General features: G+C 30.0%; 3 protein-coding genes across 5 annotated transcripts; 1 reads left to right on the top strand and 2 right to left on the bottom strand.

The window, feature by feature from the left end:
• Positions 1-7,674: 7,674 nt before the first annotated feature.
• Positions 7,675-12,171, top strand: LOC112796519 (eukaryotic initiation factor 4A-3). Its single transcript, XM_025839001.3, has 8 exons — positions 7,675-8,149; positions 8,734-8,974; positions 9,080-9,160; positions 9,929-10,036; positions 10,129-10,248; positions 10,446-10,613; positions 11,400-11,486; positions 11,733-12,171. The coding sequence occupies exons 1-8, from the start codon at positions 7,848-7,850 to the stop codon at positions 11,844-11,846; spliced, it is 1,221 nt and encodes a 406-aa protein (XP_025694786.1). The 5' UTR covers positions 7,675-7,847; the 3' UTR covers positions 11,847-12,171.
• Positions 12,172-16,577: 4,406 nt separating this feature from the next.
• Positions 16,578-19,416, bottom strand: LOC112794751 (uncharacterized). Its single transcript, XM_025836734.1, has 5 exons — positions 19,390-19,416; positions 19,192-19,294; positions 18,659-18,726; positions 16,756-16,863; positions 16,578-16,670 (listed from the first exon to the last, which is right to left on the bottom strand). Exons 1-5 carry the CDS (start codon positions 19,414-19,416, stop codon positions 16,578-16,580), a joined length of 399 nt encoding a protein of 132 aa, XP_025692519.1.
• Positions 19,417-34,195: 14,779 nt separating this feature from the next.
• On the bottom strand, positions 34,196-42,413 carry LOC112796518 (protein RGF1 INDUCIBLE TRANSCRIPTION FACTOR 1). 3 transcript variants are annotated; one of them, XM_025838997.3, is made up of 4 exons: positions 42,047-42,318; positions 40,572-40,646; positions 38,716-38,856; positions 34,196-34,930 (listed from the first exon to the last, which is right to left on the bottom strand). In XM_025838997.3, the coding sequence occupies exons 1-4, from the start codon at positions 42,263-42,265 to the stop codon at positions 34,619-34,621; spliced, it is 747 nt and encodes a 248-aa protein (XP_025694782.1). In that variant the 5' UTR covers positions 42,266-42,318; the 3' UTR covers positions 34,196-34,618. The 3 variants fall into 3 exon arrangements, with proteins under 3 accessions (XP_025694782.1, XP_072091443.1, XP_025694784.1); XM_072235342.1 differs by having other exon boundaries at positions 34,234-34,849; positions 42,047-42,413; XM_025838999.3 differs by lacking the exon at positions 40,572-40,646 and having other exon boundaries at positions 34,234-34,930; positions 42,047-42,413.
• Positions 42,414-72,089: the final 29,676 nt, after the last annotated feature.

Raw genomic sequence — 72,089 nt, 5'->3', positions numbered from 1 at the left:
GTCACAGCACGGCTAATCATCTGTCGGTTCTCAATCAGGTTGGAATAGAATCCCTTGATTCTTTTGCGTTTGTCATCACGCCCAGCCTTCAGGAGTTTGAAGCTCGTCACAGTCATTCAATCCCAGAATCCTACTCGGAATACCACAGATAAGGTTTAGACTTTCCGGATCCTCATGAATGCCGCCATCTATCTAACTTATACCACGAAGATTCTGTTGGGGAATCTAAGAGATATGCGCCCGGCCTAGAGTAGAACGGAAGTGGTTGTCAATCACGCGCGTTCATAGGTGAGAATGATGATGAGTGTCACGGATCATCACATTCATCAAAGTTAAGTGTAACGTATATCTTGGAATAAGAATAAAAGAGAATTGAATAGAAAGTAAGAGTAATTGTATTGAAACTTGAGGTACAGCAGAGCTCCACACCCTTAATCTATGGTGTGCAGAAACTCCACTGTTAGAAATACATAAGTAAAAGGTTCAGGCATGGCCGAATGGCCAGCCCCCTGAATGTGATCAATAGCCTCTTAAGATGAGGAATAAAACAAAACTGAGACCAAAGATGTCTAATACAATAGTAAATTATCCTATTTATACTAGACTAGCTACTAGGGTTTACATGAGTAAGTAATTGATGCATAAATCCACTTTCGGGGCCCACTTGGTGTATGGTTGGGCTGAGCTTGATCTATCCACAAGCTGAGGCTTTTCTTGGAGTTGAACTCCAAGTTATAACGTGTTTTGGGCGTTCAACTCCGGATCATGACGTTTTTCTGGCGTTTAACTCCAGACAGCAGCATGTACTTGGCGTTCAACGCCAAGTTACGTCGTCAATTTCCGAATAAAGTATGAACTATTATATATTTCTGGAAAGCTCTGGATGTCTACTTTTCAACGCCGTTGAGAGCGCACCATTTGGAGTTCTGTAGCTCCAGAAAATCCATTTTGAGTGCAGGGAGGTCAGATTCCAACAACATCATCAGTCCTTTTGTCAGCCTTTTTCAGAGTTTTGCTCAAGTCCCTCAATTTCAGCCAGAAATTATCTGAAATCACAGAAAAACACACAAACTCATAGTAAAGTCCAGAAATGTAAATTTAACATAAAAACTAATGAAAACATCCCTAAAAGTAGCTTGAATTTACTAAAAACTACCTAAAAACAATGCCAAAAAGCGTATAAATTATCCGCTCATCAAAAACCTAAGGAGTTCGCAATCTAAGTCTAATCGTTTATAAGGTCACAACAGTAATTAATCATACAAACAGATACAATCACAAGTATATAACAGTATAACAATCACATATACAAGTAAGCAAACACAAGCAAGGAAATGCAGCAACCAAGTATCATGCATGTTTGGTCTTACGCAGGTCATGAGCTCATGCGTCGGTTGGCTACCCGCAGCCCGATGTTACCCGGCCCAAGTCTGGATATGGCTACTCCACTGGGTTGGTTGCGCACTGATGCCTGAAATACAGTCGCGACACTAATAAAGAATGGCCCAAAAATACAAGGTCCTCCCAGTGATTAACAGTCCATATGACGGACGTCCCCACGTTCATATATTCTCTGACCAGGCAGAATGGAAGTCCACTCTACCAGGTACTTCTTAGCACCTTGGGATTTACAGTTTCTTCTTCCTTTGCACATCTTAACAAAATTTATTTATAAGGGACTTCTCTTCCCTTCTTTTATAAAAACTTGTGCCCTTTTTTTTTGAAATATCTCAGTCATGTTATATTTTACCTTATTGCCCCTTTTATTTGACTTCTTTTTTTACCATTTTTATTAGGTTTTTAATGATGCTTTACCACTAATATTATTATTTTATCATTGTATCTTCATATTTTTCTTAATAGACTTTTTCTAATAGTTGCCTATGATCAAAATGACTCCTAATATTTTTATTAAGTGCCCATTTTCTCCATAAGGGACCTAAAACCAATTTACTCTTTATTAATTTATTTACCAACAATGCTAGAGAACCAAGAGGATACCAGCCAAAAACCAGCCAAATGCATCTGGGTGAATCCAAAATCTCTACGTGGATGGTGCTTATGCTAGGCATTAGGATGTTTCTTCTACTAAGTATCAGAATATTTCTTTTTCATACTAAATGGATGTTCTTTTATATATTTTATAAATTTTTTTATATACTAAGAATCTGAATTGTTGGAAGCAGAGTTCCGAGATCCCCGCCCCTAATTCTCCAACGTATCATTCAGAATTTTAATTTGGGGTGAGAAGCAATTAATATCAAATATTATAAATTAAAAACAAATAAAATTAATTAAATATAATTATAAATTAGTTAAGTTGTTTACTTTTTGGCTGATCGCTTCTTGGTTCCATATACTTTTTCTTTATTTACGTATTCTAATTACCGCTTTTTACCATTTTATTTCTAACTTTTACTAAAATTTTTATTTAGGCACAAAACTTTATTGTAATTATAATCTTGATCCACTAATTTATATAATTACTATTTTATCTCTAATGACACTAAGTTCAGAATTTTACTTATTTTTCATTTAAATTATATTTTTAACTCTCTTTTTAACTAAAAATGACCATAACACCCTTTTTACTTTTACACCTTTGTTCCATAGGATTAAAAATATTTTTCTAACTACTTTTTAACTCTTTTCTATCATAATTTTTATGCTCTTAGTGACTTAAAATTTCAGAGGTGCAGTTTTTATATTTTTCTTCACTTTTTGTGACGTTTAAAACTTGAAACTTAAACCCCAAGTGCTTCCATATTTTCGGCTGTTACCACACAAAATCCAGAGGTAATATAACAGTATATTATACATATTTAGCAAACCAAAATAGTGGTAACTCATAGAATTTTCAGAATTTCAAAAGAAGCACAAATTCACCACAAAGTGGCTCATACAAGCACCGAAAACAAGCACAAACATACTCTAACTACTCCTAACACTTACCTCTTATGCAATTCAGTTATTAATCTTTTCACACACTAGAAAACGTGCACACAAGGGCAGGAACACAGCTGGTGGTGGTGAGTTTTGTTTTTGGCCTAAAGTGTCGCAAAACGTCGAAATTCAACCACTTTGAACTCGAATTTCTCTAACTCCTTAGGCGTGCTCCATGGGTACTTCAAGAGAAGTTCTCTATATATGGAGGAGAATAAGAATTTATCATGGCTACTATTTTTAAAAATAAAAATGAAAGGAGAAAGAACAAAAGTTTACCTAACCGAAATTTCGGTATAAAAGCAAGGATTGGCAAAAACGGACAAGAGTTTGTGCTTGTATGGTTTGAGTCCTTGAAGAACACTTGAAGAATAGTGTATAAACAGTGAGATAAGGGGCTAAAAATGCAGGTAGTATGTGCAAAAATTCCTCTGTTTCTCCTCTCTCACTCACTGTTTTTATCTCTCTCTTTATGGTAAAATGTTATTAAATTTTTGCATGGTAATTGTCTTAAATAAAATCTGAAGTCTAACCTAATTAAATGTGTAAAAGAGGGCTTAAAAAATTTGAGAGGAATTGGCTGATAGTAAGAGAGAATAGGCGTGATTTCGAGGAAACATAATCAGTGTTATAATGACGTGTTTATTCACAGTTAACCGTAGTTAATTACTCGTGGTTAAAACACATTAGAGAGGGGGACTGAGTTACTTGGGTAGCAAGTAAGAGGATTTGGGGTCTTTAGGAGTCGTTTGCAAAATACTAGGTTGAAATTCGGTTCGGATAACTTTTACCGGGCGGTAAAACAATTAATGGCTAATATTTATTCTTAAAGAAGTAAATCATGAAGAAATAGCTAATATAAATCTAAAGACACATTTACTTGAATAGAAATTACTTTTTTTCACTAGTTCTGAGGTTTTCGGTTACTAGAAATTTTCTTGGTGCACGCACAATTGTTACTAAAAGTTTTTTGCAGAGATAGTATTTAATATTCATTAGTCAAATTTGACTTAGAGGGATTAATTATCCTCATAAAGCTAAGTTTGACCTTGTAACTCTCCTTTTTCTTTTTAATTTTTTTTCATAGCCAGAAAAGTCTGTTTACTAAAAATTTGGTTCTTACAGTTATTCTTTATATTTGCATAGAACTCTTTCTCTAGGATCTTAGCTCTAGCTATTTTAATTCTTGGATTTGATTCAATGTTCTGGTGGACTTTTAGATTTCTAGTTTTCTAAATCTCTTAAATTAAGAAAACTACCTTGCTAATGATCCTGTTCTAGTGTTCTGCTCCTGTATCTTTAATTCTCTTTATAATGTTCAGCAACCAATTTTCAAAAGTTATAACTGTCTGTTTAGTTGGGCAGCATTGGATTTGTGAACCAAACCATGCTACCCTTGTTCATTAACATAGAAGTAATGCATGTTTTGTAGTCTCCACCTCCTGCACACAAATTGAGCAATAAAAATTGTTAGTAATTTAATTTTTTCCTCAAATTATCATAAACTGAACAAATATTGTGTGATGCTTTTTAAAGGAACATTTTAATTTTCTGTGGGACTCGAAGCCCCAAAATTTGTTTCCATAGCTCTTTTTTGTTCTCGCTTGTTGATGGTTAATCTAAATCCAATTCTAGACTATCCATTTTAGTCACATGATATCCAGACTTTATTAAGTACTTGCCATCTCTACAATATTGCCAAATTAAGGTGTCTTCTCTTCCTAATATGCTTACAGGAGTTCTTACTATTCTCTCAAAACTCTCTTAATCAAACATGGCTCTTATTTTTTGAAAATTCTAGCCTTCGCTCTCTTTTAGCAGCTGTTTAACTTTGTTAATATTTAGATTTTGCTGTCCGTACAAGCTGGTATTACCTATAGTCCAATTATTCTCCCAAATTCTGACCATTTTTCCATTTCCAATGCTCCATTTCCCTTTCTTTAAAATTAAATCTCTTTCTTGCAATAGACTCTTCCATGCCTAAGATGTTCCTTTTTTATCTTTGGCTCCCAAAATTCACAATCTAAAAAGTATAAAGCTTTTAGGATTCTGAACCAAATAGCCTCAGAATTCTCCAATAATCTCCATACTTGTTTAACTAGGTGAACTATATTCTAAATATGAAAATTTTTGAATCCGAGACTCCCATTTTTTTTACTCCCACTGATGTTTTTCCAACTCTTCCAATAAATCCCTTTTTCTTTCCCACTTGAAGCTCACCAAAATCTTGTCACTTTACTACTTAGCTTATGACAAAAATCTTTTGAAAATTTCACTATATTCATAGCATATAGTGGTATGACTTGAGCTACTACTTTGCTGAGTACCTTTTTTCCTATTTGATTGAGAAACTTCTCTTTCTATCCCTCAAGCTTTTCCATAATTTTTTCTTTAATCCATGCAAGAGTTTTAATTTTTTTTATCTCCCCCAATATTCAGGGAGGCTAAGATATTTTTCTAGATTGTCCCATGATGTCATATTTAAAATTTTTTAATATTATCTCTATTTTGAATAGAAACTTGATTACTAAAGGTTATGTACAACTTTTCTAAGTTAATCATTTGTCTTGAGGCCTCTGTATACATGTTAAAAATAGATATAATCGGATACACCACTTTCTCATTTACTTCTGAAAAGATAATACAGTTATCAGCAAAAAGAAGGTGAGATATGACTAGGGCTGTTGGGGCAATTCTTAACTCCGATATTCTCTTTTCTCTTAATGCCTTTTCTATTAATATAGTACAAACATCAGCTGCTATGATGCATAAGTATGGAGAAAGGGAATTCCCCTACCTAAGGCCTTTTTGTGGCTTGATTTTTCTGGATAAATTACCATTTATCTTAATTCTATAATTTACACTCTTAACACATTCTATGATCAGCTTGACCCAGCTTTCTTAAAAATCAAACGCTTTAAGAGTGACTTCCAAAAAATCTCACTCTAATCTATCATAGGCCTTATTCATGTCAATTTTTATTACCAAATTTTGAGAACTCCCTTTTCCTTTCTTATTCAACTCATGAAAGACTTCTTATATAATTACAATATTATCCTGAATTTGTCTACCTCCAACAAAAGTACTTTGAATCGAAAATATGATCTTGTCAATCAATTTCCTTAATGTAAGTACCATAATCCTATAAATGATCTTATACAAAAAATTGCAGCAACTTATAGGTCTAAGGTGGTTAAGATTCTCAAGTTGCTTCACCTTCGGGATCAGAACCAGAGTTGTCTCACTAATCTCCTCTGAAATGGTTTTTTGCTGGAAGAAATTCTCCACAACTTCACATGCCTCTTTATTAATAATATTTTAGTTCTTTTGATAGAACAACCCATTAAAACCGTCCGGTCTCGGTGCCTTCAAACTTCTTATGCTAAAGACTGCATCTTTAATCTCTTTATCTGTTACTCTTTCATTCAGCATGTCATTCATGTTTTGAGTAATCCTCCTGAGAATATACTTGATATAATCCTCCATGTTTAATTTTATTTTAGTTGTGAACAATTTTTCATAATGATTAACAGTGAGATTTATTATCTCTTTTTAACCACTAATCCATTCGCCCCTTGAATCTCCCAACTTTTCAATATGATTTTCATCTCTCCTTTGGATAGTAAAAGCATGAAAAAAGATAGTATTCATATCTCTGAACCTCAACCACTTCACTTTAGCTCTTTATCCTCAAAACATCTCCTCTTGTCTCTAAAGTTGAGTTAGCCTCTTTTTAGTTGATAGTATTTTCTCTTGTTGCTCTTCTATAAATTCTGAATCCTGTAAAGCTTGTAACTTAATCTTCAACTTTTCAATTTCCTTATCTGCTCTTTTAAAAGTGGTTCGACTCTAATTTTTTAACTCCTTCTTACAGCTCTCCATTCATCTTTGAATCTTGGTCCAATCCTCCGGTTCAGTCCTATTTCCTTCTTTTCAACCCTTTTTAATGATCTCTTTGCATTTTTTATGTTCAACTCAATATGGTTCAAATTTAAAAAACTTACTTGCTCTTACCTTTGGCTGAAGATCTAATATTAAAGGAGAATGATCTGAATTTTCTACCAAATTTACAGACTTCTAGACAATCCCCGAGGTTCGATACAAAAAGTTTTATTAAAGTTAAGCTTTCTTTTAATCTTGTTTACATAATTTTTCTTAACTCTAATTTTCAAAAGAAAAAGGATGGCAGGCTTTATCCGTTTGAACAAATTTTTTATTTCTGTGATGTCTCCCTAGCTCTTCCTAATTGCCTATCTTGATTTTTTTTTGAATGTCTTTTATAGTGTTGTCTTCTTCATCATCACTTGCTAATTTCACAGTATAGGAACCTGCATTTCCTTTTTCCTTTTCAGTTGTTCTCCAATTTTGTGTGTTTTCTTTTTCATTCTCTATTTCTCTTTTTTTTCTTTTTTTTTTTTTCCAAAGTTAGGAGTGAGACTTTAATTCAAAATCTTTATGTGAAAATGAAGACATTATATCATTTGGTCTTTTCTTGATTCTTATAAAAATATTTTTTTTTTTTGGTCTTGGGTTCTTATAGAATTTAATTATACATTTCATCCACATTTGGGTCGGAAAAAATAACATTGTTAGATATTTTCAAGCTCTTGGGTAATCTGTCCATTTCCAATGAGAAAGAATAAGAGGTCCAAATTAGCAAACGCCCAAACATTATGGGCCTTATTGGGCTGAACATCCAAACTTATCGACTAACCCTTTTAAATTTTTTCTATCTGGTTTAGGGCACAGAAACAACCAACACAAACACGAACAACACTCCCGTTACGTTCTCTCTTTCTCTCTCCTCCTACTTCCCAGCTCCCACGAACCAAAATCGCCAAAACCTTGAAACATACCCCGAAAAAAAGCCTTTTTTCTTTTTTAATTTGAGTTTTCTGGAGGTGATGGCGACGACGTCGGTGGTGCCGGCCAACCGGCGGCGTGCGGCGAACGCTGCGGAGGAGCTGGAGTTCGAGACGACGGAGGGGGTAAAGGCGATAGCGAGCTTCGAGGAGATGGGAATAAAGGACGATCTGCTCAGAGGGATCTACCAGTACGGATTCGAGAAACCCTCCGCAATCCAACAGCGTGCCGTGACGCCAATCATACAGGGCCGTGACGTCATCGCTCAGGCTCAATCTGGAACCGGCAAGACCTCCATGATTGCACTCACCGTTTGCCAGTTCGTTGATACCTCCAAGAGAGAGTACGCACCTTCAATTTCATTGTTTCTGTTTTACTGCATTTGTTTAAGCATTATTACGAATTAAAAAAAAAAGGAAAAGAATTCTACTGCTTAATGCACGCACAAATTTGTTTAAGTTGGGTTTTAATTTATAGATTAGGGTTTTCAAATAGTTTATAACGATAGGTTATGTGGTGGTATGAATTTAGGAATTCTATTGAAGGATAATAAGGAGAAGTTGAATATCTGTTCTAAATGTTAATGCTTACAAGATTCGTTTTGGTACTCAGTTCCTTAGTTATTCCTGATTTGATTATAAGCACCTTGTTGGGTACAATCACGTGTGTAATATGCAGTATAGCGAATTCTGTATATGGTATGCATGCAGCATGGTAATTGAGTGAACCTGATAGCTATCTCCTAAGAAACTTTGCTCTATTCTCTTCTATCATGTAATGTTATTATGTTAGTAAAGCTAGGAGCATAATTCTGTCCCGAAGTAATTTCATTAGGTGATTTTTTGCGAGATTTATGCGATTATTATCGTCTTTTGCATGTGTTGTTTGTTTACTTATTTTGGTTTGGGTTTTGTAATTTCTGAACAGAGTCCAGGCCTTAATATTGTCTCCAACAAGGGAACTGGCCTCACAGACTGAAAAGGTTATATTGGCTATTGGGGATTTCATAAACATACAAGCACATGCTTGCATTGGGGGTAAAAGTGTGGGAGAAGATATAAGGAAGCTTGAATATGGAGTTCACGTGGTGTCGGGAACTCCTGGTCGTGTCTGTGACATGATCAAGAGGAGAACATTGCGTACAAGAGATATAAAGATGCTAGTTCTTGTGAGTTCATTGCTTCTCATTTGCGTGTATTTGATATTATTTATATTATAAATAGTTGTGCTTATATTGTCATGGAGTATCTTATGATTTTCATTTCATTGACAGGATGAATCTGATGAAATGTTGAGCAGAGGGTTTAAAGATCAGATTTATGATGTGTACAGATATCTCCCCCCAGATCTTCAGGTTCTCTCTTTCTTGATGCCCTGATGTTGCCTAATATTATTCAAAAGAAATTTATACAGATGCAAATGTTATATGTTTATCGTTCAATCAAAGATATATATTTATAGTAAGTCTTTGGCAAGTGGATAGTGGCTGAATATAGTTTGAGCTATGATAATTAAAATAAACAGATATTATATTAAACAATACTGTCATTTCAAGTAATAAAAATTTGGGTAGTGATTATGGAAGTGTGAAGGTTCTTCAAGGCATTTGTAGGCTTGTTTGTGTACAATCTGTTTAGTAAAAATTAGAACTTAAAAGTCAGTGGCATGAGACTTGAGAGTTCAGTTTGATGTTTTGACCAAACGATAGACTCTGATTAGTTTTTTGAGAAAATATGCTTTGTTTAAGTGATAAAGGACATACAAATTTTAGATAAACATTGCTTTTTCTTTCTTAGCTAAAAAAACTGAAGCACTTTAAGTGAGGAACTGAGGATATTCTTTACTCGAATTTTAGTTCCAGATGATTTCTGGTTGACAAACTTATGCTGGTCCAGTGAGCCAAATGTCTATTTCTGAGGTTGGTATATTGATTTACCATAGGTGTCTTTTAGGGTCCTCGCTGGCAGTTACATATGGGTATGATATGAATATTGCCCATGCTGCAGATCTTGTGGAACAGTCTCGTCTGTATCTTTTTCTCCATTTCATCCTGTGTTGTAATTGGCCAGAGCCTTATTAGCACCATGAAGTATACTGTATTTAATCTGTTTTTATGATGTAGGTTGTCTTGATTTCTGCTACCCTTCCTCATGAAATACTGGAAATGACAAACAAGTTCATGACAGATCCTATAAGGATTCTTGTAAAACGTGATGAGTTGACATTAGAGGTGAGTAGCTTTTTCTCCATTGCCGATTACCTTTTCCATTTTAACTGGAGGATACTGATTATTGATACAACTTCCCTACTCCTGAACAACAGGGCATCAAGCAATTTTTTGTTGCCGTTGAAAGGGAAGAATGGAAATTTGATACCCTGTGTGATCTTTATGATACACTCACTATTACTCAAGCTGTTATATTCTGCAACACTAAGCGAAAGGTAAATAAAAAGTTCCAGTTTTGTAGGATGGGCATCCCATTTCTCTTCCCGATCGAGTGCATTGTAAAAAGTAGATTATTAAATGCTGTGCTATAATATATATCTACACTCTGTACTAATGAGTTTGGTGTTGGTGATCTTTTAGTTTATTCATTTATTGTCCATCACATTCTAATATTTGTGTTCATTTGGAACAGGTGGATTGGTTAACTGAGAAAATGCGTAACAATAATTTCACTGTCTCAGCAATGCATGGCGACATGCCACAGAGAGAAAGAGATGCAATCATGGCAGAGTTTCGCTCTGGTACAACTCGTGTACTAATAACAACAGATGTTTGGGCTCGTGGCCTTGATGTGCAGCAGGTGAGTTGTTTTTCCTGTCCTTTACATCTCTTTTATTTTCTTTCATGAATTCACGTATCTACTTCCCTCTTCAGTATTTGGAGTATGTTTTCCAGTCAGTCTTATCTTCTTTCTTGATAGAAAATGAAATTATATTAATATTAGTTTGCAAAAGAGGACAAGAAATCTTCATCCTCATCCTCATCCTCATCATATAGATACAGAAGATAATGGCTAGGACCTAAAGGGATAGACTATGTACCAATACATGCGAATCCCTTTTGAATATTAGCTAGAACAAAATCAATCAAATAAACCATTAGCTGTAACAGTAGAATGTATTACTGATGGATTTGGCGAGATGGGGTTTCACCCATGTTTACATCCTAGGCCGTTTTCTGTGTTTTTGTTTCTTGGTTTCTCTCACTCACCGTGCAGAGAAGTAGCTAATTGTTCTTATATGGTGGTGAAACATTTAAATTTTGGACCTCAGCCAAGGATTAATAGTCCCGTTATAACTTACTGTTAAATTTGATAGTTTATATCTTGCTATTTCCCCAGTTAAATATGGATTTTAATTCTTGGTTTGTAGGTCTTAGGTGTCATGGCAGGGGCATTGATTTTGGTTAACAAAAACCCCAAAATGTCTGTTTTGAATATATTGACTATAATGAAATTTTAGTTGTTTATTTCAAATGACATACCACAAAAATTGATGAGATTTGCTGTCTATTCCTTGCATTTGGATGTTATGTAGAAGAACAGTAATTGTCTAATTGCTAACATTGATCCATGCATCTGCTTCAGGTTTCTCTAGTTATCAACTATGACCTTCCAAATAATCGAGAGCTCTACATTCATCGAATTGGCCGATCTGGACGATTTGGACGCAAGGTATTCCACTTGTTTAAACTTGTTAAACATTTTGTGCTTTAACTGAGTGGTCACCCTCACCCAGTCCTATTTTCATGTCAAAATCTTCAATTTACACCGAGGTTTGAGAGGTTTTTGGTTGCTTTCATCAACCTTACACTCCAGTTCTCCCATTTTGTTTTCTGTCCTCTAATGCAGCAACTATGTATATTGTATGCATACACATTTACTTATACAGTTATACTTAGGCTTGATCATGGTTTGCAGGGTGTTGCAATAAATTTTGTCAAAAGTGATGACATCAAGATCTTGAGAGATATTGAGCAATATTACAGTACTCAGATAGATGAAATGCCAATGAATGTTGCTGATCTTATATAAAGTATATATTTGGCATTTGATGTGATGGGTGGAGTGGATTTGTCGTATGTTCTAGCCGTAGGTGAGTAGTTCTGGATGTGGTTTTGCTCAGGATTTTTCTGTGATATGCCTGTAAACATTGGCATTGGGCCAATTAAATGTTTTTCTCCCTTTAATACAGTGTACTTGACTGTACCAGTATTCTGGATGTTGAGCTTTACAATGCTGGTGCGGTTAACGTGTAAATTGTGTTGAGTTGATTTGTCTCATGTAAGATTCTGTAATTTAATGTTTCCAAATTCACATCTGCTATAATCTTCTGAATTAGTTTTAATGTTTTAACTAATTTATGCTCCTTTTGATTTTTGCGGTTATCTTATTCTAGTTTAAAAAATAAGGCCCTTCTTTTTTGGGCTCTCGGAGAAACAATGCTCAAGTGCCCGATTTTCTTTGTGAACAATTTTAATTTTTAACACTATTGGTAAATCAATGGTCAGTTGTAGTGTCTAGTCATTACTAATAAGGGATAAAAAATGTAGTTCGTTTAGGTTTTTGAACTATTGGAAGATATAGTTTTTTTCTAGAACTTGATGTATTTACGTAGTTTTGGAGCTGATTAATTCAAGATCCAGAACTTAGATTTTCAATGAGCTCACTTGTGGCTATGATGGCTATGCTAGTTGCTACGATTATTTCTTTACACACGTAAACAAAAAGGATTTTTTTTGTCTTTGATTTTTTTTTTCTTCTTCATTTTCTCTCTGTTACACCCTCAACCGTCCAATCATGGCTACCTGCAACACTTTTTTTTGTTTTTTTCTGGACAAGGCTTTGACCAAACCTGACCCAGATTAGAAACCAATCATAACCTGAACATCCTGCCGAACGTGTTTTGACATAGGCGCTTTATAGATTTTCATTCCTGTGTGTGTTATGTCGCTGCTGTTACCATTGAAGTCCTCCGTCCTCTGTTGCGGTCCTTGTCCTTGCCGAATGTTTTCGTAGAGATGTCCATCTGGTTCATGAAAAAACTGCGACTTTCGATGGTAGATCCAGCGCTGCTTTTGCTATCTGTTATGCACAGGTCGCATGATTTGACATTTCTAACCTTTGCATATCACGTAATAGCTATCGTATCCTCACGGTAACACAATAAAATTTGATCGTGCTTAATTTTGTCAAGACAACTTAACCACACTAAAGAACACTCCACTTGCCACTATCTGATTGAAGAGTCAACTCATAGTCACCGTTAGCTACCATAGCCATGGCACCAGAGACGCAGCCTTATAATTATATACCTAGATGCAAAATAAGATATATTGTAGAAGTTTATGTTGTATCAAAATTTTCCTTGATTATTTAAGCCAAAAAATTTCATTTCAAACTATCAAGAGGTCCTCAACTAGATATGAATTTGCCTTGGTGCAGATTAGAGATAGATTCTCTCAATTCCATCAACTTGGGTTGATTAAATAGTTAGTTTAGCGGTAATTTATAGGCTAACGAAAAAATTTTAAATAAAACTTAGATTCCCAAGTTAGTCTGACCTGCCGGATTAGAGGTTATTTGTGAAAAATCAAAAAGAAAAAAAATTCTCTGAATGTAATGCCACTCTTAAAGAGAGATTTTTATTAATCTCAATATAGAACCTTTCTTTAATAAAAAAATACACCCTTTTGTTTTGTTCAATCGATTAGCAAATCAATTGTATTTTTTTTTTCATTTCTCACTGCATATTGTTAAATTTTAAAAAGGATTTACTGTTAAGTGTGCAAGAGTAATTTTTTTTTTCCATGTTTAGTGAAAAAAGTACACAGCCAGGTATATTTATTATCGGAATTTATTTTTTTTATCTCAAACTAAACATAACCTAAAAATATTATTTTCTAGTCTTTTAAGCCCAATAGGCTCAATAAGCCGCCCAATTTTGAAGGCAACAAGCCTCACAACACTTAGGCTTTCTTGGTTTTGGTCGTGGCACTATACTTAGCCTTTGTTTGGACTTTGCCCAAAGCGAATAATAACCCATGACCAAAACAATGATCACAAGAAGCCCAATAATTATTTCATAAGCCATTCTTTCTCTATTATTGAGTTTTAGGGTTTTTGGAGGATCAAATTTGGCTGTGCTCACTATTCCATAGTGATATATGACACTTTTTTTATTTTGATATTGAAAAAATTAATGTGTTATTCATCATTATTGAAGTTTTGAATGTTATTTAGGGATGTGGAAGACGGCGTTAACAAATCTAAAGGTCTGATTTAGTATGACATAAATCGTAAGTTAGATTTTTTTTAAATCCTCAACTCTGATCCATCAATTTGGGTTTTCAATTTTTTTAACCTACTCTCCGATTCGTTACACATTTTACAAAAAAAAATTTCGTACACACAATATTTAGGGTCCGATTTGTTCATCAATCAAGTTTGAACACAAATCGGAGGCTAGATTTTCTCTCTTTCACAATATCTACCCTCTGATTTGTGTATTATTGTTTAAAAAAAAATTTAACTCCATATCAATACGATACACTCCAACAACTCATAACAACGTATAATACGTAATGAAAATCTATTATAAAAAAATGAGCTGATATATGATCCATTTATTACAACAAAATTAAAAAAAAAAGATAGAAAATAATAAATTATAGATAAATATAATAGGAACAAATAATTTATACTATGAAATAAATAAAAATTTCCTTATTTCACATTCTTCTAATTATTTATATTATTTAATTAAAAAATTATTTAATATATCAAGAGTAAGAAAGTCACTTACTATTTTAAAATTTTAAGACAATATAAACACTTTTTAAGGATATATTAATAAGTAAACTAAAAATCAAAACATTTCATTACTTATTTATTACATAAGCCTTATTAAAAATAAAAAATATAAAAAATAAAAAGAAAAATCAAACAGCTGCTTACTAAAGGTATATAGAAATCTATGGTTTTTTTTTTAAATCAAATTCAAATCAAATTACCTTAAAACACACATTATTATGAAGAAAAATGATAATTTCACTCAGTTTTTTTAATACCACTGAATATAATTTTTTGTATTGTATTTTTCGTGAATTTGAGGAAAAAAAAAGTGTACTACAAGGTTTTTATTTATTTGTGGTAGTTTTTTCTCTTATTTATAAAGGTTTATAATCCCATCAAATGGTTTGTGGGAAATTTTGTGTGTGTTTAGTAGAGTTTTATATTAATCTTTTGTGGCTGTTTTTGGTCCATGTTTGTGGCGGTTTAAAATCTTCACAAAAAGACTTTTTCATTTTAAAAACAAGAGCTATTCTATGGAGATTTCAAACCTGTCAATATATTTTTTAAAAATTAATCTACACTATTATTACACTACTAATAATTTATTATTAAAAAGAAATATTTAAGAAAGACATTAAAAGTGTAGAAGAAAATTAAAATAAAAGAAATACTTTAAAACAAAATATAGCACACTACCATCATTTTTCAATTATATTAATTACAACTACAAAATATTAAAAATAACATAATAAAATACAGACTTATATCCAAACTCCTGAACAATGAACATAGCTAGATAAATGTAATTGCAAACAATGCAAATAGATCTTGACTTTTAGCTATACCATTATCATCCAGAAATAATGACAAACTAACAATGGAGTTAACAAGTCTTAATGCTTACACTAGCTATTGCAGTAGCTGTTAAAGCTAAAACAAGAGTATTTAAGAATTTCTGTTATAATGAGGAGCCTTCCTTTTAATCTTTATAGCCATTACTCCAAACAACAATAACTGTTCATGTTCAATACACCATATCAAATCTCAGGCTTACTTCACTTTTCGAATTCCAAAATTTAGGAGCACTGAAATTTAAAAAAGAAGAAAATAAAAAAACAGCAACATGCAGAAGAGATATTTAATGTAATATAAGATTCATGCCTGGATTATTGCTCCACTAGCATACCAGAAAGGACTACTAACCCCATATTTTCAAGCAACATTTGAGCTTTGCAAGATTGTAGCATGTCCACTACACCCCCAATTTATAACAATTAACAAAACATATGTGAAAAAAAAAATTAAACTACAGATTTATCAATCTGTGCAAACTTCAAAGACTATTTTAAATTCATAGTTTTTGGCCTAATATAAGTGTTTGATCCACTAGAAATGATTACTTGTGAAACAATGACACTACCAATGAGTCATGTCTTAACACTTCTGCCTGCAGTATTGAACCATTTCGAGGTGTGGCGAGACCCAACATATCTCTTCTCCAATCATATCTGATCTATAAGAATCAAAGTTTCTATCAATAATTTTAGCTTGATGAAAATTTAAAAACTAAAAAATTTCATCGAAAATGAAAAATATGCTTCTTAATTAAAAGGGTGGAAAAGCATAATGGCACTCACTTGGCAATCTTTTTTTGTGTATGATAACTCATGTCAAATCTCACTACATGGATATCTAACCGAAAAAGGCATATAATTAAGTTTTCTTTCACCAAAAACTAACAAAATAATAATGATAAAGTGTTCACTGCCAAGGTTGAGACATGGGAGTATTTAAAAAAATTTCAGACTTAACTTTTTAGTGTGCTTGGTTATTTTTTGTGACTAACTATTAACATGCAACTCCACTATTTCACGAGCTAAAACATTAAAAATTTTCTTTCCCAGTAGGTAGTGGTAAATCATATTTTTTCCTAAGATAAAAAAAATAAAAACAAAAGCACAAGGATATGTGCTACTTACTCTTTAAGCCAGCAAGCTTGACAAGCAAGACATCATTCATAAATGCGTCCATATTCTCTCGTAAAGCCTCTTCTTTGTAGCTTACCTGCAAATAGTACTTTTAAGTATAAGATTACATCTCGTGCAGCATAGCAATTCCCATATGGAGTTCAAGGAGAACATAATTTCACCTTTCCCAGTCCAATATGCAAAATTGATTTATTTTCCATCTTAAAGTCAATGCAGCCTTGCCTAAGTTCTTTTAGTTGACCAGCAATATCACTAGTCAGAGTACCTAGCTGTAAAACATATTTTCAATCACGAGTTAATACGATATACTCATGCCGTGTTGTTCAAAAAGAAAATTAGAAAGTCAATAAGCATTGGATACGCTTAATTTCTCGTCTGGCATCAGCCTGCGCTTTCTAAGATATTGTGCTATCTGCATAATTGATGAGCAGATATTTTATACGCTTTTTGGGGTGTTTTAATATAGTTTTTAGTAGGATCTAGCTACTTTTTAGTATATTTTTATTAGTTTTTATGCAAAAATTACATTTCTGGACTTTACTATGAGTTTGTGTGTTTTTCTGTGATTTCATATATTTTTTGGCTGAAATTGAGGGACCTGAGCAAAAATCTGATTCAGAGGCTGATAGAGGACTGCTGATGCTGTTGGATTTTAACCTCCCTGCACTCGAAATGAAATTTTTGGAGTTACAGGAGTCTAAATGGCGCACTCTCAATTGCGTTGGAAAGTAGACATCCAGGGCTTTCCAGCAATTATAATAGTCCATACTTTGCTCAAGTTTAGACGACGCAAACTGGCATCTAACGCCAGCTTTCTGCCCTATTCTGGTATCAAACGCCAGAAACAAGTTGCAAAGCAGAGTTAAACGCCAGAAACAGGTTACAAACTGGTGTTTAACTCCAAGAATGGCCTATGCACGTGAAAGCTTCAATGCTCAGCCCCAACACACACCAAGTGGGCCCAGAAGTGGATTTCTGCACTATCTATCTTAGTTTACTCATTTTCTGTAAACCTAGGTTACTAGTTGAGTATATAAACTACTTTTAGAGATTTATTTTGTACCTCATGACATTTTACATCTGAAATTGTACCTTTGACGGCATGAGTCTCTAAACCCCATGGTTGGGGGTGAGGAGCTCTGCAGTGTCTCGATGAATTAATGCAAGTATTTCTGTTTTCTATTCAATCTCGCTTGTTTCTATTCTAAGATGTTCATTCACACTTCAACATGATGAATGTGATGATCCGTGACATTCATCACCATTCTCAACCTATGAACGTGTGCCTAACAACCACTTCCATTCTACCTTAGATTGAATGGATGTCTCTTGGGTTCTTGGCTCACGAGTTTGACTGCCTCTCCTGACAACAGAGCATTCAAATTCGTGAGATCAGAGTCTTCGTGGTATAAGCTAGAATCAATTGGCAGCATTCCTGAGATCCGAAAAGTCTAAACTTTGTCTGTGGTATTCCGAGTAGGATCCGGGAAGGGATGACTGTGACGAGTTTCAAACTCATGAATGTTGGGCATGATGACAGACGCAAAAGGATCAATGGATCATATTCCAACATTAGTGAGAACCAACAGATGATTAGCCATGTACATGGACCCTTTTCACTTAGAGGACGGCTGGTAGCCATTGATAATGATGATCCACCAACATACAGCTTGCCATGGAAGGAGACCTGCGTGCGTGAAGAAGAAGACAGTAGGAAAGCAGAAATTCAAAGGACAAAGCATCTCTAAAACTCCAACCCATTCTCCATTACTACGTAACAAATATTCATTTCATGCTCTTTCACTTTTTACAATTAAGACTAAAGAACCATACTGATATTCTGACTAAGAATAATAAGATAACCATAGCTTGATTCAAGCCGGCAATCTCCGTGGGATCGATCCTTACTCACGTAAGGTATTACTTGGACGACCCAGTGCACTTGCTAGTTAGTTGTGCGGAATTACTTAGTGTGAGTGTAAATTTCGTGCACCAATAATAGTTCGCATAAGCTTCATATTTCAAAAAATCTAATCAATCATTCAGATGACAGATTCAAAATACCTTTCCAAGATGAGGTGCCATTCCAAGAGTTGAGAAGCACTTGTCAACTTTAAGTTTATTATTACCACCTGTAGTAATTAATACAAATACAAATTCTATTAGATATGAATAACATAAGCACAAAAAACAAAAAAGCCTAACACATAGCTTAGGGTTTTATATTATTGGTATTAAAACTAAAAATTTATCATTGCTAAAGCATGGAAGATAAGCTTAATATCTCCTCTGCATAACTAATGGCACACAAATGTCTCATAACTAACATAAGCATGTGATTAACAAAACACATTTTCCTACATCAGCACGCTCGAGTTTGACATGTCAAAATGAATATTTGAATCTCAAGGAAAAAAACTATAATGGGAAAAAGCTATAATATCAATTCATATGATGAACATTACACATACACAGAAGGGAGAAAGGGAAAGAGGAAGAAAGAGAAGGAGAGGGACAAAGAGAGGGAATGAGGGAGAAAGATATATATATATATATATATATATATATATATATATATATATAAATCAGTTTATTACTAGCAATATCCTCAATAAGTTCTTTACCACCAATTATATTAGCTCCAGCATTTCTAGCTTCTTTTGCTTCTGCCCCTTCTGCAAAAACAGCCACAGTGACGGCCTAAAAGATGTAAATAATTAAACTACAAAAAGATGTATTGACTACAAAAATAGCATTCCAATCATTCATATTTTTCAATGTATTGACTAATTAACATGGTCATAGAGAACTTGTGCGGGCATGGGTTAATCCCTTTAGCCTTCTGATCCGCAAGGTACTTAAGCCTGTTCTCAAGGTATTACTGCACCCAAAAAGATATGGACTTTTATATTACAGCTCATAACCAACTCAATAAACCCTGATAATCAACTCTAGCTAACTCCTAACCAACTCAACAAACTCTATAATCAACTCTAGCTAACTTGGACCACAATTCTGTTGCCCTGTTGCATAACTACTTTCCTGTTTTTGAACTGGACTTCATAGTCTCTATAGAAAATTGAAACAATAAAACTTACGGGTAGAGGTGTAAGTTACTGAACCGGACCGAAAATTACTGCAGAACCAAATCGAAATTTATAACAACTGATTGAAGAACCAAAAAAATTGGTTTTTTTTGAACTAAACCGAACGGTTCGATTCGGTTTTTGGTTGACTTTGCTAAAATCGAACCGAACCGAACCGAACCGAAGAGTGAGTGTTCAAAGTTGCCCTTTAACCTAGGAATAAAAGAGTTGCCATCAGCCAAATCCCTAACTTTCTTCTTCCCCTTTTACGTGACACACTCACAACTCACTTCCATCTCCTATTCTTCCACCTCTGAGTGTCTGACCTCCATGCCAGAGAGAAGGAGAGCCTGAGGGAGCCAAAGTGACAGAGTGTGTCGTCCATTCATCTCCGTCGTAGGGTAGCCACCACAACAAACCCTAAGCCGAGCAGCACTCCAGTCCAGTCCGTCGCCGAGCAGCAATCCGCGCGGAGCAACACTTTAGTTGCCGAGGAGCACTCCAGTCGCCGAGCAGTCTAATTCGAGCTCTCTCTTACAAGCTGCAAGTCTACAACTTCTTCTTCCGAGGTTAGAATTTGATTTTCAAATTTTTATGGTTGATTATCCTACAGAACTTACTTCCAAAACAATTAAATGAATTAATTACATCCTACATAATTTTTATTGTTGTTGCTTTTACTGTAATGTGTTTTGCTACGAGTGAAATAGAGCCGTTAGAAACTACCAAGCTCCATGTTTTTAACAACCCATTTGGATTCTTAGATCATTAGATGTAGAGAATTAGAAAGTAATGAAAAGCAAAAATTCTATACTCGGTGAGTGATGATGATAACATATGGTGATGTAAAATGATATGAAACCAAATTAGCGTTGCTTGACAACGAGTAATATATTCGGAGAAATCTAAGGCTTCAGATGTGACTTCTTTAAAACTCTCTTCAATTTATACTATTTAACTAGTACCTGCCTTCTTCATTGTTGACGAATAAATGAAAAAAAAAGGTTGGAGAACTATTTTAATTTATAAATTGTAACTATTACTTAAATCATTTTAAGTGTAACGACTAAATTCTTGGATTTTTCTAGGAATGGAAAAATATGTAAACATAATATGTTTTTCTTTGTTTTCACATGGACGTTTGTGATTTTATATGGTTTTTTAAGGCATGACTACTCTTTAGCACTTTCCTGTGTCATGAACTGCTCTTAGCACTGAACCAATTACACCTGGTTTTTGTTGTTGTTCATCATGATCATGGTTTTTAGTTTTGTTAATTTCTTCAAGATCTTTTGCAGTTTGTTCAGCTCTTTCTTCCTTCAATTTCTTGACTCCATGATTGATGATGCTAATAATCACTCAAATGTATTTTGCTAATATATTAATTTGTTATGGATGTGAAAGAATCAAGGTGGTGTTTGATAATATATATGATAAGATTATAAGGATAGTATAGAAGGTTAATTTGTGTAGGTTGGTGTGAGTGGAAACCTGTTAATAGAATAGAAAAGGTTATGACATGTGGCAACCATGTTTGGGAGGTTTGACATGTTGTGTTTGATAAGTAACATGACATATTCTACATTGTTCTCACTTCTAAGAATTCTTAAAGCATTATTATTATTATTATTATTATTATTATTATTATTATTATTATTATTATTATTATTATCTTTAATTTGTTATCTTGTTTCATAATTTGTTATTTTTGTTTTGTTTTGTTTTGTTTTTTTTTTAGAAATTACACTAATCGGAGAAGATAATGATGAGTCTGGTGTGAATTCAGATTTAGCATGGTGGCTGTTTGATTTTTATTTGGTTTAAAGTGGTTGTTTTTGTTTTTAGTATGTTTTAAATTATGTTTGTTTTTGTTGTTTGCTAAACATTTTTAATTGTCTTTGTTTTATGTTTAATTGTTAGAACAAGTTGAATTTGTATTGAATTTGAATGTGCTATACTCTTGTTATTCTAGTTTATTGGCGATTTTAAACTTCATTTTATGGTAATTTAAATTCTGATTATTAGGTTTAAACAAACCGAAAAAATCGACCGAACCAAACCGATGGTTATTCGGTTCAGTTCGGTTCGGTTGTCTAGAAAGCAGCCAACCGAATGGTTGGCATCATTGTAGAACCGAACAGGTCGGTTCAGTTGGTTTTCGGTCCAAAACCGAACCAAACCGAACTGATTACACCCCTACTTACGGGTGTCTTAAAACTTTTAGCAAACTTCAAATATAAAAAATATACTTTACCCAATTTTATAATTATTTGGATTTATATTATTTAGGAAGGATATTGCAGAACATTTTTCTCTGTTTTTGACTGGCTAAAATTTTTAGATATGGATAATTTTAATGTGAAATACGATAATATTTGTTCATTTTGGTATTTTACACTGCTATGATAGTAGTACAAAACGTCACTAACGTTTTGTAAAAAAAATATTTTTTTAAATATAAAAAGATAAAACGTCACTAACATTTTGTAAAAAAATATTATTTTAATTATATACAGAGAAAACGTTACTGACGTTTTGTAAACACCCACATCAATGTTTAACACCTAATTTAGATCATCTTTAAAGACTTCACCACTCATAATCCAATATACAAAAATAAAAGTTCGTTCTTGACTTCTTGGTTTTGATCCACTGAAAAATTCATTATTGGGTAATTGTATAGTCTGTACTCCGTAACAAAAATAGGTTGATGAGTTTTGTTAGTTCTATTCTTAATTATAGAAGTTCACTGCATGATCCGTGTGATGCACAAAGGAGGGCATAACAGCTACTAGCTTGAAACAAAATAGCTTCAATGATCAATTATCATGTTTTTCTTACCTCATTTCTAATACTCTTATCAACACAAATGAAAAACAATAAAAAAATATAGAATAAGAGGGGATATCAGTGAGAAATTTGAAACAGAACTGAGGAGGCAAGACAAAGAAAAAATTTATTGTTAACAAAGAAGAAATATCAGCAAATTAATAAGAAAGAAGAAGAAGAAAAAGAGGTACCAATGGCAGTTCAAAGGAGAAATCGAAGTGAGAGAAAGTGGCATGGAAGAAGTTTGAGGGTGAACAGATTTGAAAATGGTCCAAATCTACATTATTTAAATTTAATTGTATCCTTGAATACAATATAAGTGAATCCTATAACAAACATATGTGTTGTCAACCAAAAACGAAACACGAATGCAGTATGAATTGTTAGGAAATTATTTTAATTTTCTAATTTATTTGTGGACAATACATATATTAATTATAATCACAAATTATGCTATTTCAAATTAAATGACTTATATAATGAAGATCTCATTTATTCTTATAATTGTTAAATTGAATAAGTCATAATTACTTTTGATTTGGAATTAAATGAAAATAAAAAACATATATTATCTTTTGTTCCTTAGATAATTATTTTTTGAATTTTAGATATATTATCTTTTAGACTTTAGATACTATTTTATTTGGACTTTAGAGTTTAATAGGTGTCATGCTCAAATATAAATAGTGCCTTTAGGGTTTCGGTCTCCAACATACCAAAGCCGCATTTGTTGCTCTTTCCCCATCAGAAGAGTCACAATTCAGCCGCCTAGGGATTCAGAAGGCTTTGGTTGAGGAAGATCGAAAGAACCACAATATCCAAATCCTTCTGTTAATTTCTGATTTCTATGAGTAAAGGTATACTTTCTCGCATTATGATATATTTTGGTGATTCAATATGGATAATCTGAATTATTGAAATTAATTTATTCCAACAAGTGGTATCAGAGCCATCTATAATTATTTAGTCATAAAAAATATCAATTTTTTTATTATTCTTTCAATCGATATGTATGTATGTGCGCGTTATATATAACTGGTACTGATGCACGAGCACAAGGATTAAATTTTTTAATGCAAATACCCTGTATAGCAATTCTTTATACACATACGTATATTATGGGTGTGCTACTGTGCATATATGTATGGTTTTATTATGCCTTTGGTATGGCTTTAATATTATTGCGTGTATATATATATATATATATATATATATATATATATATATATATATATCCATTTTTTTAATTTGATATAATAATTGATTTATTCTGAAACATTAGTATAGAGTATTATTATGATTGTTTCAGATTTAATTATATGTGTCATTAATTTGATGTAAAATTAATTAATAATTTCTTTTGGAATATAAAAATTATTGTGTATGTAACTTATGCGAATATTAATCGATCTAAAAGAAGATTTATATTTGGCCAAATTATGTATACACATTAATAATATGTGAGTGATAGAATTATAATGATTAATTTTAATGTTAACTGATCACAAATTTTTTGGCACATGAATTCATTTCATAGTTATAACCATATTTTTTTTAAGGTCTGAAAAGACACCATTAAGATTTATATCCTTGTGCAGTTTAAAGAATTTTTTATTGTTACATAAGGAAACTAGTAATAATTTGGATTATTATATCTACCCATTTTATAAAATTTTGGTTTTGGAATAAATTGATTGAACATTATGCTGCTAAAGTAGCCTCTTTTGTGAAAACTGATTTATTTAAAACATAAGGAATATGGTGATATATAATTCATGTGAATATTAGTCAGCCCAAAGGAAGGTCTATATTTGGCCGAATTATATACACATTGATGGTAAATACATGTTTGGGTAACTAATTAAGAATAAAGTAATGCTTATTATTTATGCGGACAATAATCGGTCCAAAGGAAGTTTATTGTTTGGCCAAATAATAAGCATTGCACACTTTTGTTTATTTTCTATTAGTTATGCGGTCAATGATCGGCCCAAAGAAAGGTTATTGTTTGGCCAATTAATAGAAAATATATGCGGTAATAAATAGCTTGCGAAGTTTAAGTTTCCATGTGAGCATTAAGTCGGTCCAAAGAAAGGCTTAATGTATGATAGGAATTTTGACAATATTTAATTACTGCAATGAGAGTATTACTTACAGTTAATTTTCTATCCAAAAATTGAAAATTAATGTCGTTCTAGATATCTCAATATGAATTTTTTTTCCATTATTTAACTAATGTTTACTGCATGTTCTTTTAGTTCTAATCCAGAAACTATAGCTTCAGCTACCAATATTTTTGCACAAATTAGCAGTATTCCTATGTTAAATGGTTCAAATTTTAAAGTTTGAAAGGATATCATGGAGATTGTCATCGGTTGTATGGATCTGGATATAGCTCTTCAAGAGGAGAAACTCACTTCCACTCTAGAAAATCTCAATGAGGTTAAAATAGAGAAGTGGGAGAGATCCAATCAAATGAGCATTATGATCATGAAACGCTCAATTCCTGAGGCATTTTGGGGCTCAATTACTGAGGATAAAGATGCCAAACAGTTCCTGAAAGATGTTGAAAAATTCTTTGCTAAGAATGAAAAGGCGGAGGCAAGTAGCCTTTTGAGCAAACTTGTCTCCATGAGGTATAAAGGTAAAGGGAACATTAGGGAGTACATTATGGAAATATCTCATTTTGCTTCAAAATTGAAAGTACTAAAGTTAGAGTTGTCTGGAGATTTACTCGTGCATTTCATTTTGATTTCCCTTCCTGCACACTTTGGGCAATTCAAAGTGAATTATAATACTCTGAAAGACACTTGGTCCTTAAATGAGCTTATATCTCACTGTGTGCAAGAAGAAGAGAGGCTACAGTAAGATAAGACTGAAAGTGCTTACATGGCTTCATCTTCCCAGTATAAAAGAAAGCGTAATACTACTGCGGATGAGCCTTCTCAGTAGAAAAATGCTAAGAAATAGGATCAAATTTCAACCTGTTTCTTCTGCAAGGTAGGACACATGAATAAGGATTGTACCAAATATGCCACTTGGCGTGTAAAGAATAGTATAATTCTTACTTTCGTTTGTTCTGAAGCTAGTTTAAGTTATGCACCTGTTGATACTTGGTGGGTAGATTCTGCTGCTACTACTCATGTAAGTGTTACTATGCAGGGTTGCCTGTGGAGCCGACCGCCAAGTGATGCTGAAAGATACATCTATGTGGCAGACGGTAATATAGTTGCAGTCGAAGCTATAGGAACCTTTAGATTATGTTCCACGAATGAATTTTACTTGGATTTATTAGAGACATTTTATGTACCGTCATTTAGACGGAATTTAGTTTCTATTTTTCGTTTGGACAAATCAGGTTATTTTTGTTCATTCGAAGACAATAAAGTCAGTCTCTTTTATAATTTAAATAATATTTGCTTAGGTCATTTGGTGGATAATCTATATAGGCTTGACTTAAATTCCTATAATAATGAAATACTGCAAACGGATACAAAACGAAAACTAAATGAGAATTCGGCATCATTATGGCACAAACGCCTAGGCCACATTTCTAAACAGAGAATTCAGACGCTCGTGTCGGATGGAATTCTTGGACCCCTAAATTTGGCGGACTTTGAAGTCTACATTGAGTGCATAAAGGGGAAAAGGACAAATGAAAGGAAATTAGGTGTCGAGAGAGCTAAAGATGTCTTAGAACTGATACATACCGATATATATGGCTCATTCCCTACTGTCTCTAGGAATGGACAACGGTACTTTATTACGTTCATATATGATTACTCTCGTTACGAATATCTTGATTTAATTTATGAAAAGTCCCAAGCCTTGGATGTTTTCAAGTCTTTCAAAGCTGAAGTTGAACTTCAACTTGGAAAGAAAATTAAAGCTGTCAAATCTGATCGTGGTGGTGAATACTACAGAAGATATGACGGTTCAGGTGAGCAACGTCCCGGGCCTTTTGCTCTTTTCTTAGAGGAGTGTGGTATTGTTCTGCAATACACCATGCCAGGCAAACCTAGCATGAATGGTGTTGCAGAGCGAAGGAACCGAACTCTTAAGGACATGGTGAGAAGTATGATTAGTCATTCTTTCTTGCCTAAATCACTCTAGGGAGAAGCCTTAAAGACCGCAGTGTACATCTTTAATAAGGTACCAAGCAAAGCAGTTAACAAAATCCCATATGAAATTTGGACTGAAAAAATGCCCAGTATAAAGCATCTGCATATTTGGGGATGTCCAGCTGAGGCGCGACCTTATAGGCCACATGAAAGAAAATTGGACTAAAAGAACAACTAGTTGCTACTTTGTTGGTTACGCTGAGCGTTCACGGGGTACAAGTTTTACAATCTTGCATCAAGGTCTATTTTTGAAACAAGAATTGTGAGATTTCTTCAGGATGTTGAGTTTGGAGGAAAGAAAATATTAGGAATGTTGCTTTTGATTAGGATTCTGTAACTGACAATGATCAGGTCCTTGTACCTATTATTGTTCAAGATACAGTTATAGTACAAAAGCACAATGAGAATCATACTGTAGATCCAGTTACAGTACAAGAGAATAATGAGAATATTATTATTGCTCAAGATACTGCTATATTATAGGAAAATAATGAGAATCCTCCTCAACCCCAACCCATATAGCAAGCTCAACAAGCTCAAAAAGTATCATTAAGGAGATCCAACAGAGAAAGGAGAAAATCCATCTATGGTCTCAAACAATCTTTCTGTTAATGATTTCACAAGTTTAATCAAGTCATTACTTCATATGATTTTGAGGTAAATATTATAAATGAATGTGTATGCCGCAAGTTCAGTGGAAGTAAATACATATTTTTGGTCTTATATGTTGATGACATTCTACTTGCCAGTAACGATATAGGCTTGTCGCATGAAACTAAGAAATTTCTATCGAACAAATTTGAAATGAAAGATCTTGGTGATGCCTCTTTTGTATTAGGAATTGAGATACTAAGAGATCACTCTCAAGGTATTCTTGGATTATCACAAAAGAACTATATCGAAAAGATTTTAAGTAGATATGACATGGAAAGTTGTAGACCAATGGACACACCCGTAGCTAAAGGAGACAAGTTTAGTCTCAAGCAATGCCCTAAAAATGATCTTGAGAGGACAGCAATGCATGATAAACCTTATGCATTAGCACTAGGGAGCTTAATGTATGCTCAAGTCTGCACACGTCTCGATATATCATTTATAGTAGGAGTGTTGGGTAGATACTTGAGCAATCCGGGCATGGATCATTGGATAGTTGTTAAACGCATAATGCATTTTCTGAAGAGAACAAAGGATTACATGCTTATTTATCAGAGATCAGAAAATTTGGAGATCATTGGGTACTCTGTTTTCGATTTCATGGCATATGGTTGTGAAACTTTGTCACTGAGCTTCATATAATAGATGACATTGAAAGGCCATTAAAGATATTTTGTGACAATAAGTCAGCAGTACTATACTCCAATAACAATAAGAGCTTGACAAAATCGAAGCATATAGACATCAAGCTCTTCGTTGTCAAGGAGAAAGGTTAAGAAAAACATATTTTCATAGAATATATAGAAACAGAGTATATGCTAGCAGACTCACTAACCAAGGGATTGATCTCTAAAGTCTTTCATGAACACACTGCTCGGATGGGTGTCAATATTTGTGATACCTTGGTTTAGTGGGAGTTTATTTTATGCTATATGTCCTATAATAGATATTGAGTTATTTTTTCTGCAGAATTAAGTTGATGGTTTATTTCATGTTATGTGAAATGTTCATTTTGCAATATTTGTTTTGTGTTTGATCTCAATAAAGTTTTAAAGTTGGACCAGTTGAAAATAGACATGCATGAGATCACTTGTCATGTAATTTCTATATTACTTATCCAAATTTGATATATGTCGTTAAGTATGTTTAGATGGTGATTGTCGTGGTTTAGTCGCGACATTAATGTGATGAAAGCTGCGGTGATTCTATATCTAATAGATGAGACGGACCAAATTGTTAAAGTACTGAGAGAAATAGCATTCAGATGCGCGCATAAAGTTTATAAGATGTGATTATGTCAAGAAAGAATGTAGGTATAGGCCAAGTGGGAGATTGTTAGGAAATTATTTTAATTTTCTAATTTATTTGTGGGCAATACATATATTAATTATAATTACAAATTATGCTATTTCAAATTAAATGACTTATATAATGAAGATCTCATTTATTGTTATAAATGCTAAATTCAGTAAGTCATAATTACTTTTGATTTGGAATTAAATGAGAATAAAACCAGATATTATCTTTTGTTCCTTAGATAATTATCTTTTGAATTTTAGATATATTATCTTTTGGACTTTAGATACTATTTTATTTGGGCTTTAGGGTTTAATGGGTGCCATGCTCAAATATAAATAGTGCCTTCAGGGTTTCGGCCCTCAACATACCAAAGCCGCCTTTGTCGCTCTTTCCCCATTAGAAGAGTCACAATTTAGCAGCCTAGGGATACAGAAGGCTTTGGTTGAGTAAGATCGAAAGAACCACAAGATCTAAATTCTTCTGTCAATTTCTGATTTCTATGAGTAAAGGTACGCTTCCACATTTTGATATATTTTGGTGATTCAATATGGATGATCTGGATTATTAAAATTAATTTATTCCAACATGAATCTCTAACAAATAACCCCCCAAATTTGGACCATCATTTAACAAATATGTATTAATACACTCAACAAGCTTGCGTGATATCTTTCCCTCTTCCCTAAAGAAAGAAACCAAGATAGGACATTTTGTATCTGAGCAAAAAATAATAGTAGAGACAGCATTAAAATAAAATGGAAGCAACATAAAAGTACCTGATCAACAAACAGATCCTAACAAACCCCTTAAGAATGAAGTGCCAATATATAGTGGAAGGCCTCCTCCTTGAAAGTATAATGACTAATATTTTTCACATTCAAGCTTGCTTCAACTTTTTCAATGTATAAAAACACCAAATCTTGCCAAAAAAAAAGAAAGAAAACAAACAATCAATGAATATATAAGATTAAAATGATCATGTTTGATGAGATGCAAAGATGATTTATGCCTCAATTACAGAAACTTACTGCAAAGATAATGAAAATAATGGAGTGAATTAATTTCTTAGAAGCAATGATGACTCTCTTAGGAGTAATCTTCCAGACGTTATATAACTTATTCTAATTCTGGCAAAAAACTGAGAATGCCACCCATTAGCAAACTGAAAATTGAATTAACAGGAAGAAAGGAATGAAATGATTATTTAGATGACATAATAGTACTTAACATGCATTGATAATTGGAGACCTTGAAATCTTCCAAAGCAAAAAAATTAGTATCAATGATAATATTGAGAACAAAAATACCCACCTCAAAAGATTAACCAAAATATGTGACTTCAGTGTTAGCACTGATCCACCTATGTTTTCCAATAACATCAGCTTTCTATTCAACAATGTTGTAAAAAAAAAAAGTTCTTAAGATGTAATATTCAATCTACTAAATCAAAATTATAAACAAGAATAACAAACAAAACTTCCTATATATATTATAACACTACAAGAACCTGAAAAGATCACAATATACTCAAGGAATTGAACTTGAATAGATCAAACAAAAAATCATTACAATGAAGTACTAAATTCATTGCTTGTAAATATATAGTGGCCAAATTTATAGTATAGTTGCCCCACTTGCAGTATGAAACGAAATAGGAAAAATGCTATTATCAGAAGAGTCTAATTTATGATATGATCAGATTTAATTTACAGTAAGAAAATAAGACACAATATCAGTTCATCGAACAAGAATTAATACAACAATTAAGAAAATAAACAATTCATCAAACATTAGAAGTGTTTGCGAATTTGAAACAATGTTCATCAATTAAGAGATAATAAAACTCATTGAATATTATATCATATAACAAAACATTTAGAATCTGAAAATGAATTTAGTGGAACGAAGCATGCAGAAGCGAGAGAATGCCAATGGAGAACACGAGAGTCATTGGCAGAGGAGAGTTGACAGAAGAGGTGCTTTCTCTTAGTCTCAGAGGCTTGGGCATTGCGACAAGATCTAAAAACGCGTTGATAAAGGAGACGTCTTGACACGATCTCAGTAGCTTTTTGGCAACAGCATAAAGGAGATGAATCTTAATAGTGACGACGGCAGTAATAATGGCGGAGGAGGCGACAACGACGACGAAGATGGCTATCGCAATCTTAGGATTTCTGTAAGCTCTCATCCTCTGTTCTTTCTCTTCAAGTGTTTTCTTAGATTTTGAAAAGAATTTTAATTATATGATAATTTAAGTGGTAACAATGGATTTTATTGTTAGTTATCTTATGAGAGTTTATCAAAATGCCACAAATAAAATATATTACGAAAATTTTTAAAAATTTTAACTAAAAAACACCCACAAATATATATAATTTTGTAGTGGTGACATTATCAAAGTAGGGATATTATTATTATCCCACGTTTATTTTTTTCAATAACAAATTTATTACCTACTAATAGCATAGATTTACTATTCTCAGAAACAAAAAGTTGTTGCTTTTCAAAGATCATAATGACCTTAGCTTAGAACTCATGTTACTATTCATATTTGAATTAAAATCATTTCTGCTATTATTTATACCTTACTATTTGCACTACAGATCACAAATTTACGAGCAAATTTGGATGAAATTTGGTTAACAATACGCCGAATATATGAAATATGCGTATATTATAATAATTATAGTAGTTATATAAATATTATTAAAATTAAAATTATATTTTTTATGTATTTTAATACGCCGAATATATATATATATATATATATATATATATATATATATAATTTTTTAAAAATTAAAAATATATTTTTTAGTAGTATTTTTTAAAAATATTATTAAATAATAAAAAATTATTATTTAATTTTAATGTCGTAATAGAATATATATAGGTAGGCAGGCAGAAAATCTAATTTGCAGCTAAAGCAAGTAGTGTGAATATTATTATATTATAGGCCGCCTTAAGATACCATGAATTGTGTCTGAGTTGTAACAAACTAAGTCTCCTTCAATAAAAAGCCTAAATGCCTAAATATGCTACAATAATAATACTACACCTATACTATACTATATATCTCAAGTTCCGAGACCACCAAACATGAATGTAATGTATGTAATATAGTATAGTTTGTCACAATCCACGATGCATAGGGTTCGAATTTTTGCTGCCCTAATAATAAATTCCATGAACAAGCTAAGAGAATTCATTATTATTATATTGCCCTTTTTTCAACACAAGTCTAGCTACGATGGGATATCTGCTGTGATATTTGTGTCATGAAGGGTCCATGTCACTTGTGAAGCCCCCCTTCAGAAAATTAGACTTTGGTCTATTAGATCATTTAGATGTAGACGTCTTATTTATCTGCATCTATACAGTATCTATCACGTTTATCAAGAATATCAACTAATATTTAGAATCAATTTGAGCTTATTTAATTTCATATAATATTAAACTTATTTATTAAAAATATCATTATTTATACGTTTAGTTCTAACAATTTAAAGTTCACCAAAAAAATATTCTAACAATTTAAATGTTTAAAAAAGTAATATCTTGTTATGATATCAAAATAATTTCTATAATCTAAAAATTAAAAATTCAATTATTATTAATTTTAAAAAAATTAGCATAAGTTAAATTAAAAAATAAAAAAGACCTATATCAAAATTTACATAAATATTTTTATTAACTTAAACTTTTAAGATAAATAATATCGTATCATTTAATCCAATTTAATTGAGTTATCTGCATATTTAATTAAAAAACAAGAGTTCTTAACAAATCTATGAAAATAACAAGTTAACAACGATATTTTGAGCGATTATAAAAAAAATTTAAAATAATTTAAAATTATTTTATCTTATATTTTTTAATTATTATTTATTTTATTTTATATTTTTAATTATTAGTTAGAATAATTAAATAATATTATATATAATTTTAAATATTAAATTAAATAAAATAACTGTAAATTATTATTTCGATAATACCATTTGATAACTATACATTAGAAAAGAGAAAAGGTCCAAACACATCAGTATTGGTGTTTCATTGTTCGTTTCTGCAACATAAGGCAAAATGACATGATTAAATAAAATGAGATTTTAAGTTATATAAATGTAACATTTGAGATTTGATTATATTAAATTTTATTCTATTCTTTTTCATAAATCGCTATGGTTTATAATAATTTTTATTTTATAATTTTATCTTCATAAACTACTATAATTTATGACTATTTATGTTTTGTATGAATTATGTTATTCATAAATCGTGACGATTTATGACAGGTTATATAAAAAAAATGGTTAAAATCTTATAACTGATGACAATTTGTATAAATATAAAAATTGAATTTAATATAATCAAATCTCTAATGTTACATTTATATACTTTAAAAATTTATTTTATTTAATCATGTCATTTAGTCGCAGTATAATGCGTTTATCCGAGCAAAACTCTAAATTTATTGGTTGGCCTGTTCATTTCTACAATAGCTTTCCAACTCATAAACCGCAACGATTTATGACAAGTTATATAAAAAAAGCTAAAATCTTACAACAGAAAATGATTTGTATAAATATGAAAATTAATTTTAATATAACCAAGTATCTGATGTTACATTTATATACTTAAAAAATCTATTTTATTTAATCATGTCATTTAACCACAGTATAATGCATTTATTCGAACGAAACCTAAAATTATTGGTTGACCTGTTCATTTCTACAATAGCTTTTCACAGCCCCTCCATGAAAAACGAGCTTAGTTATGTGACTATGACCAACAAAAGATCCAATTTATTTATTTCCTCCATGATCTTTATGGTAAATAAATAGGTCATCAGTTCAAAAATAATAATAAAAAATAGGTCAACTGTGGGGGACGGCCACCGTAACCTAAATTTAGATTTTCTAGCTAGGTCAACCTCTTATCATATGGTTCATTCATAATATTATTTTCTTTGTATTATGTTATTGATCTACTTGTCTTCGAATTACATAATTGATGGTACAAGACTCATCCTCAAAATTCAAAAATATTTCAGATAAAGAATTATTTTCCATGTGAGATAAAACTAAGATTTTAAAACTCGAATGGGTCACTAAATCAATAGAGTTAAAGATTTAAAAATTTGAATATTCAATCGAAATTTACTGAAATTAAATTAAATATAATAAAATTATATATTTATATATAAAATATAAAATTTTAAAAAAATTAATTTATTATGTTAAACTGGTTAATAAGTGAAAAAATTATAATGGTTCGACCAATTGATCAATTTTTGACCATTTTTTTTTATTTTTAATCGATTTACTATTAAACAACTTATTATAAACCAAACTGATTTGATGATCAATTTCCGATTAATCGAATCAAACCAAATCCTAAACCATGGGTCATACATTTACCTGTTTTTATTAGAAAGCTTAAATAATGGAGAGGAAGTTGTCACTTTCCATTGTCAAATTCAGCTATAACAAGTTTCAACTTTTAATAATGACTTACCATAATTATCCAGCATCACCGACAGCAATCTATAGAGATTAAATTATTGATAAAAAAATTCAAAAAATGAAAAATCAGAAGCAGGAAGATAAAGAGAAGGAAGAAATTGTACGTTCTACTCACTAAAAGCACATAATTAATAAATATTACATAATTCCAACGCTTTCCATCTATAGCATCCATTGTACAAAATTGGTAGGTTTCAACAACCACCTAAGATGATGATGGAAACATCCTAGCCTTGCATGCGCACATACCTTACCTTAATTACTCGTAGAAATCCTAAGCACAATGCTGCTACTTATAATACAAGAGCACATATTACAAATTTGCCCCAGCCCCAAACACATTAATATTATCACATTAACAATCATAGCAGATGTTACGTTCTTTTTTTTTTAACTTTTTTTATTTGGGCATACTCTAGTCTAATTAATAGTAAGATATTATTAAGAATGTAATAAAGCCTTATTATTATTATTATATTATATATATAATAATGATATTGGATTGAAGACTTAGGAGAGAGGTGCCCTATGAGGAGCACCCTTTCTTCGATTGCCAAGAGAGAGAACAATTCCAGGGAGGAACCTAGTGGCCTTGCCCTTGTTCTTCTTCGAAGTGTTGTTGGCTTCACATGAAATTACGGAATTGCTGGTAGCCTCGGTGGTGTTGGAGTAGGAAGAAGTAGGGGCAAAATGGGAATCTTCGTCTATGACCTCTGAGCCATCAACTCTTAGACCCTCGAACTGCGAAATTGCGAAGTCAGATTCATCGAATCGATGTAAAATGGTGGACAAGCTTTCACCCTCGTACACCATGTAGTTCACCTGCAAATAATATTAGTAGCTGTGTTTCACAACATTACTATCTCAGATTATATACATTACAGATACATAATAATCATTGTTAGAATATTATCTCTTCTTATCGGTTTAAATTTTCAAAAAATATGATTTTGTTATGTTGGATTAGAATTTTTATAATCTAAAGATATAGAATTTGATATTTATTGACCTTTAAAAAAAATGACATAATACAAATAAAAAAATATTTACCCAAAAAATTTACAAAAATCTAATAAAACACTATTACATAAAAAACATGTTAAAAATATTAAAAAGTATGGAGAGCCACTATACGTAGAGATAATAAACATCTCAGATCATGAAACCACTCATTCCAAAAATTTAAACTGAACTCTTAACCTTTCGGATCTAAAGTTCTAATACCATGTCATGATACCACTTATCCCAAAAACTTCAGCTAATGGAAAAATATAACACTAATAGTTGTATCTCAAATACTCCCTAAACCTCCATTGTACACATTGTACAAATATTCTATTGGCTCCCTATGCTTTCTCAAATAAATTTTATTTTTACCTCATATTGGACCAATTAAACAGTCTATTGTACACATTATACAAATACTCTATTAGCTCATTAGCAGGACTCAAAATATAACTATTAAATATCTTCTTCTAACAACTTAAATATTTCTATCAATTTAAATTTGTAAAAGAAGTTATTTTATAATAATTTTTCATGTAGGCATCTTATTATAATTCAATAACAAATGACTAAAATATTTGATGTAAAATGTATAATAATTATGTTATTTTCTATTAACTTAAATTTTAGAACAAATAATTTTATATATAATATAAATTTTATGACAGAGAACCTATGAATAATTATTTATGTGTAAATTAAGTACAAAACAATTAAAAAAATTAATTCCATATGCTATTAATGTATTGTTGAAAAGGGTCTAATAAACAGATTTACTCACCACTCAATAGAATGTGTAAGTATAAGATTCTATGCATAATCCTTTACACTGTTATACCATGGATAATTAGGGTTTACACACTGACAATAAAGGGTTGCATTATTTGTTCTACGGACACCCCTACTACTCAGATCTGCTTTCTGTCACTTAGTTTTGACTAAGAACAATATGCAAACTTTTTAAATAATTGTGAATCTTTCATTTGCAACAACATCCATGTTCATCTGCTAAATTATTAATTGTGCAGTGCTAACAACAAATTTTGTTATGTTGCTCACATTATCCTGTTTGGTTTCTTCTAATGGTAAGGAATTAACAAAAAATAAGTATTAAAAGTTAATTTTTGATTAGTTAATATTAATTAATTTTTTATCTATTGTAAAATTATTTTTTAATATTTTTTTTGAAGAATTTAGAATTTTATATAAATTAAAATTTAAAATAAAAAAATGAATATCTAATTAATTTCAGGAACCAAAGTTCTTGAAAACGACCTTGAAGATGTGCAAAAGAACAATAAATTCATAAAAATTTTTAATGGAAAAATCAAGCAACGCTACACTACTGTCTTAATATTCAATTTAGCTTATAAAATTTGGAGTCGGATTCAATTTAACCCTTAAATTTTCAATAGACTCAAATTAAACCCCAAAATTTATAACCATTAACCTTTGAAATAATCTCCGTAGACGACGTATTAATTTGGTACATTAACTTGTGATTTAGATTCTTCACCTAGGATCTAGAACTCCAGAAACTTTATTGTTGCTTTCAAAATCGCAAAATTTTTAAATTGAACTTATTATTATCGTCTTCATGACGGATGTTCATGAGCCAATCAAACTTCTAAGAGATTTATTAGGTGTTAGACACATGAAATCTAAACGAAAAGTCAAAAAGTCCAAAACTCAAGAAGTTAACGTGCAAAATCAATATGTCATTTACAGAAATCAGCTCAAGACCTAACATAATAAGTTACTATTGTAAATTTTGGGACCAAATTGAGTTAGATTATAATTTTAAGAGTTAATTTGAATTCAACCTCGAATTTCAAAAATCAAATTGAATATTAACTCTCCACTACTACCCTAGATTACTATTTCTATAAAAGAATAAAAGAAGTTCCTTTTCAGCTTGATTATGATATCCGAAAGACCAATAATTTATGTGTATGTCTTGTCACACATGCCCTTTAATTGACACAATCCAAATTTTTGTCCCGTTTACGTTTAATAGTGTCGACTAATATAAACATAAATTATTGTCATCTAAAAGAGAAGCATTTTGCATATTGCCTATGATCATTTTTTTGGTGACTTTAAATAAACATATTGCCTATGATAATTATATTAACAAAAGATTAATTAGAAATGCCTCGATAAACTCAAGAAGAGATGCTCTTACACATCATGTTCCCTATTATCACGCTTTAATTTAACTATAGATAATGATATTATTGAAACAAAATAAGTTCACTTTTACTCTCAAAATTAAATTTGATTGTTACTAACAGTATAACATGGGTCTTGACTCTTGACCAGTATTATGCTACCTATATAGCGTAAATCAAGGCCAAAGCAATGTAGAAGAGAAAATGTGAAATAAAGAAAGTTTGTTAACTTTAACAGAACAATTATTGCACTATATCACTACATGTACGTCGATATATCACTTTTTCACTATTTGACATGTGCTTCACTCATATTAGGTGCTACACTTTTTTTATAATAGGTTAATCATATATCAAATTAGCAAGTTTCTAACATGTTTATGGTTAAATACTTAAATATGTTTTTGTGAATAGGGTGCAACATGTGATAGGGTATTTAGACCGTTTGATTGTTAGACTTTGGTCTACTTTTATCCAATTCTTAGTGCACTAAAAAATCATTTGAAAAAAAAAATAGATTCAATAGAACTTTTTAACTCACTTCAATATTAATCCAAAAAAGAAAAAAAAAACGATGTTGCATTATGGCATAATATCAAAGTGAATTAGCAAGATCTGTTGAGTTTTTTCTTGTTCAGAAATTTTTTTTATTACGATTAAAAATATAATTATTCATGTAACTTTTTTTATTATTGAAAAAAATGAATACATGATTTAAAAATTAAAAAATTTGATCCTTGTTGATAAAAATAAAAAAAAATAAAAAAAAACTTAACAAAATTCACACAAATACACAAAAAAAACTTGCACGACGGAACGGAAATTTAATTTTAATATGGAAGCAAAGGAAGTGTTGGACTCGCGTATGAGGAGGAGGGGTGCTTCACCTCGTTGTGGGATCAGAGGAAGCAGAACTCGGACCCTGTTAGTTGTGTCCCTCAAAATGTAAAAAAATTTACCCAGAACAAGAAAAAACGGAGGATCCGAATTCCACGTTTTAGATTTCAAATTCCATCAGCTGCAAATCGGACCATGCGATTTGTGAAGCAAAATTTCATTACCAAAGAACTCGCATGGTCCGAGTTGTGTACTCTAAGTCTTTTCAATTTTTAATACTCTGAATTTTTTTCAACTTTTTAAACACAAATCGGACTGTGTACTCCCATAATTTTAAAAAACACAAAAAATTAACGGAACACGTTAAAAACCTTAAGTGATACCGCAACACGTTAGAAATCCCCATCAAATTAAATATTTTCATATTGTTAGAACACATTATGTATTTTGACATCTTACAACATCTACAACCAATTTTTTAATATTTATATTTTGGATAACTTTTACTAATATAAATAAAAATCGAATAAATGCAAAAATTGTGGTCTAAAATAGGTAGCACGTAAGAATTTGTGGGATGAATAATAGAATTACCTTGCATGAAAGAGAACAAAAGTGGAATGGCTCTTGAAGAATCCTATCACAAGTGAAGCAAGAATTGGCACTGCCTTTGCATGACCTTGATTGTGGCCTCTGATTTAAGAATATCACCTTCGCACTGTTTATAGTGTAAGGCTGCCATTACATCCAATAATAATAACCACAACTTCATCACTCTTATCATCATCATCAATTCATCAAGATAGATTCACCAAGACATCTTAGTGTAAATATCGTATTATAAATCGCTAGATAATTTAACTAAATATATTTGACTGAATTATTTAAAGGTCTACAATACAATATTATCTTTACATAAAGATGTAAAGATATGATAACCATAAATAATTGTTTATACTTCTCATTTTGTTTGGCACCAAACAGACCGTTCATAATAATTTGCACTAGGGCTTGGTAAGTTGGCAGATTAATGTCGGGGTCCATTGCAACCTATAATTGATCTATTATTATTATTTATTATTAGAATAACATTAAAAATTTAACTTTTTTCTATTAACATCGGTCAATTGTTTAAAATTATTTTGTCTAGTTTAAATATTAAATCATAAATCTTAAATTTAAAAAAAAATTAAAAAATTAACTAATATTAACTAATTAAAAGTCGATTGTTTTATATTTTTTCTTATTATTATTTCGAAATAACACCTGGTCAAAGATGGTGGAACATAAGTGATGGGTAGGCGGCTTAATTTCCTATATAATATACAGAGAGAGAGAAATATTTAGACATCATCAAAATTTATTATTTTTTATTATTATTTTTAACTATTAATTCAATTTTTTTTAATTTAATAACTCAACATTATACTTTTAGTTTATAATTTCAAATATTAATAACTAATTAATAATAAAAATAATAAATTTTAAAAGCTCTTTAGCATTCTTCATAACAAGAGACAGAAAATCGAGTCCCAAAATGTTCTATTTGGCTAAATTGCGAGAGCAACATCTATGGCAAACTAAATAATTGAGAAAGTACTATTGTGTATATCTTTTCCAGTAACATTATTATGATGTTTCATAAGATATTTATTACATGACTAGTACGTTAAACTAGTACTACTACTAATCAATTAAAGAATATATAACGTGACCAAGAAAAACCCAAAACCAAAATCAAGCTCAGATCTCATCCTCTTTTATTTAATAACGTATTTTCATGCATACACAAAAATATATTTCAGTTTGCCAAGAAAAAAAAAATAAATGTACCCCAATATTTCATTTATATGTTTGACAACTTTTTTTATCATATGAACCAGCAATGATTCTACTCTTCAATCTATATTTATCAAAAACTATAAATTCTTCCTTTTGCATTCACTTTTTTTTACGTTGAACTCAAAAAAAATTTGTATGTACCAGTTATGTCCTTGATTATTGATATATTTATTATTTGTTTTATAATATATTTTTTTAATATTCTCTTATGCATATTATTATTTTCTATTTATATAAATTTTTTTACTATTATTGTTATTTTTTTGTATGAAATATTTTTTTGCTTTCTATTATAATTCTATTAATCCTATTAGAATAGAGAGTACTCAAAATACTAAAAAAATATTAAAATTTATTTAAATATCTAAAATAAAATTATAAGATAACATAAAATAATTATTTAAATTTGTCATTTTTTATAATTTTTTATCTAAAAGTAATTTTAAATAATGTAATCCAAATCATATTTAGTTTTTTATAATCTATTTTAAATGAAAATTACCAAACATAAATTAATTTTGCGCTTAATTTTATATAAACCTCCGTTTACAAAGGGTAATTCAAACACACACTTAATATTATTATTATGTAGAGAACTTTTGTCTGACCTGAATATTGGAACAATCAATGAGCTTTTCCAAGTCATCCAATCGAACCACATCGTGGTAAACATACCTTCGCACCTGTGATGACATACTCTTACCATTGGTTAATTTCTAATATGATTTTATACATCCATGTATACACTAAAAATTAGTAATTAAATTAGTTATTAACATAAAATATTAATATAAAATATATATTAAAAATAAATTAAATAATATATATTTTTATATAAATAAATAAAATGAATTTAATGACTATTATTTTGTGTGTAGATAACATTTTTATTTATACAATTGAGGTTAAGAGTAGACACCAAAAAAATTGAGGTTAAGAGTAAACAGGTGAAAAAAGCTACCACTTTCCATTTATATATCAACAAAATTATGGTATAGACAATTTATCTTTTCCCTCCTTCTGGGGTAAACTTAACTGTACTACTTACTACCATAATTAATGAAATGTGATTACTTTTTTTAAGGGCGAATTGAGTTGATCCTTGAGGTAGTAAACAAATTTTTTATCTTTTATAATATTTGTCATGTTATATTTTTAGATTCATTAAAAATACATTAGTTTTTAAATATAAAATATGTTTTGGCATGTTATTAAATAAATATGTTTAATTAATTAAGATATAGAAAAATAAATACATAAAAGGAAAAGGAGGAAAAATTAAATAATGAACATATAGACAGCTAGACATGAGAATACCAATCTTAGGTGTGTGTACCTTTGTACCAAATCAAAGAAGGAAATTAAATGAAGAGGGAAGGAGGGGAGAATAAATTAGGAGAAGTGGTGGGGTTGGTATGCAAATAACAATTAAATAAAGAGACAAGAGCATGGATTTGGAAGCAATGGGTCAAACTTTCGCTTTCAATGAAAGGAACAGCTGAGAAAAACGTTTGCAGGGAGAAATGGATAAAAAAGAGATCTTCCATTAATGGGAAAGAGACCAAAACCAAAAGTGGGAATCCATGAAGACACGGTTAACCCATGAGGAAAAAAATTGAAGAAAAAAATATATATAAATATGCATAAACATAGATATGTGGAAACACCCAAATACAATGAGACAGTAATATATGTGTTCATATTTGGTGGGTTCAATTGGACATTTTAGTATTTTACTCAACAAGAACAACTATATGTATGCTTCTTTAATTATGCAAAAACAATAACAAAACTACTCAATTCAATTTTTATTACGAGTACCGCATTTCTCGTCTGTAACATCGTCTCCTGAGCTAGCTTTTGAGATTGAATTGAACTCTCAAATCTCAATTTTAGTAATTGTCTTGGAAAAAACAAAATAAAAATAGCTGAAAAGAATCTGGAAGAAAGGAATTAAAAGATTACCCTTTTGAGTGAATTTTGGAATAGAAAGAAACTCTAATAGAATAATTAGATTGTGTGAATTTGGAGTGAGAGAATGAATTTAAGGAAGTAAAAGGATCCTAATTAAGTTGAATTGTACCTGGAGAAGAGGGTGAAGGCGGTGGAAGGGGAGGCAGTGGGGGCAGATGCTAAGGCAACAGTGCAAGCAGAAGACGTTCTTCTCGTTCTTGCGTTGATTCTGGTGGGCCCCACACCCACCAAAGAATGTCTCCCTCATCAGCCCTTCAAGCCATGCAGGTCCGACCTTCCCCTCTCCTCCTCCTTCTCCCCATGATGACCACCTGTATCTCCCCATCATCTTCTTCTTCTTCTTCTGTTCTTGATTTTTATTCCTTTACGGACTCTTCTTTTTCTTCTGCTGTTCTTGTTGATGATGATGAGAACTAACCCTAGCTAGCTACAGCTTTGGACTTTGCACCTCTCTATTTATAGAACATTGGACCTTTCCAGACACACAGTAGACTCCAGCACCAAAACTATTTTATTTTCTAATTCTATTCTTCATTTTTTACATGCTCTTTAAAAATTTATTTGCTCAAGTGGTAAAGCTAGCGGTGACCGTACAAACCTGATAATTACAATTTTAACATACATACATCCATACATACATCTTTTTAATAATATCCTTATAGTTATTCATTTATTATTTGAGTTTTATTTCTATTCACTGCCGGTTGTACATTTCTATTTATTTATATAAAAATTTTAATTTTTAATTTATATTAAAATTAATTATTAATATATTTATATATAAATATATGTATTATTATTTTATTTTTAATATATATTTAAATTTTAATATATATTTTATATTAATAATTAATTTTAATATATATACTTAATATTATTATTATTTATTTAATTATTTACATATTAATTATAAAAAATAATTATTTTTATTAATATAACAATATCTAATTATATATACATAAAAATTTTTCATATTTATATATTTTTGTCTTATTCTATATAATTTAGAGATTACACTATTATTTAATTATATTATTTTCTAATGTGATCTTATATAAATAAATTTATATATTTTTTTAAAGTTAAAAGTAAAATTTGAATTCGAGATCTCTAAATAAAAATAAAAAAATTATACCATTTAAATTATAATTCGTTGACAAATTCACGTATATTTTTACATGTACTTCAAAAATAACTTTCATATTATAGTTTTGCCAAAGTCTTGGACAAAAATTATGAAAACTATCAAATAAAAAATAAAATTCAAATAACAATTTAGATATTTTTGTTGTGACAAAATTTAACAACAACAATAACAACGAAAAGTAACTAGGAAGCAAGAAAGTGAAAAAAGCAAAAAGGATTGTGTATACACAGTTAAGAGTTAAGTATTTATTTTGTTCTTAAGATTTGAGGTAAAAATTATAATTATTTTTGACTTTTTTTCGTATTAAAATCATTTTTAACATTATAAAATCATTCTTTTTTATCTTAATTTTAATTTTTTGACCAAATTATCCTTAACAATTAATAAAAATAATATTAAATAACAAAAACGAAACACTTCCATTCTCTATATCTCTTCACTCTCTTCCTTCCCCAAAACCTCAATTCTTCTTCTATCTCTTTCTTTTATTCTACTATCTTTGCCCTTGCCTCTTTGTCCACCTTCTTCTCTCTCTCTGCATCACCAACTTCAACTTTTCCTCTATTAGCATCGGCCTCACCTTCCTCATCTCTCACTACAATCACTCCCTCGACGATCCCAACCCCTCCTGAGCCCTCAACGACAATTATGTCAGCATCGACCTCAACGACGTCGTTTCATCTCAAGCCGCCGATTCGGGTCTCTTACTCCAGTGTGGCCACCGCCATTACGTCGTGATTAAGGTGAGAGTTACTTTGTCGGCGTCAAGCTCTATCACTATCGTCGAGTTTCTGGTGGTAAGGGGATCTACTCTTTTTCTTCTCTCGATCTGTTCCTATACTTAGCCGCAGCTGCGACAGCACCAGCAACAATAGCTTCCCGCATCGTCACTTACCTGCTCTTTTCCTCAACTGCGACGACAACAGATGGTAGCAATACCACCCCTCTCTTTGAGTTTTCTGTTTATTTTTGTTTTTTTTTTAATTTTTTTAATTTTTGAAAAACATAAACATATTTTTTTAATTTTTTTATTTCTGTTGTTGATTTTGGATATGAAGTTGCAGTTGATGATTGCTGAATTATTGTTTAATTTAAAATTTCTGTTGATTTATTTTATAGTTGTTGATGTTACTGAATTTGCTATTGCTGAAAGAAAAGGATTGAGGATAGTTTGTGGGTGGGTGATAGTGATTTAGGATATGAACGGGTAATAGAGAGAGAAAAAGTGTGATGGTTATGGTGGCAGTGGTGACGTCGATGAGAAAAGGAAGAGGGAAAGGAAGAGAGATGTGTAGCGATGATGATGATGTAGAAGTTAGTGGTAAGGGTGAAGAGGGTTTTTTATTTTTGTTTAAGGGCAAAATTGTTCGAAAAATATTGTTTATGGATAAAACGACGATTTTATAACGTTTTTATAACGTTGAAGATGATTTTAATACGAAAAAAAGGTCGGAGACTATTTTAATTTTGATCTCATATATAACACCCCGAATTTTTGAAAAATTATATAATTAGTTATACATAATTTATTATTGTATTTAAAGAAAACTTATTTTTCTAAAAATAATTAAATTAAATTTTATGATACCTTGAGTTTAAAATCTATTAAAATTTTTAAATTATTTTTATTATTGTAATAAGATATTTAAAAAAATAAAAGAATCGTTATTTATTTATTTATTTATTATAGTCAAAACCATTAAGGGGAACGTGCATATATGCATATATTAATAATGACACATGCTTTCATTTATTCATTATCCTTGATACTTAACAATTAAATTGCCAATGAACTTTATGATTAGCATTAGTAATTACTCAGTTTTCATAAGGGCACAAGGGAAAAGAATTGGCCGAAACCATTAAGGGAGAAAAAGAAATAAATGGAAACGTGGCCTTGAATGCATATATGTATATATAGAACAATGGCACCTAACAAAGCTTAACTCCACACAAATCACCACCTAATATCTTTGCTCATCTCATAACCAAACTGAAGTTGGAAGAGAAGAAAAGAAAGCACAGAGAAAGAGAGAGAAAGCCGTGAGCGAGGGAAGGAAGAAACCGTGGCATTGTTGAGCCTTCGGCTTCGATTTCTTGAGATTCGTAATTCCAATGAAAAATCTAATCCGATAAAAGTGTTTGTATCCTCTTCCTCTACGTATTGGCGTCACTTTTGATCGGTGAAAGTTGACAGTGACATAACTCCTCTTTCCCTTGAGTTCGGTCAATTGGAGTTTTAGGAGGCACAGACGATTCTTAACGTTTTCTTCTTCAGCAGTTCGATCAGAAAACTTCTCCGGAGGTCCCGTTAGTTTGATTTCGTATGGAGGTAGGGTTTGGTAATTTTATAATAATTAAATGTGAGTTTGATAAGTGAATGTTGATTTAGCTGATTATTGCGTGAATTTGAATGAGTTTATGTTAAATTATTGTTGAATTATTGTTGTTTGCTTGAGATTTTGATTCAGTTATGTATGAACAACTAGTTGGGATGCTTTGATTATTTTGGGAATAAGAAATAGAATTTTCAAAAGCTTTAAGAAATATATTAACTGATTTTAAATTATTAAAGAAATATTTTTGCTGTTGGAGTCAGTTGGATTATTAATTGTTTTAAAGATTTTGGAGAATGGCATAAAGATGTGGTTTTAGTTTTAAAAGAAAAAGAGAAGATAAATCGTCACGTGTACTTATGAGAATGATTGAAAAGTCACGAGAGGGTGACGGAAAGTAAACAGTTATGGTGTCGATGTGAAAGTGTTAAGCCGTGGGCTTTGTTTTTGAATGATTGTGCAGGGACGCCCGTGTGTATGGAACGGCTTCTAGGAGAAAGTGACACATGCTTCAGCTGGAGAATCAGCGCCTGCAAGTACTTGCAGAGGTCATGTTCGGCATACTTCAGCTGGAGAATCAGCGCCTGCAAGAAGTGGAAACTTGCAGAGGTTATGCCGCTGGAATGCCTTATCTGACTTGCGGGTCGGATTGCGTCGGGTGCGGGTCAAAACCAACAAATGAGCTCATTACCTGCGATAGGAATAGACATGCATCATGCTTGTTTGCGCATATCTCTGTGCTGTGTAACTCTGTGATTGTGTGTGTGTGCTGCGTGACTGATTGACTTCTGAGTTCTTTTATTATTCATTCTTATAAGTGTTTTGTTGTTAGTTGTGGTTGGTTAATAATGGCAAAATGAACTTAACTTTTAACCCCGACCCTACTAAAAACTTCCCGGTTCTTACCCCCTATCTCCACCCCTTTCAGCTACAGGTGCAAAGGCTCATTGTCAAGTTACGGGAGCACAGAGGAATATGTTTATAAGTTGAGTTGTTAGGATTTGTTTTTCCCTCGCCCTGTTAGTTAGAGTTTTTAGAGGGGTAGGATTTATTTTTGGGAATCTTGAAATAAGTTTATGTATTTAATATTATGTGAATATATATACTTTTGTGATTTAGTGGCGTAAAACAAAGTCTCTTTTCGTTTTCTTAATTAAAGTTTCGGTTCGTATTCGCGAAGGCTCAATATTAAATAAAGATAGTATATAATAAAAAGGTTTAGAGGTAAGTAGCACTCGGACTTTTAGTACGATCATGAGGTGCTAAAAGTTAGGGTGTTACATTATGGTATCAGAGCCGTTCGTTCCCGTTAGAGCCTTGGGAATGGATTGACTATGCTTTACTGCATACTCTGAGTGTCTGTCATGCAGTAGGACTTGTCCCACTGACAAGAGTTTGAATTTCAAATGCATGATTGTCTATTGATTAATTCTGTTAGTCAACCGTTGCATCTCTCAGGGTATTAGGTCTGGCCAACTTAATATTAATGATTCATGTATATGGAAACACTAATGGATTATCATAGACGAGATAGAAGTAATAGGTAACGTGAATCGTGGATTTTGGGAACGTTAGGAGTTAATTTCTTGATTCTAATCGGTTACGTATCTATTCTTTCATGGTTTGCCGAGAGTTTCTTATTCGAGATTTCTTTCTTGAAAAGTTAACTAATTATTTTTCAACCTTGTTCCTTATTCATATGCTTTCTCATTTGATCCTAATTGCATATGTCCTCTTCAATTTCATAGATATCTACCTTGTGTTATTTAAACTCCTCTTCTTAACTCGTATATTCTTTGATGTAATTTTGAGCTTGTTTGATGCATCAAAATGAATCGCTGAAATCTTTGTGAACCTGGTAATTTAGCTTGAATTTGCTTCGACTTATTCTACTACCTTTTCTTTCATTGTTCCTGTTCAAGTTCTTTTCTCAGATTTCTCCTTAGGGTACAATTTAACTCTCTTCCGGACGGATTTTCTATTTTGTGCACTCATGTTTGATTTTGATTCTACTCATTCTTTCAAATTCTTGTAACCATCATCTGTGATATTCAACCATTTTCTTTCTGGATTTTGAATTTCTTTGTTAAAATTGTAAGTCTTCGGATTCTAAGTTTAACTTGCATTAAACCTCTCATACAACTTCTGCACCACACTACACATTTTCAATCATTTTTATGCGAAATTATTTTCCTTATGTTTGAAAACTGAACATATTAAATCTTTCTGTTTTCTTTGACAACTTTAAAAAGAAAGATAGTATGAATCTCTTCTATCTTATATCAATTTTCGAGGACGAAAATTTTTATAAGGTGGGTGGGATATAACACCCCGAATTTTTGAAAAATTATATAATTAGTTATACATAATTTATTATTGTATTTAAAGAAAAATTATTTTTCTAAAAGTAATTAAATTAAATTTTATGATACCTTAAGTTTAAAATCTATTAAAATTTTTAAATTATTTTTATTATTGTAATAAGATATTTAAAAAAATAAAAGAATTGTTATTTATTTATTTATTTATTATAGTCAAAACCATTAAGGGAAACGTGCATATATGCATATATTAATAATGACACATGCTTTCATTTATTCATTATCCTTGATACTTAACAATTAAATTGCCAATGAACTTTATGATTAGCATTAGTAATTACTCAGTTTTCATAAGGGGACAAGGGAAAAGAATTGGCTGAAACCATTAAGGGAGAAAAAGAAATAAATGGAAACGTGGCCTTGAATGCATATATGTATATATAGAACAATGACACCTAACAAAGCTTAACTCCACACAAATCACCACCTAATATCTTTGCTCATCTCATAACCAAACTGAAGTTGGAAGAGGAGAAAAGAAAGCACAGAGAAAGAGAGAGAAAGCCGTGAGCGAGGGAAGGAAGAAACCGTGGCATTGTTAAGCTTTCGGCTTCGATTTCTTGAGATTCGTAACTCCAATGAAAAATTTAATCCGATAAAAGTGTTTGTATTTTCCTCCTCTACGTATTGGCGTCACTTTTGATCGGTGGAAGTTGACAGTGACATAACTCCTCTTTCCCTTGAGTTCGGTCAATTGGAGTTTTAGGAGGCACAGACGATTCTTAACGTTTTCTTCTTCAGCAGTTCGGTCAGAAAACTTCTCCGGAGGTCCCGTTAGTTTGATTTCGTATGGAGGTAGGGTTTGGTAACTTTATAATAATTAAATGTGAGTTTGATAAGTGAATGTTGATTTAGCTGATTATTGCGTGAATTTGAATGAGTTTATGTTAAATTATTGTTGAATTATTGTTGTTTGCTTGAGATTTTGATTCAGTTATGTATGAACAACTAGCTGGGATGCTTTGATTATTTTGGGAATAAGAAATGGAATTTTCAAAAGCTTTAAGAAATATATTAACTGATTTTGAATTATTAAAGAAATATTTTTGCTGCTGGAGTCGGTTGTATTTTTAATTGTTTTAAAGATTTTGGAGAATGGCATAAAGATGTGGTTTTAGTTTTAAAAGAAAAAGAGAAGATAAATCGGCACGTGTACTTATGAGAATGATTGAAAGGTCACGAGAGGGTGATGGAAAGTAAATAGTTATGGTGCCAATGTGAAAGTGTTAAGTCTTGGGCTTTGTTTTTGAATGATTGTGCGGGGACGCCCGTGTGTATGGAACGGCTTCCAGGAGAAAGTGGCACATGCTTCAGCTAGAGAATCAGCGCCTGCAAGTACTTGCAGAGGTCATGTTCGGCATACTTCAGCTGGAGAATCAGCGCCTGCAAGAAGTGGAAACTTGCAGAGGTTATGCCGCTGGAATGCCTTATCTGACTTGCGGGTCGGATTGCGTCGGGTGTGGGTCGAAACCGACAAATGAGCTCATTACCTGCGATAGGAATAGGCATGCATCATGCTTGTTTGCGCATATCTCTGTGCTGTGTAACTCTGTGATTGTGTGTGTGTGCTGCGTGACTGATTGACTTCTGTGTTCTTTTATTATTCATGTTTATAAGTGTTTTGTTGTTAGTTGCAGTTGGTTAATAATGGCAAAATGAACTTAACTTCTAACCCCGACCCTACTAAGAACTTCCCGGTTCTTACCCCCTATCTCCACCCCTTTCAGCTACAGGTGCAAAGGCTCATTGTCAAGTTACGGGAGCACAGAGGAATATGTTTATAAGTTGAGTTGTTAGGATTTGTTTTTCCCTCGCCCTGTTAGTTAGAGTTTTTAGAGGGGTAGGATTTGTTTTTGGAATCTTGAAATAAGTTTATGTATTTAATACTATGTGAATATATATACTTTTGTGATTTAGTGGCGTAAAATAAAGTCTCTTTTCGTTTTCTTAATTAAAGTTTCGGTTCGTATTCGCGAAGACTCAATATTAAATAAAGATAGTATATAATAAAAAGGTTTAGAGGTAAGTAGCACTCAAACTTTTAGTACGATCATGAGATGCTAAAAGTTAGGGTGTTACATCATACCTTAGGCTGCGTTTGTTTACAGAGACAGGACACTAAGTCAAAGACACAAAATTATATTTGACAGATAAGATATAGACAGAGGTATTATATCCAGAGATACTGAATTAATGTATGTTGTGTCCATCTTAACAAAAAAAATATAGAGACACTAACAAGAAATACAACTTATTTTTTATTTTTTCTTTCATTATTTTTCTTATTTTTTATAATTATATTTTTTATTATTATATATATTTTAAATTTTTTGAATAAATAAATAAAAATAAATTAAATTTTTATAATTTATTTTAATTTATCATTAAATAAAATACAAAAATACAAAATTTTATACCTCTATTATATTTTATTTTTAATATTTTATTTTATTGTGTTCTCATAATCAAACGCAATGTTATAAATACCAAAAAAGGGTACTTCAGCCTACGATTAACTTTGATAATTAATATGTTAATTATATAACAATGAGAGAAATGTGCAGATGATTATAGATATATAATAAAATAATTTTATAAAACAAGGTATAAATAATAAATTGATATTGTATTTGAAGAGAGAGTGTGTGGGAATGCAATTAGGGGTGGTGTTTAATGGCGGGGAAGACAGCCCACCAATGTGTACTGTCTGTGGATACTAACAATTTTTGGCGTCATCAGTCATCTGATCTGAGCACCCCACTCACTCTCTTCATTTATTAAGGTCTCCCACCTTCACATTTGACCAAATGTCTTTACCCCACCCCCTTCTCCCTCTTTACCAACTACTCAAATCATTTTCCCTTTCCTGCTTTTTTTTCTTTTTTTCTTTTTTCTTTTTTTAGATACCTTTTATTCATTTTGATTCCCTTGTACTACTATATATCTATTAGTACAACTTCAAATATAGGTTAAATTACTCTATTTTTTAATTTTATTAAATTTATAATAAAATTTTTATAATTTAAAAAATTTTAATTAAATTTTTATATTATTTTAAATTTTATAATTAATTTTTTAAATAAAAAATATTAAAATTAATAAGATATTTTAAATAATAAGATATTTAACTAAAATATATTATTTTGTTTGAGATAATATTATACATATACAACTTCACGTTTTAATTTGAATTGTTCCCCGTCTTAACTATTAATAATATTTGATGATATATGTAGTAGATTCGGTTGCTAAATTAATATAAGTTTAACAGTGACATACTAACATTATAAAGAATTTTATGTGGATTTTTTAATTTTATGATTTAGATAGTTTTTAAAGTGTTGAATTTAAAAATTAATTAAATGTTGGTACTATAATACTATATAATTAGATATTTATATAAAAAAATTATATCATTAATATACTAAAATTAAATTTAGTTAATATTTTTTTTATCAAAGACCGATATTTTATTCTTTACAAATAATGAATACAATTGATCTTTAAACAAAGACTAATTAGTTATTTGGACTTTTCACATAATTTGTTAAAAACAATAGTAAAAAGTACTTCATCCGAGTCGTTAACTCATTTCTTTTAAAAATCTTTAACTTTCTTGTATTCTAGTTCTAGATGTGTCATAGAAATATAGAATCATTGCTATTATAGATATGTTTCTTTTATCCTCATATTTCAGCTTCAGTTTTTTGGTTAGTTTTTGTCTACCATTTTCAATTTTTCATAGCTTGAGGTTCAGCCAAGTTTCATATTGACTTCACGTGTGAGCAGTTTATCAAGTAGTGGAACACTGGTATTCTTTTTATGGAAGGTTGGTTGAATTTCTAATCTACTGTACAGTGGTTTCCACACAAAGATTCTAAATTCAGTTAATATTACTATGTTAAACCTTTTTATATAACTATGTTCTAAAAGCTGTGTGTGGTATATTTTTCGGTGCTTATGCGCGAAAAAATGTGAGCATAATTCATGAATTTTAAAAATATTTTGTGTACAACATATGTAATTATTATAACTGTCATAGCTAGTTATACACAGTAATTTTACATATAAAGGTTGTAACAATTTAAAATCTCAAATGATTTTGGTATCATGAACATGAATTGCCTAGATAAAAATGCATACAAGAGCAATTGCTTTACATAGTCTTTTTGTTGCGTTCATACACAATCTAATTATTCAAGCTTTTTAACAATGTTGTGGTGATGTTAGCGTAAACAAAACGTTGATTGATGAAGCCAGTAATAATTCTTTTATAAGAAATAATACAATAAGAATAAATCGATTTAAATGATGTTATAAATATTTTTTATTATTTGTAAAAAATATATTTTTGTATTTATAAATATATATTTTATTTATACTGTAAACAATATATATATTATTTACGATATGAATGAAATATGTATATTTATTTTATTTATATTATAAACGAGATCTGTAAAACAATATAAAAATGTAAATATTTTTGAAATTAAATATAAATTAGTAAGTAAAAAATTTAATTTATTTATATATAAAATTTTTTTATAAAAAATTATATTATATTATTTTTTATTTTTTAAATATTTTTTATTTTTATCAATTATTTTTAATATTAAAAGTAATATATATTACATGTGAATATACATAAAAATAGTATATATAATATTAATTATCTAAAATATAGTTGGTACGAGTATATATATTATCAAAAAATTAATTTTAAAATGAAATTATTTGGTAGTATAATGTACTAAAGTGAGACTCATAAGTGATTTAACTATTTAAGCATGTAAAAATCAGCTGCTTCTCATCGTAGCTACTGTTGGCAAGATGTTTATTTTTTCAAATTTTTTTACATAGTAACAAAAGACAACTTCTCACAAATTATAAAATACAAAAAAAAAAACTTATTGCAGATTAACAAAAAAAATATAAACAAAATATAAATAAAAGTTTTTGCAAAAAGCCTAAAGTTCGTATTTTATCTAATTTTAAAATATTATACCAAATTTAAATTTATATCTATAAATTTGTACTCTCATATTTTATCCTATAAATATAATACTATTTTTTGAAAATTATTTATATGTACTATTTGTATTTCTTTGTTTCATTTATGAAACCTTAGGTCACAGTAAAATTTGAAGATATAAGATATCCTATTTGTTAGATTTTATTGTGTACTCCTTTTATAGACACAATTTTTTTATGTATTATTATTCATTAGATTATGTTTACCATAAATCCACACTGAATTCTTATAAAAAAGTTTATTGCTAAAAAACACCTTATCATTAATTGGCAAATCCAATTGGTAAGTTATGCTTTGCAGCATAACAGTACTATAACAGTACTGTACTCACTAAATAACATATAAAAGGTATATTTTTTCTGTTATCACCTTTTAATAAATATGCTAATAAGAGGTTCATTCAATTTAAACTAATATTATTTAACTTAGCTAAATGGTATAAATTGGTGACCTTTAGATACAAAATAATACTATAATGTCAAGATATATTCTATCTATTATCTCCTGGTACTAGTAATACAGTGAGCTGATTATATCACAAAAGAAAAGAGTTGATACATTTAAAACATAACAAAATATAGATATAAATTAAATAATAATAGAATTAATAAAAAATATAATCAAAAGAAAAATAATAATTAAATATAAATTCTAAAAATCCAAGTAAATTTTGTTGTAATTCACGTACACTCGTTATTTTAAATATTATTCTAATTCAGTTTATCATATATCTTAATCTATCTTTACCTAATTTTAATCATTATTATTTCTATCATTTTACTTTAAATTATATTCATCGATATTAATTAAGAATATTATTATTATTTAAAGTTTATTTCTAACAAATAATATTATTATTCAAAATCTAATAATAAACAATAATAATACTTTCATTTTTAATCTAACATAAAATTTTTAAATTAAGTAAAAATGAATGAATTAACCTCCTTATTAATGTGTCTATTAAAATAGACGAAATCGTCTAGTTAAGAAAGACAATCTATTTTATTTAAGATCATTCTTTTACTTGAAATAGTAGTTCGTCGTTAAGAACTACAAACTTAAAACTCTCTCCTTTTATTAGTTCAATATAAGATTAGATGAATTAATATAACCCCTTCTCAAGTTAGTTAAATAAAAGTAAAAAAAATTATAGTTTCACGTAAGAAGTAGGAGCTTGCCACAAACTACTCTTTCCCTTCTATACTAATTTGTTAACCCTACTAAATTATCTGTAGCATTAAGAAATTAGTTGTGATTTGTTAATTTAAATAATATAATATAAGATTCAACAAATTAAGTTTAAAAATTCATTTCGTATTAGCTTGCAACGAATTATATAAAAATAAATTAAGATACAAAAATATCAAACTTCAGACTAGGACAACTCATTAATTTTGAGTTAAAAATATTTTATTTATAATATTTATTTATTATTTTATTTATAATATTTAAACAATATAATATGGTTAGGATGTTAATTATTTTTTATATTATAAATAAAACTATGTAATACATTAATATAAATTTAAATTGGTGTATTTCACAAGCTTAATATACAATACCGAATATCAATTTATATAATAAAAGAATTTATAATTTATGATTTTATAAATTATAATTTTTTAAATTAAAAAATTTAAATTATGATTTATGATTTTTAATTATTTTTTTATTTTATTTAAAATCATAATTATTATTTTTAATTATTTTTTAATTTTTAATTTTATTTAAAATCATTATATTTGTTTTTATTTTACGTGTTTCTTGTATTATTATATTATATCGTAATATTAATCAAAATCAGATAACATTTCAATATAAAAAAATAGCCTGTTTAGGAACCGAAAAATAATACATTTTATACAGTTAATCGCTCAATTGAAACTAGCTAGGCCAAACCGAACAGTAAAAACCTTGTTGAGCAGTGTTGTAATGATTGGCTTTAGAAGTTCCAATTAGAGTTTTTTAATTTAGAAAAATAAAAAGAAACAAGTACAGTTTCTTTTTTACCAATGTACAGTAAATTGAGTTTGATCTTTCAAGAGATCTTGGCAAAATATGGCCTGTACTGTCCAATCAATCATGCTGGTCAAATTGTAAATCATATTTATTCAATGCCTTCAAAAGTTCACATTCTCCCTGGGAAGGTATCATGCATCCATCCATCATTTAAAATTATCAAGACACTGGATTACAAAATTAAATTAATAATAACGCATAATAATATTAATAAAATATAAATTTTTTAAAATTATATTAATATTTTTTAATATTATAAATTATAATACAAAAAATTTATATAATTAAATAATTTTTATAAAAATAATAAAAAACAATAATTTTCATTACTTAAAAGGATCAGAATTTTCATAAATAAAAAGATTAAATAATAAATTTTTGTTATTATTTTTATATAAAAATTTAATTTTTTATTAATAATTAATTTTAACATTAATTATTTAAAATTTAAAAGAATTTAATATATATATTTTTATATTTGATTAAGTGTTAAATTTATTTGGACAAATAAAAATAATTAATTTTCATACTTGTTATTTAAAAATAATATGTTTCTCTCTCTATATATAAGGGTAAAGTACTCTTTTGGTTCTCAATGTTTGATGTGAATCGTATTTTAGTTTTTAATGTTTAAAATAGTATTAATATTATCTCATAGTCAAATCCTTCTTTAAAACTTAACGGCATTGATGTACAGTTCATAATATTTTTGTTAAAATTACGTATGCTAAACTTTTCTCTTCTACTTTTACACTTTCAACAAACTCAAATTTCATTCTCTTATTTCTTTTCTTTCTCTTTTGAAGAATTAATAGTACAGAAGATAGTAAGAGAAAAAAGAAAATAAAAAAATGAGATTTGAGATTGTTGAGAAGGTGAAGATAGGAGAAAGGAGTTAAACAAATGTAATTTTAATAAAAATATTATTAATAATACATCAATTATGTTAATTGTTAATGAGGGATTTGACGGTAAAATAACAATGATGCTATTTTAAACGTTTTGAGATAAAATAAGATAATTAAAATGTTAGGAACAAAAATAGAATTTATTTCAAGTATTAGAGACCAAAACATTATTTTATCTTATATAAAAATATAATTAGATATTAATATAAAAAATTATATAGACACCAAAAAAAAATATAAAAAATTATATTAATAATTAAAAAATTAATTTAAAATTAAATTTTTTGTAGCAATTAAATTTTGATTCTAATTATTAATTATAATATTAGTATCTTCTCTAAACTATATATAATAAATATTTAAAAAAATAAATAAAAATATAAATTAAAAAATAAATAATAAAATTTAAAATTAAATAAAAAATAAAAAATATACATATAATAATAATATATTTTTAAGTATGTATATAATAATAATATTTTTTTAATGTGAATAATATTATATTTTTAATTATAAATTAAATATATTTTTTATAATTTTATAAATTTATTTAATTTATATTATTTTATTAATTTTATCTTTTGCGAAACAAGAAAGTAGAGAAGAAGAAGATTTATTAATTTTATGTTTTTGTGAAACAAGAAAGTAGAAAGATAGAAAATGAGGGAGAAGAGGGAAAGAAAAAATTGTTAATTTTGGAAAAAGAAAATTGGTGACATATTTTGTTTTGTCGAATTAGTAATATAAAATATAAATTATAAGTTATATATAGAGTGAAAAGGGTAATAGAGATAAATAGAGAGAAAGTAGAGTAAATAAGAGGATGGAGGGTGTTTTTTAATTTTAAAGAGAAATATTTTATCTTAATTTTAATGAAAGAGTGTCATGTGATATATTTTGATTGTTAAATTAGTAATATAATATAATTATATTTTAATTTTAATTTAATTTCGATTGTAATTATAGAATATCATGTATGTTGTACATTTTAATTGTTAATTTTGTAATTAATCATTGATAATGATATATAAGAGAGATAAAATAAATGAAATAATAAGAGACATAAAAAAGAGAGAGAAAATGAGATAACTCTTTAATTTTAAAAATATATATTTAATTTTAATTATAATGTGAGAGTGATATATGACACATTTTAGTTGTAAAATTAATAATATGTAATATATAACAATAATAAATTACATGCATTATCTCTCGAGAATAAGTTATAATATTTTTAAATTTATAAAATAATAAAATCCCATATTATTTATTTAAAATACATTTAAATTTATAAACTTTCAAATAGTAAGTTCATAATTAACATAAATGGTTTATTCAATAATTTTATTTACAAAATACCATCTTCAGTCTAAAATAAATATTCAGTTATAAGTATGCTTATAGAATAAGAAATTAATTTTAGATAATTAGTTAAATCAATTATATGAAATCATATTTAATTTCTTAGTTATTTTTTATTATTATGTTTTCTCTTCCATTTGTTTTTCTTCATTTTATATAGTTACTAGTAGGAAAAAAATAAGATTGTTATCTAATAAAATTTACAAATAAATATTTATTTATAATCAATTAAAAAATTAACAAATGAACACTTAATTGAAACAAAAGGAACTAGGATTTTTTTTTTGTTTAAATGTGTAATAAAGCCAAATAAAAGTGTTTATTTTGAGTATTTGAAAAGTTAGTGTCTTGAAATCTTCTTTTAATAAAGAGCAAAAAGGATCATTTTATAAGAAGTTATAAACTGTAAATGCAAATGGAAGAAAAAGTTATTAACTATTAGTTATTTGATTAATAAAGGTTTAAAACATTATAAACCATCAATTATGTGGGACTCTAAGAGGATGAGCTATAGTTTAAAGAGTATAATCTTTTCATATTTATTTAAAGGTTACATGTTCAAGTTTTACTCTTAACTTTTAAAAAAAATGATATGGAATTTTTTTATTATGTTTGGAATCAAAATAATTCAGCCATAACTAGTCAAATATTTTTTAATTTAACTTTTTTTATATAATCATTAAAATTAATCATAATAATATACTTTGAATGTTATTAATATTAATTAATTTTTTTATAACCATTAATTTACTTTTTTTATTATTTCACTGCACCTATGTAATATTATAAAGGTTGAAATAATCTAAATTTTATTGTCATTAATTTTAATAAATTTTTTTTGTAATCATTAATTTATTGTCTTACTTACGTAATATTTATTTCATATTTTTCAAAGTAAAATAATAATTTATTCTAATTTTTAACACAAATATTTTCAAATTTTATCATAATTGGATTTAAAAAAATATCAAATACTTAAATTAATTTATTCAATTGACAAATTTACATATAATATCTATAAGTTTATACACATAACATCCATAATTTCATATTAATAACATCCATAATTTCATATATATAATGTTCATATTAATAAATTTTTACAATTAATATTATCAAATTTTAAATTATGTGCTTATTGTATTTTTTAAATTATTATCTTATTTGTGCACTAATGGATCATAATTTTAATTATTTTGATATTTTTATTTAATATTCGTATGTATTTTTATTTATTAATTTTAATATAATGAGTTAATAATTATTTTTAAAAATTTATTTCTTAATTTTTGTGTTATATTTTATTTTTTATTTTTTATTTTCTAATAGTCTATATGTAAAATATAAATTGTATAGTAGAAGTTGTTAAACGATTTTAATTTAAAATCTATTAATTTATATGTATGACATCTATAATTTTAAACACATAATATTTATAATTAATGAATTAGTATTAATTTATTATTTATTATTTTATTTTATAGGTTAGAAATTAATAATTTTGAATATTTTTAATAAATAGAGACTAATTAAATATAAGATATTTATTTTATAAAATGTATTGAGGTGATTTAAGATATTTTAGGATTAAAAATATCAAAATTTAAAATTTTTGTTTGGAAAAAAGTTTATAGAATTATGAATGTAGTAATAATTGTAACATCCTACCACACTTAATCTTATGCCTAAGTCATAAGATTGAGATAATAAGGTATTACGACATCTAAAAGTAAAAAATATATATAATAATAGGGAAAGAGATATTTAACTAGGAGCCTTGAAAAACGGGTAAAACAAAATCGCAAAATAAAAGCGCAATGTTCAACAAACGAGATAACTTGTGTGCCAAAAAAGCTATAGTTAACAAGTAAAAGATAACAAAATTGGGAATAGAGGATCAAAAATACAAAATAACAAGCTCCTAACTCAGCCTGTGAAGCCAAGGCTGGCCGGAGAATATTTACATACATATATACGTATCCCAAAAACTCCAAAATACATAGATAAAACCCTAACTCTCCTTAAGCCTCTAAGAGGAACAAATAAACAAGTTATTCGGAGAGAAAGTTAAGTACATATATATAAAATTGTACATCAAAGTAAAACCTAGAGACTACTCTGCTTCAGGAGTCCAGACGCCTTGCAAGGAGCCTCTCGACCTGCATTTGAAAATAACAACATAGTATGGGGTGAGAACCGGAGGTTCTCAGCATGGTAAAGGTGCCTCGCACATAATATATAAGGTCTTGAAAATACCAGAGACAATCCTAAAACGCCGACACTCAGATATGATATAATCTTAAAAGAATAAACTAAACCATAAATTTGGTTATAACTCTCTAAGGTATCCAAGTCACAAAATAACTCTAACTTTGCAGTTACTTTCTATCGCATTAAACTTTACCCTTTGCATTCACTTTCATGCCACACAACATTCTATATATTTCACCATTTACTCATAAATCAATGTTAACAAATACTTACCATTGGTCCAACCAATCACGACCTCTGACCCAAATAAACTCAACCCGGCCTCCGACCCTAAATAGATTACCTTGGCCTTTGTCCCAAATCACAACAATACATCATCAAAGCCCAAACCCAAAATAGAATCACTCACACACACAAACAAATTCAAGACAAACACAGTTAAAGAACAATTATAGCAAGAAAATCATATAGCAAGTAAGCATAGATATTCAAATAGGCAAACCCAAGAAATTAAAATCTAAACAAGTCATACAGATGCATATGATGAATACCTGTCCTATGGCCATTGATATCAACTGTCGGTTATGTAGCCATCCCGACATGTTCTCAAGCTCAAAAATACACCATGAGGAGAATCCTCAAGCTGACATGGGGAAAAGAATGCCCCAAGCTCAATAATATTCATGGAACGAATCCCAAGATGACATAGAGAAAAGAGACAACACCCCAAGCTGATATGGAAAAAACAATACCCCAAACTCAATGTTATCCATGGGATGAATCTCAAGCTGACATGGGGAAACAACATCCCAAACTCAATAATAACCACGAAAAAAATCCCGTCTGACATGGGGCAACGCCCCAAACTCAAGTTATTCAATTATTTCTTACAATTTATCATTTTCATTCTCGATACTAATTCATGTCTCTTCTCATCATTCTCAATTTCACTTTACTCATTGATTATACATTTTATTATCCTTGATTAATTAATATCATCAATTCTCAATTTCTCGCATTACTCTCTTACTTGCCACATACATTTCATATTACTTGTAGAAAATCAATCATCCAATCCTTAGCATCAGAAATCACTCATACGTGCACCTCCATCTTATACAGTTTCTCATTTTTAACCTTTACTTTGTTCCCAAGTTATCTCTATTTCCTAGCTCCGACTTATAACTAGGCTTATCATTATGTTCTAGGGCTAAAAGGGTAAAAACAGAGGTTTGGATGTTCAAAATTGAGCTTTAAAACACAAAATACTTTTGCTGAAAATAGGGTAGTCACGTGTACGCGTGGGCCACGCGTATGCGTGGGCGTGCAAACTTAGCCCATTACGCGTATGCATAGGCTCGCTTGCACACGCATACACGCGAGGCAGTAGCTACCTTATGCATATGAAGGTTTCATGTACGAAAATTACCCTGCCACGCGTACGCGTCGGCGTGAATTTTATCAAAATTTTGGCTAAGTTTGAAATCTGCAGATTTGCTATATTAAACACCAAACTTTCGATGCATATAACTTTTCCGTTTTAAATTATTTTTCCTCCGTTCATCGAACGGCGTAAATTTCACGAACCCAATTTTTAGTACAACACAAGTTTGAAACCATTTGGGAGTCCAGAAGTCAAGATGGCTCGCCGAAGTTTGGCTAAAAATCAATTTCACACAAAACTCAAAACCTCTATTTCCTTTAAAAACCAAACTCAAATCACACTTTCTATGCTCATCTTCAGCACAACAACATACCATTTCAAATACCAAACTTCCACATCTTATCTCAATCAATTATACTCCTATATGCACAATCTCATAATTAGAATTCATCCTTTAAATCAACAAAATTCATCACAAACACATCTTCATTCTCATACCTTATCAAACATAAAAAATTTATCATTCAACATTTTGTCACCAACATCAACAATAACCAAAACTCAACCTTATTCATCATGACTCATTAAAGCACTAAACAATTCTCATACTCATACATTCATTCTTATCTTAAGGTCGTCTAGCCTAAGTTTTCACAGGACATTAAATATTAAATACGAGAAACCTAAACCATACCTTGACCGATTTTGACGTATTTCCCGAGGCAACTCACCAAGGTCACACACACAGTCCCCACAAGTCCAAATTCAATAAAGCTTTAGCACCAATCTTTCAACAAGCCTCTAATGTGCTCAATCAACTTCAACATATACATATACAAGCCTAATTCACATGCATCACACTCAAATTTCAATACCCAAACTCATATAAGCTAGAATTTGTAGAATTTGAGAATCTTCACCTTATGTATATCTTGATTGAGCAAAGGCCCTCAAATTCCTCAAGTTAATTTGAGCCTAAACATCAAGACATCGAATTTTCAATAACCAAATACCCAATTTTTGAATTTCTAAGAGAAGGAGAGGCTGAGATGAGAGATGAGGTTTACCTATGAAATTGTTCCGATAAAATCGTAGAGCTCAACGCGACGGACGCGTGGTCGTAAATGGTGCGGCGATCGGAGCTCGGAGTGGAGAGTTATGGTGGGTTGAATTATGAGCAAGGGTTAGGTTTCATGGAACCATCCTTCCCTTCCCCCAATTCAGTTTTTCAGCGTGTTTCATTGTGGTAAGGGGGAGGAGGAGCTGAAGCTTATTGATTTAGTATGGTGGATTGGGCCTTGGGCCCAATACGGGCCCGGTTCATCTGGTTCGCTCTGTTCAATTCAATCTTGGGCCAAATCCTTTAAAATTGGTGTTAAAATTCTTGTTTTAATTTTCTCTATCTCATTAAACTATAATAATTTCATTTTCTAACCACTTTGATTAATAATTAATTTATTCGCTAACTATTTATTATTTTCTCGGGGTTTACAATAATGAAAGAATATTTTTTGAGATTTTGATACGTGTTTCAGATGTTCGTAATATGAAGAGATCAAATATTATTTAAAAATTAATAGTTTATTTTGATGTATTTTGATTTTTATTTATTTAGTTTCTAGACTGGGTTTTATGTTTGTAGGCTTTAGAATTTTCTTTGTTTTAATCTAGTAAGAAGTTATAAATATTTCATTAACTATTGTAGTCGTGGTATTGACTATTGAGTGATTAGAGGTGTCAAAGCACTTTTGGTTTCGTAATGAAACAATAGTGTAGACAAGTGAAGTTGAGTAAGTGCTTCTCTTATTGCACGAAGAATTGGGTAGAAGATTGGGGAGTCTCTTCGAGTCAATTTCTAAACTATAATGTGGATAAGTTAGGTTGAGGAGTCCATTTCTTATTGCATCAAGAAATTGGATAGAAAGTAGAGAGATTATCTCTGTATTCAATTTTAACCTATTTTTTTATTTCTACTTCAATTTTAATGTATCATTCTTATTTAATTTCAATTCATGTCATTTTATTTATCTTTTTTTATTCATATCATTTAGTATCAGAACTCAAGTATTAGATTAATCCTTATTAATCTATATCTGTTCTTCTTGTATCTAAAAAAAAGTTAAGTATCTTTCACATCTTTTTTTATGTTCTTGTTTTTTTTGTTTGTATTTTATTATTATCTTGTCGTTCTTATTGATTTTATATTAAAAAAAATAAAAAACATACATTGCAAAAAAAAAAGAAAAATATAAAAAATAAATTATCTTCTTTATATTTGTCTCTTTTCATATACTATTTTCCAACTACAAGATTCAATAATGAATCTTTTTTGAAAAGGAGGAGAATGATACGTACTTCAAAAGTTTGTGATACGAAGAGATCAAATATTATTTAAAAGTTATTATTTTATTTTGATTTTTATTTATTTAGTTTTTAAATTGACCTTTATGTTTGTGGGTTTTAGGATTTTCTTTGTTTTAACCTAATAAGAGGTTATAAATACATCTTTAACTATTATAGTCGTATTTGGATTGACGTTTGTTAAACTGAAGTTTAAGGATTGATGTTTGTTAAACTGAAGTTTAAATGAAAGTGATTTTGTAGAATTGATATGATTTTAGATAGAAGTGAGTTTATGCCAACATTATTTATATTTGACAATTCTATACTAAAATTGATTTTGATAAAATGAATATTGTTTGGATAATACTAGTTAAAATCACTTTTAGATAAATAATTAGTTAATTAATAAAAAAAATATAATATTAAATTATAATATTATTTTTTAAATATATTTAATATTTTTTATATTTCTTTTAGTATATTTTTTATATAGTATTTTTTATAGTACTCTTTTTTTAGTATGTTATAATTTTTTATTATTATAATATAAATTAATATTTATTTATTAAATTAAAAATAACATATAAAAATGGATAATTTTTTCAAAAAGTTATGGAGAAAAGCAATAATAACCAGCGATAAAAGTAAATGCAGTTAAGTGAACACAGAAGTTACAATTTCTTATTTCAAGTGAACGCACTTTTGGGATGCAATATCATGTCTCCTTTTAGAGAAAAAAAAGTTACCAAATATCAAAGAACAACTTTTAAAGTAGTTAAATGCATTTTTATTCTCTGTAACGTGTTTACGCCAAACACACCTCAGTCATTCTCTTGTTACACGAAAAATTGGATAAAAAGTTGAGAAGTTCTTTCGATCAATTTGCAAACTATGATATAGACAAGTTAGGTTAAGGAGTCTATTTCTTGTTACATCAAGAAATTGGATAGAAAGTAGAATAATTGTCTTTATATTCAATTTTAACATATTTTTTTTATTTCTATTTCAATTTGAATGTATCTTTTTTATTCAATTTCAATTCATGTCAGTTTGTTAATCTTTTTTTCATATCAGATTTAATTCACATTAAATTTAAAATTAATTTTTAGTATAATTAAATGAGAGAAGATAATTATAAAAAAATTATTTGTATCAATTAATTCCAGAGAACTAGTGATTCAGATTCTCTTATAAATACAAATATTATTATTTATATATTTTTATTTATTATCTATAATATTTTAACTATCTAACATTACTTATATTTAATATATAAGTATTTTTATTAGAATCAGAAATAGTTAGAAATTTGAATAGAAAAAAGGTAAAATGCAAACAAGAGTTAAAATATTAAAATAAAATATTATGTTTTCAAACCAAGCATACCCTTAACAATTTAGGATAGCCAAGCCAACATAGGAAACCAAATTAATGCTACTCTATTAATTGCATTACACCAACTACGAAATTCCTCCAGAAGTGAGAAGACATCAGGGGACACGATCAATGTGAAAATGACTTCTCTTAAGGAAAAAAAGAAAAAAAAAGAAAAAAACAAGATCTGAACCTTTGTAGATATTAAACAATTTAGAGGATCGAAATTCTTTTATTATAACATTAGGAATATCAGTTTAAATATGTCAAATTAAATAATACTCCAACAATATCAGTAAATTTTTGTAGATATTAATCCAATTTTAATGTAATATTTAATTATTAAATTTTATAGTATTTTTAAAATTTAAAAAATGAGACAATACGTTTTCTTGCGTATTCTATATTAAGATATATAATATGCTATTTTTCTACATATTATATATTTAAAAGTATAATATATTTTTTGAGAATTATACTGCCTTTAAAATTTAAAAATATCATAAAATTTGATAATTAAATGTTATATAAAAAATTATTTAATATCTAAAAAAAGTAACCGATAATATCTTTCTTCCTAATTTCAAAATAAATCAATATAATTTATTTATTTTTCTGTAGGAATGATAACTAATTTTCTCCTTGTCTCGAATGTATAAATTTTTGTTGATACTAAAAAAATTTATATACACCTTTGCAAACTATTAAAGTATTTACAAATTCAACCGATCATCCAGCCAAAATCGTATATAATTCACATAATTTCTCATCTTTGCAATCAAGATATAAATCAAAATCACGTTATGAGGGTAGTGTTGTGTTTTGTCTCTTTTGCAACTCTTCCTCGGTTTCTAGGCTCGTGATATGACCAAAATCTCCCTCATTTGTATCTATCCAAAACACTAGCATCATGTTTGGTCTGTTCCCACCAAATTATTTTTTAATCATCGAATTATTTTAGTATATTTATTCATTTAATTTCATTGAGATGCTAAAGTAATAATAATATTGTATTTTATTGAATGACTCAAAAACACCCAATTGTAGTGTTGGGTGTTGCTGTGTACTAATTTTGGGAGGCGTGTACCCATTTTTCAATTTTCCAAATTCGTCTTAGTGCTGCTGACATTTGGTAAATTTTTGCATATGGCAGTGTTTCAGGTAGAGAACATTCTTTAAACTAATGCAAGGGATCTTACATACTTAATTAGAAGCCAAAGGAATTGTGTATTCATGTTTTGTAAATCTTGATTATTAACCAAAGAATCCGATGCTGACCATATATAAGTTTTGCCTTTGTATACCAAACTTTGGTAGTGATTTGAGGGCATATTAATTGCATTAATAGCTCTTAAATAAGCTTATGGTCGTGGAAGCATGATAAATTAATATTGTGAAAATTGAATGAATTAAAATCCATTTTACACAAAATTAGCATGTTTGTTTTACGCGTGAACTAAGAATGAATACTAACAACCGTTTCTGTAAGTAGTTAGCTACCAGTACTGCCAGCTGGCATAACTAACTATAACTAATTGTCACTGTGTTTGCCTTCTAACAATCCCGCCAAACTAATTTGGTTTAGATTTAAAGGTAGAATGTCTTGACTAAATCTCCAGAGAGATTATCTATTTTGGTTCCTAAAAATTTAAAATTACTTATACTAGTTTTTAGATTCAAGTCTAAGCATCAATGTGATCCCTCGACTCTTTCTGGTGATGATTAAGTAAATGGAGTGCTGAGATGGTACCCTCCCTGTCACACTAGATGACGAGTAAATGACGTCGTTTATATTTGGCACCCAAATAAGTAAGAAACGTGGTTGCTTTGTATATGAAGGGAGAAGAAACAATGGAGACCCAAAATAAAGTATTATTCTTCTCTACCTCCACTATTCTTCATTTCTAACTTGTTTAGGCACCAAGAGTAAACGACGTTGTTTACTCGTTATCTAGCGTGGCAGGGAGGGTGCTATCTCGGCATTCCGTTTGCCTAGTCATCGCCGGAAAGAGTCGAGGCACTATATTGGTGCCCGAATTTGAATTTGGCGGACCAGTATAGGTAATTTTGAATTTCGAGGACCAAAATGGGTAATCGCGTGAATCTTAGGGACAAAAATAGAGATTTAGTCGAGTGTCTTTTTTATGAGAGTCACTTAGATAGTCTAAAACGTCTTTTTTTAAAGATGTTTTCTAGCAATTAAAATTTAACACATATAATTGATTAAACCATATTATTTTTGTTAAAATTAGGTCAGACAAATTAATTTGACTGAAAAATGGTGAATCAAATATTAAACCAATTTAAATTAATATTTTTTTTGAAAAATTGATACAATACCCTTATTATAGAAAATGATTAAAATACTCCTATTATATATATTAATTTTGAATCCTGAATTCTAGCTTTTTAATTTTCTGTGGTCATAGGATTAGGATGTAGGGTTTTTAAAATTAATACATATATATATATATATATATATATATATAATAGGAATATTTTAGTCATTTTCTATAATAAAAGTATTGTAGTAATTTTTTTTATAAAAAATAATATTAATTTAACCCAATTCAAGATTTAATTTTCTATTTTTCAATCAAATTAATTTGTGTGGTCATAAGGTTAGGATTTAGATTTTTTAAAATTAATATATATATATTCAAAATTAATATATATATATATATATATATATATATATATATATATATATATATATATATATAAAATAGGAATATTTTAATAATTTTCTATAATAGGAGTATTGTAGTAATTTTTTTATAAAAAATAATATTAATTTAGTCCAATTCAAGGTTTGATTCACTATTTTTTCAATCAAATTAATTTGTTTAGCCTAATTTTGACAAAAATAACATGGTTTAATTGATTATGTAACACTCTACCACACAGAGTCTTATACTTAAGTCATAAGATAGAGATGGTGAGGTATTACGACCTCTAAAAGTAAAATTATATATATAGTAATAGTGAAAAAGATTTGTAACTAGGAGCTTTTGGAAAAAAAAGGGTAAAGCAAAATCGTTAAAATTGAAAAGTGCAAAACTCACAAATTCGATAACGTAAGCGAATCAAGATCAAAGATAAGCTAACACGGATATATATACTGAAGAGTGCCAAAATACAGATAACAAAGCTCAAGACTCAGTTTGCAAAGGTAATCGGCCCGAGCACACACAGGAGAACCAAAAAAAAAAAAAAATCCAAAGTACATAGTTACAAAATCTGTTTCTCCAAAATAATCTCTAAGAAGAGTTAATACATGATATATATAAATAATGGAGATAATAAGTATCTATATAATACATATAACCAAAATAAAGCCCAAAAGATAAAGATCTTCGCTAAATCAGAAGCTTCCAGCATGCCTCAGCGAGGAGCCTCACGTACTGCATCTGAAAACTAAAAAATCCACATGGGTGAGAACCGGAGGTTCTCAACATGGTAATAGTACCCACATATCTAACATATAATGTCTTGGAAAAGTCGAAGGCAATCCTAGAACTTCCAATAGATAATTGAAACTTATAAACATAACTAATCCATGAGAAAGTAATAGGCAACTAGTTAAGAGTCTTCGGTCTATCTAAAACTCCCCTTTCTAACTCCTCCGAACCTCTCAACCGCCACCAAAACCAGTTGTTACAAACACATTTATTACAGACAAGAAAATCACAGGTAGAAAGCATATACAGCAGATAAACAATTAACAAGTAGTTATGCAGTCAATTAGGCATTCCAAACAAAACACACCAAACAATCGTATAGATGCATTGATACATGCCTGTCCTAGTGGCCGATGAGTCTCATCTGTTGGTTATAAAACCAACCTGACAAGTCCTAGTAGATAATCATTGGAATGTCCCTCTATCGTGCATCCTCAACTAGAGTAATTCACAATCATAATCATATAACACCCACACTTGTGTTTATCCACAAGGGCGAGTTCATCCAGAACTTTCACAGTGTCCGATCACACTTACGACATAGAGTCAGTAGAGTATCGAGTCTCAACCTGGAACACGTGGTGGCTAGCCACTGCTTTCACCTAGAAAAACTCGTATCTCAGATGTTTGGAAGTGCAACAATCACATTATCATTCATCAAGCATATATGCATTCATACTCAACCATAATTCAGTATTAATACAGCCACTCATCTCATAACAAAATCCACAACCAGCCATAACTCATTATCACATACAGCCATTCGGCTCATATCATACATAGCACTTCCACCAACATCCTCAGCAACTCATACAATCATCACTAATCATGGTTCATCATTAATTCTCCTTTTACTTCATCCACAAGTTACCACTTTCCCTAACTTCTTCTCATTACTAGGCATTCTATGAGGATTTAGGGCTAAAAGGATGAAAATAGAGACCTAGAGGTTTGAAAATTTGGTTTTAAAAACACAAAACTCACATTTGTTGAAAATAGGGTCACGCGTACGCATGGGCCACCCGTAGGCGTGGGTGCGCGTTTGGACCATGTCGAGTACGCATTACTCTTTTCGCATACACATGCGCACCAAATAGAAGCACATGTCTGCGTATGGAATGTAGTGTACGCATATAAAGCAGCAGCTCCAAAAAGTTGCTAAGTCCAGAATTTTCAGTTTGCACACCAAACTTTGATCGAGCATAACTTTCTCATTTTAAAGCATTTTTCCTCTATTCTTCGAATGGCATAAACATTTCGAACCAAATTTTATTTCTAAATAAGTTTGACACAAATTGGAGGTCCAAAAACCAAGTTATGCTCTGCCAAAATTGGGCCAAAATCACAATTTTCACGAAACCAAACAAACCTCAATTTTTAAAACATACACTTTCCAAACCCCTTTTAATTCAACCAAAATCTTACCAATTCAGCCTCAACCACATTCCAACTTCCTTATTCAATCCACAACACATCAATTCTCTATTTTCATCAATCTTGACTCAATAATCCAAGTTCAACAATTCACAATATACATTATCAATTACTTGTGATAATTTTCATATCAACTTTAATAAAATCTCAATTCATCAATAATCATGCATACCAACACCATGTCACTTACAATTTTACATGCCTTATCAACAATTAACATCAACTACAACCACCCAAGACCATTATCACACATAATCAACATCCATATCATGCAATCAACTACATCAACAATTCAATTCCTATCTTCGGATCTCTAACCTAAGTTTTCACAATACATTATATTTTAGATATAGAAAACTGAAACCATACCTTGGCCGATTCTCCGATCAACCCGGAACACCTCCAATTCAATTTTTTCTCAATTTTCAAGACTCCAACACCTCTAAAAAATAGATTTCTAGCTTGCAATTCACTTCAAACTCCCAAAATCTCCATCAAGTTTCAATCCACTTACATACATATATTGCCTAATACACATAATATACACCCACACATACAAACTCAATAAGTAATCACAACAATTCAAGTATTTCACTTAGGGTTAAGAATCTTATCATACCCAAGGATCAAAGGAGTGAGATTAAGCCTTTTCTTCAAACTAATTGGATCCTATAACATCAAAGAGTTCAAAATCTCAATATTTTCACTCAATATTTTCGAAATCAAGGGATGAAAATCTAAAAAAAAAAGCATGTCTTACCTCTTGAATGATGTTATGAGTTTTGTAGAGTTCGACACCGTGGTCGCGTGGTCGTAAACGGTACGACGATCGGAGCTTCGGATCAAAAGTTACAAAGATTTAAAGTTATAGAAAGTAAGGATAAAAAGAAAAATAGAGTGATTAACCCAATAAACACTGAGTGACTAGAGAGTAAACACAAAATTCAGTGAGGGTTCAATAGCTCATCACCATATATCTCTGCCTCAATTATTAATTGTTTTGCAAGTTTGAAAAATATTTTTACCCATCTCAATTGTAAAAGTGGTTTAACATTATCTAAGGTTGGCTATGCATATATGAGTCCTTGAGAATGTGAATTAATTTAACTACATGTAAGTTTTATATACAAGTGTATAACAAATTAGAATTGCATGATTCATTTAGGTAGTTGCATCTAGGATAGATTGCATTGCATGAGATTCCACCACTTTACCTTACTCTTTATCTTGGATTTAGCATGAGGACATGCTATTGTTTAAGTGTAGAGAGGTTGATAAACTCATATTTTATGATATATATTGTGCTCAATTTGAGTGATTTATTCAACCCTTCACCTATTTATTCATGTAAATTGTATGGTTTTACTTTCCCTTCCTTATTATGTGATATATGTGAAATACATGTTTCCTATGCTTTAAAAATAATTATTTTAATTACCCTTTATTACCATTCGATGCCATGATTTGTGTGTTGAGTAGTTGCAGAGCTTCTATGGCAGGAATGACTTAAAGGATGGAAAGAAAACATACAAAAATGGAAGGAAAGCACAAAATAGAGTTTTCGAAGAAACTGGCAGCGATGCGAACGCATGGACGACGCGGCCGCATGCCCAGCGTGAAAAGAGAGCGACGCGAACGCGTGACTGACGCGGCCGTGCGCCTTAAGCAGAACACAGATGACGCGGACGCATGATTGAAGCGAACGCGTGACAAGGAAAACTCCAGATGACGCGACCGCGTGACCCACGTAGACGCGTGACAGACGCCATGCACCAAAAATTACAGAAAATGCTCCTAGCGGTTTCTGAAGCCCTTTTTGGCCCAAATCCAAGTCCAAGAGGCACATATTAGAAGTTATGAAGTGGGGGAATCCTTCATTCAGGGAGATCTCCAGTTATTTTCACTTTTCATAATTTAGATGTAGTTTTTAGAGAGAGAGGTTCTCTCCCCTCTCTTAGGTTTTAGGATTAGGATCTCCTTTAGTCATTAGGATTGTTTCTTCGTACCGGGTTCAATAATTTATGTTTCTCTTCTATTTTTGTTTACTCTGAAGCTTTTATTTGTATTTGATTTATGTTGCCCAATTGGCTTATGAACTTTTCCATGTTAGAATTGACATCTCCATTCAATATAACTTGAGGTATTCCAGATATTTATGATTTTAATTTAGTTTTCCATATTCTTGGTTCTGGTTGATTAATTGGTAACTCTTGAGTTATCAAACTCATCGTGATTGATAATTAATATCCTTGCTGATTAATTTAGATTCCTATAACTCTAGTCTTTCCTTAAGGAGTTGACTAGGACTTTAGGTGTTAAATTAATTTATCCACTTAACTTACCTTCATAGTTAGAGGTTGACTTAGTGGTGAAAAAAATATAATTCTCATCACCATTGATAAGGATAACTAGGATAGGACTTCCAGTTTTCATACCTTGCCAAGAGATTTTATTAGTTATTAATTTATTAATTCCTGCAATTTATTCCTCTTGTTCAAAACCTTTTCAAAACCCAAAAACACTATTTTGCATAACCAATAATAATTCATACTTCGCTGCAATTCCTTGAGAAGACGACCCAAGGTTTGAATACTTCGGTTTATAAATTTTATTGGGTTTGTTACTTGTGACAACCAAACGTTTGTAAGAAAGGTTGATTGCTTGGTTTAGAAACTATACTTGCAACGAGAATTTATTATAACTTCTAAATCATCAATCTTCAGTTCTTTAAAATGGCGCCGTTGCCGGGGAATT

This window comes from Arachis hypogaea, chromosome 4, assembly GCF_003086295.3.
Source record: "Arachis hypogaea cultivar Tifrunner chromosome 4, arahy.Tifrunner.gnm2.J5K5, whole genome shotgun sequence".
NCBI lineage: Eukaryota > Viridiplantae > Streptophyta > Magnoliopsida > Fabales > Fabaceae > Arachis > Arachis hypogaea.
This window is presented reverse-complemented; position numbering and strand designations above follow the sequence as displayed.

Coding starts and splice junctions, on each gene's coding strand:
- LOC112796518 (XM_025838997.3), bottom strand. CDS start 42,265: ATGATGGGGAGATACAGGTGGTCATCATGGGGAGAAGGAGGAGGAGAG. Junction 40,647..42,046: donor GCCTTCACCCTCTTCTCCAG/GTACAATTCAAC, acceptor ATGTCATCACAG/GTGCGAAGGTATGTTTACCA. Junction 38,857..40,571: donor TTGATTGTTCCAATATTCAG/GTCAGACAAAAG, acceptor ATGTAATGGCAG/CCTTACACTATAAACAGTGC.
- LOC112796519 (XM_025839001.3), top strand. CDS start 7,848: ATGGCGACGACGTCGGTGGTGCCGGCCAACCGGCGGCGTGCGGCGAAC. Junction 9,161..9,928: donor ATCTCCCCCCAGATCTTCAG/GTTCTCTCTTTC, acceptor TTTATGATGTAG/GTTGTCTTGATTTCTGCTAC. Junction 11,487..11,732: donor CTGGACGATTTGGACGCAAG/GTATTCCACTTG, acceptor CATGGTTTGCAG/GGTGTTGCAATAAATTTTGT.
- LOC112794751 (XM_025836734.1), bottom strand. CDS start 19,416: ATGCCCGCACAAGTTCTCTATGACCAT. Junction 19,295..19,389: donor CACAAGTTCTCTATGACCAT/GTTAATTAGTCA, acceptor TACATCTTTTAG/GCCGTCACTGTGGCTGTTTT. Junction 16,864..18,658: donor TGGCACCTCATCTTGGAAAG/GTATTTTGAATC, acceptor TATGTTTTACAG/CTAGGTACTCTGACTAGTGA.